Source organism: Staurois parvus, unplaced genomic scaffold, assembly GCF_062004578.1.
Source record: "Staurois parvus isolate SC_StPar_1 unplaced genomic scaffold, SC_StPar_1.0 ptg000442l, whole genome shotgun sequence".
NCBI lineage: Eukaryota > Metazoa > Chordata > Amphibia > Anura > Ranidae > Staurois > Staurois parvus.
The window spans coordinates 1-65,000 of record NW_028318238.1 but is presented as its reverse complement, the minus strand read 5'-3'; the positions used below and the strand labels follow the sequence as shown (position 1 = coordinate 65,000).

The 65,000-nt window shown below is 41.5% G+C and overlaps 1 protein-coding gene across 1 annotated transcript; it reads right to left on the bottom strand.

Moving 5' to 3' along the window:
* Window positions 1–20,670: 20,670 nt before the first annotated feature.
* On the bottom strand, window positions 20,671–60,510 carry LOC149453976 (cyclin-dependent kinase 12-like; the record flags this gene model as incomplete). The annotated part of the gene is made up of 6 exons (XM_089687962.1): window positions 20,671–22,191; window positions 34,970–35,416; window positions 41,558–41,760; window positions 49,862–49,993; window positions 51,291–51,407; window positions 60,433–60,510. Coding segments are annotated over 6 exons (1,639 nt in total), but the record flags the coding sequence as incomplete, so codon positions are not given.
* Between the last annotated feature and the right edge of the window lie 4,490 nt (window positions 60,511–65,000).

Sequence of the window (65,000 nt, the reverse complement as noted above, 5' to 3'; positions counted from 1 at the left end):
AAAGATTTTAAAAAATCAAATTTCTTCACAAATTTTGGCCAAAATGTATTCTGCTACGTCTTTGATAAAGAAAATCCCAGTAAATGAATATTGATTGGTTTACGTGAAAGTTATAGCGCCTACAAACTATGGTGTATATATACTGGAGGTTATTTTTTGCTACTAATGGCAGTGATCAGCAACTTATAATGAGACTGCGATAGTGCTTCAGCCAATCTGACACTAACTGGTGCTGGGGGGAACTGACAATGACATCACCAATCAGTTTAATACAGTGATCTTATACACTGTCCCTGTACTGATGACACTGGCTGGAAAGGAGTTAACATCTAGGGCAATCAAGGGGTTAAATGTATGCCTATATGTAATGCGTGTACAGTGTGCTGTTTTTACCAATATATCTCTACGTTTCTGATCCATGCTTTGCAGGGATGAGAAACTCAGAGAATGTCCTCTCTCTCCAGAGCTCTGTGTTGATTGTCACTGAAACTCTGGGACATCATATAAAACCTACGGGTGGCAAGTAGTTAATGTAATAGGTTTTGAATATATCGTAGTGCTAGCATTCCCAGTCTTAGAACATGTGGGGGCTTATGGGACTTAACAAAATATCAGGTTATTATTATACTAACTGAAAGCTCCTGTATGACAGTCTAAACAAGTATAAAATCCAGTTAGCGCGTGATGCATAAGCCTCAAAGTAAAAAAAACTTCACTTACCTTCCTGAGACAAATCCTTCTTCATTAATGTCTCACAGTTGGAGTGCTGACAATCTAGAAAGCAGTCGGCAAAGGCTACATGTGGCCAGGTGCTGACAAGCTACAGGCTTGTGAACCAGCAGTGACATTCACAGTCCTAAAAGAGAGAGAAAACTCAGCTCTGAATTTATGATCAGTGTAGCATTGCAGCCACGCCATCACAGGAAGCTGCACTGGGTGGATTTCGTTGGCAGGCTCAAGAGGTATTTGTGAAACTTTGCAGAGAAAACTATCAATTTAGACGCAATGATTTGTAAATTCCGGATTAACCCACAAGTGGGCTACAGGATTTTTTTGCTTCAAGTTTCCCTTTAGGCAAGGAGAGCAGAAGTATGCGGCTTTCCTATTTGCTTGATTAGCGCTGATAAACACTCAGGCTCTGAGTTCCATAGGTGCTGTCAGATATATATGAAAAAAGGCCACCAGATGTTCATTGACAGTTTTATGCTCCTCTAGCAGCACAGACAAAAAGACAGTTATCAGCCCCCAAAACAGGAAAGACAGGCTGGACATAATGTGGGTGTTACAACCTGACATTTCTGCTCTAGCAGTGAAAGATTAACCGCTTGCCCGCTGCCCTATAGCAGAAATACTGCTACAGGGTGGCAGGACTGCGCAAAATCACATATATACACATGGTTTTGCATTTCCGGGTAGGGGGTTGCACACGTGCGCCCTACCCGCACCGTCATTGGCGGCTTCAGCTGTCGACCCTGCTGGGTCTTGGCCAGTGATTCCCCGCCGGCACCTGGAGATCGCCGGTATCACTGATGGGGGGAGAGGTCTGTATGTAAACAATACAGATCTCTCCCCTGTCGGTTCCAACACACTGCTTTGTATTGCTCTGCATAGCAGAGCAATACAAAGCAATGTGCTGACACTGTAAAATACACACACAGCACACAGTAAAAAAAAAAGCACACAACACACAGTTAACCATTTGATCGCCCCAGATGTTAACCCCTTCCTGCCCAGTGTCATTAGTACAGTGTCAGTGCTTTTTATGAGTACTGATCACTGTATCAGCGTCAGTGAGGATGTCAGTGGCAGTTAGTCAGTTCCCCCCAGTGTCAGAATGCCCGCCGCACTCCCGCTATAAAAATAATTCCAGTATATAAACCGCCATTTTTAGACGCTATAACTGTCACGTAAACCAATTCATTTACATGTATTGGGATTTTTCTTTTAGCAAAACATGTAGCAGAATACATTTTGTCCTAAATTTATGACGAAATTTGATTTTTAAATTATTTTTATTGGACTTAATAGCAAAAAGTCAAAAATATTTTTTTTCTCAAAATTTTCATTTTTTTTTTAAAGTGCAAAAAATTAAAACCGCACAGACGATCAAATATCACCAAAAGAAAGCTCCATTTGTGGGAAAAAAAGGACTTAAATTTAATTTGGGCACAGCGTTGGATGACCACGCAACTGTCAGTTAAAGTAACGCAGCGCCGTATCACAAAAAGTGGCCTGGTCAGGAAGGGGGGCAAATCCTCTGGAGGGCAAGTGGTTAAAGATAAGTAACAGCACCCACACCCATTTGTGAGAGGTAAGGATGCACTATTCTAACAACATACAACTGATCTAAATCAAGTCAACTAAAATCTCTTACATCTTAATGCGAGGTTAACAATTTAAAAAACTTTTCAAAACTGTTCAGGCTTAATATCTGCTGTTTTCATGATGCTTGGTGAATTACAATGCAGGAGCCCAATATTGGTTGTCACCCCAAAACAGAAAGCGCCTGAATGAGGACTTTTATGACATCAGCTGCCATCAAAGTCATTGTTTCGTCAGTTCCTGTTGTGGGGTTGCAACTCTCTCAATTGTACTCCTGTATTGTCAGTAGGGATGAAATTGCTGACTTTCAAGCAAAATAAGAACATACAACACCTGGCAAAAAGTATGGAATTACCACTCTTGGAAAACGTTCATTCAATTGTTTAATTGTGTAGAAAAAAAAAACTAATCACAGACATGCCTCAAAACTATTTGTATTTAACATTACAACCTTCTGGCTTTAACCACTTGGCAACCACGGTATAGCCGAATGACAGCTACAGCACGGTTGTCCAGTTCTGGGAGGGCGTCTTATGACGTCCTCCCAGACCGCACCCTCCCTACGGACACAGCTGATCACGTGATGTGATAAAAGGCCAATCACAGTGGCCTTTTACCACATGATCAGCTGTGTCCAATGACACAGCAGATCACCAATGATCAGTGCCCTCCATCAGTGCCACCCACTTGTGCCCATCAGTGCCACACACCAGTGCCCCCATCATTGCTGCCTATCAATGCAGCATCATCCGTTCCACCTCATCAGTGCTGCCTATCCATGCCACCTCATCAGTGCAGCCTTATCATCGCACATAAGTGATGGAGAAAAATTACCTGTTTGCAAAATTTTGTAATAGAAACAATGAAAAACTTTTTTTTTTGTTTAAAATTTTTAGGTTTTTTTTGGTTATAGCACAAAAAATAAAACACCCAGTGGTGATTAAATACCACCAAAAGAAAGCTGTTTGTGAGAAAAAAATTACAAAAAATTTCATATGGGTACAATGTTGCGTGAAAAAAAATGGAATCACTCAATTCTGAGGAAAATATTATAGAATCATGAAAAAAAAAAAAAAAACCACTACAGTACACCACTAGTACTTTGTTGCACAACCTCTGTCTTTTATAACAGCTTGAACTCTCTGAGGCATGGATTTAATGATCGATAAACAGTATTCATCAGTCCGGCTCCCACTTTCTCTTATTTCAGTTGCCAGATGAGCTTTGCAGGTTGAAGCCTTGTCATGGGCCATTTTCTTTCATTTCCAACATAGATTTTCACTAGGCTAGAGGTCCGGACTATTTGCAGGACATACCATTGACATATGTCTTTCTTGAAGGAAAGTTTTCACAGCTTTTGCCCTATGGCAAGATGTATTATCATCCTGAAAAATTATGTCATCACCAAACATCCTTTCAATTGATGAACTTCAATTGAAGTGTCCAAAATCTCAATATAAACTTGGACATTTACTGAATATTTAATGACTGTCAATTCCCCCATACCTTTACCTGACATGCAACCCCATATCATTGAGGATTGTGGAAATTTGCAAGTTGTTTTCTTCAGGCATATATTATACATTTCATTGGAATGGCACCAAACAAAAGTTCCAGCATCATCACCCTGCCCAATGCAGACTCGTGATTCATCACTGAATATCACTTTCATCCAGTCATCCACAGTCCATGATTGCTTTTCTTTAGCCCACTGTAACCTTTTTTTCTTTTTTTAGGTGTTAATTATGGTTTTTGTTTGGCTTTTCTGTATGTAAATCCCATTTCCTTTAGGCGATGCCTTACAGTTCAGTCACATACATTGACTCCAGTTTCTGCCCATTTGTTCCTCATTTGTTTTGTTGTGCATTTTCTCTTTTCAAGGCATATTGCTTTAAGTTTTCTTTCTTGATGCTTTGGTGTCTTTCTTGGTCTACCAGTATGCTTCCCTTTTACAACCTTCCCATTTGATTTGTACTTGGTCCAGATTTCAGACATAGCTGACTGGGAACAACCAACATCTTTTGCAACATTCCGTGAAAATTTACCTTCTAGAACACAGGTGTCAAACTAGCGGCCCTCCAGCTGTTGCCAAACTACAAGTCCCATGAGGCATTGCAAGACTGACAGTTAAAAGCATGACTCCCTAAGGTAGAGGCATGATGGGACTTGTAGTTTCGCAACAGCTGGAAGGCCGCCAGTTTGACACCCCTGATCTAGACGTTTTATAATCCTCTCCTTATAATCCTGACATCGCTCGTGTTGGAGCCATGATTCGTGTCAATCAGCTTGGTGCAACAGCTCACCAAGGTGTGCAAGCACTCTTTTTTTATCTGCAGACTAATTAGCAGATGTAATCTGATCCAGATGTTTGTTTTAGAACTGCAAAGTACATGGTGATTTCGTAATATTTTCCGCAGAATTGAGTGATTCCATTTTTTTCCTCTGCTTGATCTACAAAAACAGTTTTGACTACAGTTTTCTTTCTAAGTGCTTCTTAAAGCCAGAAGGTTGGAATGTTAAATGAAAATAGTTTTGAGGCATGTCTCTGATTGTTTTTTTTTCTACACAATTAATTGAACATTTTCCAAGAGTGGGGATTCCATACTTTTTGCCAGGGGTTGTAATTGTAGTGGGATTTAAATTACTCTTGAGGTATAGTAAAGCTCCTTTAAACAAACTTATTTACGAAATTAGCTCTCAAGAATGGCACTGATGACCTTTACTAGTGCGGACAAGTGAACAACTTTCTTGATAAACAAGTGTTCCTAGCTGTCAACTTTTAGTTGCCATGCAAATGTATAGATACACTATATTGCCAATAGTATTGGGACACCCCTCCAAATCATTGGATTCAGGTTTTCCAATCACCTCCATGGCCACAGGTGTATAAAATCAAGCACCTAGGCATGCAGACTGCTTCTACAAACGTTTGTGAAAGAATAGGCAGCTCTCAGGTTCTCAGTGAATTCAAGCGTGGTACAGTGATAGGTTGCCACCCGTGCAAGAAGTCCATCCGTGAGATTTCCTTGCTACAAAATATCCCATGGTCAACTGCCTGTGGCATTATAGCAAAGTGGAAGCAACTGGGAACAACAGCAACTCAGCCATTAAGTGGTAAGTCTTGTAATATGACAGATCAGGGTCAGCAAATGCTGCACCACACAGAAGTCGCCAACTGTATGCAGAGTCAATAGCTAAAGACCTCCAAACTTCCTGTGGCCTTCAGATTATCACAACATGTGGAGAGCCCATGGCTGAGTGTAGCTGGCCAGCTAAGACCAGTCCTAGGTTGTTAATATGGTTCACACATATGTGTATACCAAACCTGCCAATAATCTCAGTACAGTATATATGTGCATATGTTAAAGCCAAAAGCAAAATCATTACTGTAATTTATGTCTTTGAGTGTTATATGACATTTATATATTCATTGTGTTAGCAGAAGCCGAAAAGGAAAATATGCCTTTAAGAGTTAAAGATGAGCCAATCACAGACAGCCTCATACTGTACAGAGCCTTAACCAATCCCAGCCAGTTTCACATCTATGCCTGTGTAAAACTCCCTGCTAGGATTTTCTAGAGACACATGCTCACCAGACAGAAGAGGAAACAGACCGTTCCAATCAGAAGAGCTTTATGGAGGCAGAGCAGGCCAAATAGGTATTTAATGCACTTGTGTGTTCCTCTATTGTTTGGCAGTGCAGGTGGATCTGTGTGCTGAAACTGTTGTGTGTGTTTTACTTGTAGTTCCAGCGAATCGAATATAGCAAATCGAATGAACTTATCGAATATATCGAATTTATAAATCCAAGTGAATTTATCAATCTATCGAATCAACCCAATGTAATACAAATTAAACCATTGTAATATGAAACAAAACAAGCCATTGTAAGCAGTGTTATATGAAGAAGATTGAAGTTATTAAAGAAGTTAACCAAAGTATTCGGTGTGTTCTTTAAACCTACTGCATCCATAGAGCGGCATTGGAGGAATTAAAGAGTAAAGTCAGTCTAATCAAACAAAGAAACAGCAATTGCATAATTTTTCTAATGCCACAGCGCACTAGGCACCAAAGGGTGCTGCGCCTGCCACAGTGGAACTATTACCCTCAGAGGTCAAGCAACAGCGCTCCTCAACTTGCACAGTAAAGAGTACACTAGAGAAATAGAGCACCAGCATATACCGCCACGCGGAGACACCTCAGCGGAACAGTACAGGCGCATTAGTCAGACTGCAACCGACTCTTAAAGTGGCATAACGGCAAAGGCAAGACAGTCAGAGAAAGAGCGCCAAACCTCCTGCACCCCTAGAGAGAGAAAGAGATGCATGAGGGGAGGGCCAGAGTCCAGAGCTAGAGTGCCCGCACCGCTATCCATCAAGAGACCACGTGTTGCATCCAGAGAGTTCACAATACTAATCGCAAGTCACCGCAGAGCATCGCAAAGTCACCGCAGAGCATCGCAAATCACCGCATCAAGAAAAGAAAAGTCTCCTTTAAGACTGACGCTTGTTTCTGCAACCTTCAGATCACGGTATCCTGCTTTCCAATTAAGGTCAGAGTTTCCTTTATTACTCACTTACGCACATAGGTTTCTGCAAGAGACATTTTTGTGCTCAAGAGAATACAGACTTTTAATAAAAGAGAGACATTTATAGTATATGATTCTGAAGTATTTAAAGTGAAAGTCATTTATTGCCTGTGTTTTGGTGCTATTACATGTAAAGTGAAAGTCATTTATTCTTGCATTTGTTAGTATTACATTTAAAGTGACAGGTCCTTATTATTCATATTAATTGTTATAGCATTCAGAAATGACTGAGCCTAGCATTGCCACCCCACTGTTAGCGGATGCAATGATAGATATGGTAGAAGGTGAAGAGCAAGAGAACCTGTCTGAATCTGAAAGGTGCAATGTAACAGTAGGCTCGCCCCAAACAAATATAGCTGAAACAGGTGAACTAAGACGTTCATCACGGGACAGAAAACCGACCCAAAAGGTGCTAGAAAATTTGGAGCAAGAGGCAGCACTGAAAGGAAAAAAGTTCGCCCGAATGTATGAGAGGTGGAAACTATACATTATAGGCATTTGCAGAAAGCTAAAACAAGAAAGCATAAAGGAGAATTTGAGTGAAATAATAGAGACGGTAGAAGATTCTGAGTCAGAGCTTATGACAGCATATATCAACTTGCGGTCATCCTTGACACCCTCCCAGGATATTGTAAGGAACATGGATACATGTACCGCAGTCACTAGGGATTTAGTGAAGCTTATGAGAGAACTATCATCTGCAGCAAAGTATGATGAAGTCAAGGCACATAAGGGAATGAATGAGCTCTTCATGAAAGACTATGCTAGGTCCTTAGGAGGAACCACGATCTCAAGTGTGACTTCCATCACTAGCAGAATCGCCAGCCACATAACAGAGTTCTCAAGTACATCAGCCAAAAGAAAGGAATTAGCTGAACAACTCGCTGCCAAAAGAGTAGAAGTTGAGATGGAATCTGCCACTGAGGCTCAGCGCCAGGAAATGGAAGCTCAGCGCCAGGAAATGGAAGCTCAGCACCATAAAATGGATGCTCAGCGCCATAAAATGGAAGCCGAAATGGAGGCCCAGCGTCATAAAATGGAAGCCGAAATGGAAGCTCAGCGACATAAAATGGAAGCTCAGCGCCATAAAATGGAAAGTCTGGAAAGGCAGAAGGAAGTTAAGATTATAGAAGCCAGACTCAGAGTGCACGAAGAGGATACGAATCAGGGTAGTCATAGATCCAAACCAGTACTAAGTGGAGAAGCTGACTCCTACGTTCTTCCTTACGCCCAGGAAAATGGAAGGAAATCTTTAGCATGTAGTAAAGAAATAAGTCATAGTCCTTCCATCCCTGCTCAGAGAGAAAAGAAGAGAGACTCACCTGATTCAGAACAAAGTGGAAAAAGAGAACCAGATAATTCAACTCTCATATGTCATGGCAGTGGTCACGAGAATGTTGCAACTGCTGACCCGGCGAAACCTCAGAGAATATTTCTCACTAGACTTCCTGTTCCAGAACCTACTATATTCTCCGGAGACGTACTGAAGTTTATAGAGTGGAAGGCAAGTTTTGAAATGATAATTGAACATAATTGCTCCCGTCCAGTGGACAAGTTATTCTACCTCCAGCGGTATACTGGCGGAGAAGCAAAAAAGGTTCTTGAAGGTAACTTCTATAGGAAAGATGAAGAAGCCTACAAGCAAGCTTGGGAAAAATTAAATGCAAGATATGGTCATCCCTTCTTAGTACAAAGAGCTTTCAGAGAGAAGTTGATAAACTGGCCTAAAATAGGTCCTAAAGAACACTTCAAGCTCCAACAGTATGGCGACTTCCTGCAAGCATGCAGCAACGCTATCCCACATGTTCAAGGACTAGAAGTATTGAACGACTATCTAGAAAACCACAGGATGCTAGCCAAGCTACCAGAACAAGTGGCTTCTGGATGGAATCGCTATGTGACTAAACAGGTAGATCAAGGCAAAAACTTCCCAAGTTTCAAAGAGTTCTCTGAATTTGTCAATGAGGAAGCACGAATAGCGTGTAATCCAGTAACAGCATCTTATGTCTTAAAACCCTTAGAAGAAAGGCCTACAATAGAGATAAGACGTGCAAGAGCAACTAGCTTTGCAACCAACACAGATACTAAAGGTCCAGATGCCCATGAGAGCAAGTTCAACATCACTACTGGGATCAGTAAAGAGTCAGAACCGACAAGTCTTCAGACTACATTCAAGTGTATGTTCTGTGAAGAGAATCACTCCATACATAAGTGCCAACAATTGAAGGAAAGGTCTCCAGATGAAAAGAAAATGTTTGTGTTTGATAATCAGCTGTGTTTTAGATGTTTAAGAAAAGGCCATATTACTAAAGAATGCAAGAAAAAGGCCACTTGCAGCATTTGTAAAGGACGTCATCCTACCCCACTACATGAAGAACGTCCAAAAGAGAAATCCTTAATGCCCAAGGACACTGAGGAAGAAAATAAAGCAACAGTATTCTCTTGCAGAGTGAGAGAAAGAGAAATCAATGACACGTCAATGGTTGTACCAGTGTGTATTTCAAATCCTAAAAAGGAAAAACAAGAAGGTATACGCCTATGCGCTACTGGATGCCCAGAGTGACGTCACCTTCATTGATCAAGAAATCTGCAAGAAATTACAAGTGGCCGCAGAACCAGTGAAACTCAAACTCACTACAATGAGAGGAAGAGACACATTGGTGAACAGTCAAAGAGTCAAAGGACTGAGAGTTAGAGGACTCCACTCAAACTGCATATTAGATCTACCTCCAGCTTATACAAAAGACGACATACCTCTGGATCGAGATCGCATACCTACCTGTGAAACAGCCAACAAATGGGAACACCTATCTGTCATATCTCATGAAATGTCCCCGCTGAAGGAATTTGGTGTTGGACTGTTGATAGGCTACGACTGTCCCGAGGCGTTGGTGCCACGTGAACCCTACGCAGTCCAAACTGATCTAGGATGGGTGTTGTTGGAGGAAAACGACAGATTGCAGATTCAGGACAGGTGACAGGATTGTGTCATAGAATATCTGTCCAAGAGTTACCAACTGTAAGTCCAGCAAAAGTACTCAAAATCCTAGAATCCGACTTTGCAGACGTAAGTTGTAATGAAAAGAGTGTCTCCCAAGAGGACATAAAGTTTGTACAAGTTCTAGAAGATAATATTCTGCCAAATAACAGAGATCTTGCCCTGACAAGATTGAAAAGCTTAAAGAAAAGGATGGGAAGAGATCCCAAACTCAAAGACGATTATTTGAATTTCATGAAAGAAATCCTCAAAGAAGGGCATGCAGAGAAAGTTGATGGTCAGCCTAAAAATGGAGAAGTGTGGTACATCCCACATCAAGGTGTCTATCACCCAAAGAAACCAGATAAGATCAGAGTAGTTTTTGATTGCTCAGCAAGGTACAATGATGTTGCATTGAACGATCATCTACTTAAGGGACCAGATCTTACAAACACTGTACCTGGAGTACTCTGTAGATTCAGAAAGTATCCCATAGCAGTCATGTGCGACATTGAAAAGATGTTCCACCAATTTCATGTGAAGGAAGAAGAGAGAGACTTCCTGAGGTTCCTATGGTGGGAAGACGGAGATACAGATACAGAGCCAGCAGAGTACAGAATGAAAGTACACTTGTTTGGAGCAGCATCATCCCCAGGTTGTGCCAATTATGGTATGAAGTATCTGGCCAATCAGAATGAAAAGGATTGTCCATCAGCAGCAAATTTTTTGAAGAAAAACTTTTATGTAGATGATGGTCTTATAAGCCTAGAATCCTCAAAATCGGCAATTCAATTGGTGAGAGAGAGCCAAGAGTTATGCGCAAAGGGAAACCTGCGTCTTCACAAATTCATCTCAAACGACAGAGAGGTACTAGAATCCATCAGTGACTCCGAACGTGCATCAACAATAAAGAATGTGGATCTTAACTATGATCCTCTTCCAGTTCAGAATGTACTCGGATTGGGATGGAATGTAGAAAACGACAATTTTTTCTTTGAAATATCCATGGAAGAGAAAGTTCCAACTAGACGTACCATTCTTTCCACAGTAGCCTCAATATATGATCCGTTGGAATTCTTATCACCAGTAATCCTCAGAGCAAAAGAAATACTGCAAGAATTATGCAGACAGAAGTTGGAATGGGACGAACCCATACCTGCAGGCTTGAGGCCAAGGTGGGAGAGTTGGATAAGAGACTTGCAAAATTTGAAAGAAATTTGGATACCCAGATGTTTTGTACCTCCTGATTTCGGAAAGTACAAGAAAATAGAACTTCATCACTTTTCAGATGCCAGTAGTCATGGTTATGGTCAGTGCTCCTACATCAGAGCAATAGGAGAAGGAAAGATACACTGTGCCCTAGTTATGGGAAAGGCCAGAGTAGCACCCAACAATATTCAGACAATACCAAGACTCGAACTAACGGCAGCCGTCGTTTCAGCATCAGTAAGTCAGTTTCTGAGAGAAGAATTGGAACTGAAAATAGATGAAGAACATTTTTGGACAGACTCACAAGTTGTCCTAGGTTACATAAACAATGAAGCTCGAAGATTCTACACTTTTGTCGCTAACAGAGTTCAAAAAATTCGGAAAACAACGAATCCAGAACATTGGCACTATGTTGACACGAAGCAAAACCCGGCAGATCATGCTTCAAGAGGCCTAAATGTAACAGAATTGAAGAATTCAAACTGGTTCACCGGTCCAGAGTTCCTTTGGGAAAGGGAAATCATACCCAATGAAGGTTATACAGAACTGTCTATGGGTGATCCAGAAGTAAAGGTAGTTCAAACATTGAGCACTGCCGCCAAGTGTCAAGATGACATACTTGAACGACTAGCCAGATGTTCAAAGTGGAATACAGTCATAAACATTGTAGCTCGAACTCAACGCTTAGCAAAAGGAATAAAAAGGAAAGAATCTTTGAATGTAGAGGAAAGAGTGAAAGCTGAAGAAACGGTTATAAGACTCATTCATCAAAGATTCTACAGTGAAGAATTGAAGAGACTTAGTCAAGAACCTAAGAGACTTCCAAACAACCACCCATTGTACAAGCTTAATCTTATTCTGCAGGATGGTATACTGAAGGTGGGAGGGAGGCTGGAAAATGCGTTGCTACCTAACAGAGTTAAGCATCCAGCAATTCTACCCAAAAATTCTACCTTCACAAGATTGATTATCAATCACTACCACAACAAATCCTTGCATCAAGGAAGAAGCTTTACTCAAAACTGTTTGAGAGAAGCTGGTTACTGGATAGTGAAAGGAAGCAAAGTTATAGCCAAGTACATAAGTAAATGTGTAATCTGTAGAAAGGCACGTAGACCTACAGAAGAACAAAGAATGGCTGATCTACCAGCTGATCGTGTAAACCCATCGCCACCATTTCTTTATAGCGGAATGGATTGCTTCGGCCCATTTATCACCAAACAAAACCGCAAGGAGTACAAGAGATACGGACTGATATTTACGTGTCTAAGCTCCAGAGCAATTCACATGGAAATGTTGGAAGATATGTCAACCGACGCCTTTATCAACGCCTTAAGATGTTTCATAGCCATTAGAGGTACTGTCAGAGAACTTAGATCTGACCAAGGATCTAATTTTGTTGGAGCAAAGAATGAATTGAACAAGGCTCTAAAGGAGATTGATAAAGAAAAAGTTACTGAGTACTTGTTAGAGAAACAGTGTGATTTTCACATGAATGCTCCACATGCAAGCCATACAGGCGGAGTCTGGGAGAGGCAAATCAGAACTGTAAGAAACGTACCAAGTTCAGTTTTGAAAAGGAACGCCGGAAGATTAGATGATGCTTCACTTAGGACACTATTCTATGAAGTAATGTCTATTGTTAACAGTCGTCCACTTACAGTCAACAACATCAACGACCCAACAAGCTTGGAGCCTCTAACGCCCAACCATCTACTTCACCTTAAGTCTGATTACATACAGCCACCACCTGGCAACTTCACCAAAGAGGATTTATATGCAAGGAAAAAATGGCGAAGAGTTCAATATCTATCAGAGCAGTTTTGGAATAGATGGAGCAAAGAGTACTTAGCTCATCTCATACTAAGAAGTAAATGGCAAACGCCTAGAAGAAATGTTCATGTTGACGACATAGTGTTAGTAAAGGAAGATGACTTACCTAGAAGTCAATGGAAATTGGCCAAAGTTCTAGAAGCTCGAAAGGACGAAGAAGGACTAGTAAGAAGAGTTTTGTTACAAATGGGAGACTCAAAACTGGACAAAAAGGGAAAACGTCTCACAACTCCACTCAAGTTGGAACGTCCAATACAAAAGTTAGTTGTTCTGCTTGAGAGTAATACTGGAGAGTTGAGAAACTGATGGAAAATTCCTCAAATTCATGTTCGAATCCTATTACTAAGAACATAGAATTATAGGTAATTTTGGTGGGAGTGTAGCTGGCCAGCTAAGACCAGTCCTAGGTTGTTAATATGGTTCACACATATGTGTATACCAAACCTGCCAATAATCTCAGTACAGTATATATGTGCATATGTTAAAGCCAAAAGCAAAATCATTGCTGTAATTTATGTCTTTGAGTGTTATATGACATTTATATATTCATTGTGTTAGCAGAAGCCGAAAAGGAAAATATGCCTTTAAGAGTTAGTTAAAGATGAGCCAATCACAGACAGCCTCATACTGTACAGAGCCTTAACCAATCCCAGCCAGTTTCACATCTATGCCTGTGTAAAACTCCCTGCTAGGATTTTCTAGAGACACATGCTCACCAGACAGAAGAGAAAACAGACAGTTCCAATCAGAAGAGCTTTATGGAGGCAGAGCAGGCCAAATAGGTATTTAATGCACTTGTGTGTTCCTCTATTGTTTGGCAGTGCAGGTGGATCTGTGTGCTGAAACTGTTGTGTGTGTTTTACTTGTAGTTCCAGCGAATCGAATATAGTAAATCGAACGAACTTATCGAATATATCGAATTTATAAATCCAAGTGAATTTATCAATCTATCGAATCAACCCAATGTAATACAAGTTAAACAATTGTAATATGAAACAAAACAAGCCATTGTAAGCAGTGTTATATGAAGAAGATTGAAGTTATTAAAGAAGTTAACCAAAGTATTCGGTGTGCTCTTTAAACCTACTGCATCCATAGAGCGGCATTGGAGGAATTAAAGAGTAAAGTCGGTCTAATCAAACAAAGAAACAGCAATTGCATAATTTTTCTAATGCCACAGCGCACTAGGCACCAAAGGGTGCTGCACCTGCCACACTGAGCAGCTGCATCCAAGCCTTAGATCACCAAGTGCAATGCAAAGTGTTGGATGCAGTGGTGTAAACCACGCCACCACCAGACTCTAGAGCAGTGGAGACGTGTTCTCTGGAGTGACAAATCATGCTTCTCTGTCTGGCAATCCAATGGATTTAGATTGGTGGTTGCCAGAATGGTACTCGCCTGACTGCATTGCGCCAAGTGTAAAGTTTGGTGGAGGGGGGATTATGGTGTGGGGTTGCTTTTGGGTTGGGCTTGAACCCTTGTTTCCAGTGAAGGGAACTCTTAAGGTGTCAGCGTACCAAGACATTTTGGACAATTTCATGCTCCCAACTTTGTGGAAACGGTTTGGGGATGGCCCTTCCTGTTCCAACATGACTGCGCAAGGTCCATAAATACATGGATGAGTGAATTTGGGGTGGAGGAACTTGACTGGCCTGGACAGAGTCCTGACCTCAACCCAATAGAACACCTTTGGGATGAATTAGAACAGAGACTGCGAGCCAGGCCTTCTCATATGACATCAGTGCCTGACCTCACAAATGTGCTTCTGAAAGAATGATCAAACATTCTCATAGACCAGGGGTAGGCAACCTGCGGCTCTGCAGCTGTTGCAGGACTACAAGTTCCATCATGCCTCTGCAAGTCATAGATGTAACTGTCAGTTTTGTAATGTTGCAATGCCTCATGGGAAATGTAGTTCCACAACAGCTGGAGAGCCGCAAGTTGCCTACCCCTGTCATAGACACTCCAAAATCTTGTGGACAGCCTTCCCAGAAGAGTTGAAGCTGTTATAGCTGCAAAGGGTGGGCCAACTCGATAATGAACCCTACGGACTAAGACTGGGATTTCATTAAAGTTCATGTGTGTGTAAAAGCAGGCGTCCCAATACCAATTTTGGCAATATAGTGTATTTTCTTGAAGAAAAAAAAAAGTATAATAAGTATGGCAGTTGTTTATGATGCTTTAACAATATACAGTGAGTAAAATAAGTATTGAACACATTACCATTTTTCTCAGTAAATAGATTTCTAAAGGTGCTATTGGCTTGAAATTTTCACGTCAGTAACAACCCATGCAATCCATATATATGAGAAACTAAACCAAACAAGTTCAGAAATTAAGTTATGTGTGTTAAAATGGAATGACACAGGGAAAAAGTATTGAACATGGTAACTGAAATGTATTTAATACTTCGTACAAAATCCTTTGTTGGTAATGACAGCTACAAGATGCCTATATAAAATAGTGATTCTTGTGAGCTACTATGGTGTATTGTGTGTATAAAAAAATTATATATTAAATATGGATTTCAATCTATATAACCAAAATCACCTCTTAAAATTTTAGTGCTAAATACTAAATTATTTAAAGTATATATATGTGAAAAATCGAATGAGTGGATCGCCTACACCATACACATACTCACACTAGTGTGTTACTATAATCAAAAACAAATAAATGTGCCACGCTCCATTAAATAAAATTGTGGAAAAAAAAAGTGTGTATACTTACACAATATATTTTGCAACTTAATATTAAATTTAAATAGCGTATATAAGTCTACGTTTTTGATGTGCTATTCTGCTGCAAATACATTCCCACAATCACTCCGTGATTAATAGAAAAAAATATTTTTATATGAAAGTCCACACAAAAAAACTTCTACTTGTGCTCCTTCACCTGTGTGCGCTCACCTGATTTATATGGCCAAACCGTTAAGTGAGGTCAAAAACAGCCTGTGTCCCTTTAAATGATGAGTGGATATATATATATCCCTGTCCCAGATGGATGGATGGATAGATAAATGGAGTATTTCCCTTTTATTTTTTTTCCAGCAGTGGGTCTTATTGTTTCCCAGAGATCTGTTTTCCTGGAGTTGGATGGATGAACTTATCCCACTCTCCTCCAGGGGGTCTCCTCACTCCTTTTTCATTTTCCTCTCCATGTGCATGATTATCATGTAATAAAAGAGTATAACATAGTGCCTTATCTTCTTTAAAAAGTATTATGCTTAACCCCTTCCCGCCGGCGCCTCCTGACCCTTTAAGAGTTTGACGCTGAGAGTTGGGGCGGGTGGGGCGTGGTTTAGGGATCATGTGACCAGCGTGACACGTCCTCACGGCGGTCACATGATCGGGAAAGGTCCCAATCGAAAGAGCAGACCGGGACCTTTCCGTGAGTACCGGACATGTGTGCTGGGAGCGCGTGTTTTTTCTTACCTGAACACAAATGTGCGGCCGCTCGGCTTCTAGGCCCAGATGCCGGGAGGCCACACATTTGTGTGCGGCCGGCGTAAGGGGGTTAAAAAATGCACTCACATAATACAAACAGAAAAAACGCCTTGTTCTGCAATGATATAGAATCCACGGTTTACGACACTCCTCATACTGTGTTTACTCCTTTAAGAGTCGTGACGTCAGAGCCCCTCACCTACGTGTTACACCACCGGTCACGTGGATTTTCCACTGATGAAGCCACGTGACCCGGTGGCGTAACTCGTAGGGAAGGGGCTCTAACATCACAACGCTTAAAGGAATAGACACAGCAAGCATGAGGCGTGTGGTAAACATATAAGAGGATTCTATATCAGTGCAAAACAAGGCGATTTTTCTATTTGTATTATGTGAGTGCATTAAACATAATGCTTTTTAAAGAAGATAAGGCACTATATTATACTCTTTTATTACATGATAATCATGCACATGGAGAGGAAAATGAAAAAAAAGTGAGGAGACCCCCTAGAGGAGAGTGGGAGAAGTTCATCCATCCATCCAACTCCAGGAAAACAGATCTCTGGGAAACAATAAGACCCCCTGCTGGAAAAACAAAAATAAATAAATAAAAGGGAAATACTCCATCTATCCATCCATCCCTCTGGGACAGGGATATATATATCCACTCATCTTTAAGTCCATTTAAAGGGACACAGGCTGTTTTTGACCTCACTTAACGGTTTGGTCATATAAATCAGGTGAAGGAGCACATGCAAAGTTTTTTGTGTGGACTTTCATATAAAAATATTTTTGTATTTTTTATTTATATATATTTTTTATACAACGCTCACTAGTGGAAGATATCGCAATTAATCATGGAGTGATTGTGGAAACGTATTTGCAGCAGAATAGCACATCAAAAGTATGGACTACGCTATTTAAATTCAATATTAAGTTGCAAAATATACTGTGTAAGTATACAATTTGTTTGAGTTTTTTCACAATTTTATTCAATGGAGCGCGGCACATTTATTTGTTTTAGCTACAAGATGCCTCCTGTGTGGAGAAACTAGTCGCATGCATTGCACAGATGTGATTTTGGCCCATTCTTCCACACATATCTTGAAGGTTCCGTGGGCCTCTTCTATGAGCTCTGATCTAGTTCTTTCCATAGATTTTCTACTGGATTCAAGTTAGGTAATTAACTGAGCCATTCTAGCAGCTTTATTTTCTCTCTCTTTGATACCAGTTGAGAGTTTCCTTGGCTTTGTGTTTGGGATCATTGCCTTGCTGAAATGTCCACCCTTGTTTTATCTTCATCATCCTGGTACAGTAGATGGCAGCAGATTTTCTTTATCAAGAATGTCTTGGTCCATTTTTCTTTTCATCCTTCCTTCAATGACATGAAGTTTGCCAGTACCGTATGCTAAAAAAAAGCCTCACACCATGATGTTCCCACCTATAAACTTCATTGTTGGTATGGTGTTTGTGGGGTGATGTGCGGTGTCATTTGACCTCCAAACATGGTATGTATTATGGCAAAGAGTTACATTTTGGTCTCATCTGTCCAAGCTATATTGTCCCAGTATTTCACAGGCTTTTCTAAATGTTGTGCAGCAAACTTTAGACGAGCTTCAACATGCTTTTTCTTCAGCAATGGAGTCTTGCGTGGTGAGCATGCATACAGGCCATGGTGGTTGAGTGAATTACTTATTGTTTTCTTTGAAACAATTGTACCTGCTAATTTCAGGTCTTTCTGAAGCTCTCCACAAGTGGTCCTTCGCTCTTGGACAACTTCTGATAATTCTTTTCACTCCTCCGTCAGAAATAATGGTTTATGATGAAATTATGTTCTTTCCACTTCTGGATTATGGCCCCAACAGTGCTCACTGGAACATTCAGAAATCCTTCTGTAACCAATGCAATCAGTATATTTTGCAACAATAAGGTTGCAAAGGTTTTGAGAGAGCTCTTTGATTTACCCATCATGAGATGTTCCTTGTGTGACATCTTTTGTATTGAGATACCTTTTTATAGGCCATCAGTTGAGACTGAACAAGCTGATATTAATTTGCACTGACAAGGGGCAGGATTGCTGATTGATTTCAGCTGGTGTCTTGGCTTTTCATGCCTTTTTGCACCTCCTTCATCTGTTCAATACTTTTTCTCAGTTCCATTCCATTTTATTACGCATAACTTAATTTCTGAACCTATTGGTTTTGGTTTCTTTGTATGTATGAATTGCATGGGTTATCGACATGTGGTGAAAATTTAATGTCAATAACTCCCTTAGAAATATATTTACTGAGCAAAATGGTGACGTGTTGAAAACCTTTTACCCGCTGTACATGCACATTCTTGACTGACTCTCGAGAGTGGGCGTGTTGATAAAGATCAGCACAAGATCTACAGCCACCGTCCTCATTCCTTTTTTTGCTAGAGTCAATGACCTGAAACTAATATGCAGATCAAGTACTCAAGCTTTACTTGTCACATACTTATCCTAGGTCAGTGAACATGGAAGCCAGGATGAGGATAATAGCCGCAAAGGTCATACCATTAAACAAGGCTGGGAAAAGGTGAAGGTGGGGAATTTAGGAGGGGCAGCTGCGCTGGGTGCAGTGATTCAATATGGGGGGGGGGGGGGGGGGGGGAGTGCCACATGGTGTATTCCTTCTGTTACAGGCTAATAGGAGTAGTGACAGTAGTATCAGTAGCTCCTCCTTTCTGTTAGTGCAGTGCTTCTGTATTAACAAGCCTGCAGGTGTTTACAGGAATACAGGAGTGCTGTACTGGCAAAAAGGAGGAGCTGGAGGGGAAGAAAGAGCACCATCAAGTACAAGAAGTGTTGACAAGAGGAGGAGGGAGTCCAGGGGAGACAAGGGCTGTGATCTCTGCCCCCCCCCCCCCCCAGTCTTTCCTTCCTGCCGATGCAGCGTTCCTGTAGTTGCATAAACACAGCAGCCAGCTTGGAAATACCAGAGTGCCATCAGATCAGGACTGTGCAGGGTTCGCTTGATAGTTCTCTTGTATTAAAATTTGTCAGCACCCTCCCCTATGCTGTCTCAGCCTGACTGCACTTCTCTGTCTCCAATGTGCACAGTAGCATTCTATGGGGATCATTAGCACAAATGGCTCATAAAAATGTAGACAGGATGATGGAGACTCCTCACTGTACGCAAAAAAAAAAAAAGATAAAAACACTGAAACATAAAAAAAAAAACTTGTATCTCCTTTAAATGTGTTTTTTTTTTGTATTTAATTGAGCTATTTTTAGACAAAAATAAATATGAAAAATAGCAAATTTTAATCTTTCAACAGCAGCAAAAGTTGCTATTCCTAACCCCTTTTTTTGCCCTAATGTATTAGCTACTAAATACTTAAGATGATCTGACAAACAACCCTTCACTGCTCCTAATCTGTGCAACTACAAACTATCCACTGTGACTGGCATGACTGTTCTGCATTTTGTTTTCGCCTCTGGCTGGTCCACTGCTATTCATAATTATCGCAGGGAGACCAACAGAGGTAAAGAACACCCAACAAGAAGGTATCACACCATCTTGGTGTACTTCAGGGTCCACGTGACTGGCAGATTTGGAGCTGTGCAGTGATGCTGAGACAAGCGGGGGGCTGCTGGGATTGGGACTTCAGTTGCAGAAGACTATTAGGCTCACAGAGTGGGGGGATGTAGTCAGCAGTGGTGGTCTTATATTTTCATATTGGAAACACTCATAGGATCTACTATGTCTCTATGGCCAGCTTTAGGCCTCATGCACATGGGTGTGAAAAATGCAGCTTTTAGAGGGGTCTGGGTTTTCTTTATGGCTCTGAAAGGTAGCTACAAGTTGGCTAATATGCTCATGTAGGTCGCAGAACAAGGAGAGATATTTCAGCCACTGCACACCATGCAATCCCAGTGTGTAATAGGTGATAGCAGTCTCAGCCTAACTCCATCCAGTCCATGCCCCCAGACATATTTCTCCCCGCCCACAAAAGGGAGGGGGGTGAAAAAGGCCCCAAACTTGTGTTCCTAGAGAAGCATATTTGCACTTTTTGTGCTAAGTGCATTCTAAAGGCTAGAGTTAATGTATATTCTAGCCAATAGAACGTGTTTATGCACATAGGATTCTAAATGCATTGTGCACATAAACGCATTTAGTAAGCCAAGCAAAAAGATTTCCTGGCAGAAACATCCAGCATTCATAGGACTATTTTATTACGCCCATGTACATGAGGCCTTACTGTCAATGCACCAGATAAATCATACGACTTTCTACTCAATAATAATATTAACAAAGCAGTAACAGTACTTTGTAATTCTTGTTTATTTGTCTAGGCCCTTCAACAACTTTAAAAAAAATTATTTTTTTCCACAGAGTCAGCGAACACAACCAGGGGAAAAACAAAGACAGGAGTTTGTGTAATGGCGGCCTAAATTTGCCCTAAAAATACAACTTAAAAAAGTATATATTTATATAAACTTAATAGGGCATAACACAATGTTTGTTCACTGACATGGTCTTTTCCTTGGAATTGCCTCTAAGAGCAAGAGGTGCTCCAGAAGGTGTGAAGTAAAACAAAACAAAAGCAGTTTAAAGGAAAACAGTGAGAAATTGCATGTATAATCCAGCAGTTAATGACACAAGAGAAAAAAAATCTCTTAAAAAAACTGTACACAGCCAGCTGCATTTGCATTCATGTGGGTCTCTCTTATTAGTTTCCTGAGGGGTACCACATAATTAGTTACATTTCCAAATAGACCTACAATACAGAATAGCATTGTGAGCCCTTTGGTAGCAGATGGGGTAATTTTGAACACTTAACACCGCATTATGCAGCCCACCTTTCAACCATCTGAGAATGATGGTGCTTGCCATCTCTGAAGAACCGTCACTTGCCCAAGTGACTAAAACTTGGAAAAGAACAATGAATGGGGAGGGCAAACTCTAGATCACAGGGTACAAGTGTCCCAAACACATTCATGAAGCAGCAATTGACCATTTAAAGTCAGTCCCCATTTCTCATACTTCCCTTCTTGAAAACCCAACCAATTTTCAAGGCTCTCTCTTTATAACCATCGCAGCTGCCAAAGCTAGCCACGTCTAGTCCTTCACCACTTTTAAAAAAAGAGGCCAGGAAAGGCAGTAATTGAACAGTATCACAAACTCAATAAGGGACTCCTCTGCCTTGTCCTCCCCTTGGAGTTGCACGTGTAGGCGCTCTGTATGTCTTGTTGAATGCTTGAGGTGGGGCAACCCAAGCCTGGTTTGCTGTTGCTGCAGTCCCTGACCCCAAATCACTGTAGCTGGGGATTTTGGCCTCTTGGTAAATATGAGAGCTGTTACTGGTCACCTCCAATTGTCCATGTGTGGCCACTGTGCCAGAGTGCATCCCCAGAGGGACCCTTGTAAACCTGAGGTCTTGATCCCCTGGGAATTGCAGGGAACCTGTTCCCTGGTAACCACTTGTTTCTCCCAGCTGTACTGGAAATGTTCGGCTTTTCCCTATCGATTGAGGGGACTGCTCCCCAAGCATTTGCCCTGAGTCTCTGTCTTCTGGCCCCTCTGAGCTGTAAGTCCTGGGGGGCAGATTTCGAGTGAAGTCCGAGCTCAATCCTTGGTTCTCCCTACAAACCTTCATGGCGGCAGGCTCTACCTCTGACTGATTGAAAAGTTGCATTAGGGCAGCTGACGCCCCTGGGGTGTCAGTAACATGGTCCTTGCAAAGAGATGGTGGTGGAGGTGGCCCTGGAGGCTCTGGTGGTCTTTTTTCTGGTGGCAGGATACAAGGTTGACAAGCAGGAGAAAGGTTACTTCCTTTGGCTGCATCTTTACAAGAATAGAAATAAAAAAGAGAAAAGGGGAGAGAAAAAAAAAGATATTTAAACTTGAACGTCACAATGTTAAAAAGATAACACATAAGAGTTAAAATGGCCGCAAAGCCTCTTTTTATCCTAAAATAAAAAAAGGTTTATACCTACCTGCTCTGTGCAATGGCATTACACAGAGCAGCCCCTTATCTCCTCTTCTGGAGTCCTCTTCTGGGCTCGACCCTAACTAATCCTAAAACTGTCCCTAACACCTATGCTTACTAACCAATGTAAGAATCTGTATAACAACCTATTTTCAACCTGCTCTGATCACATGATCATGCTCCCATGTTAGATGTACTAGCAGATTAAAAAACACAAACTGAAATCAAGCTCCAGCTAATACTTTATAAACAGTTACAGCAAACTGTTTTTTTCCTTTTGGGATAAAGGTTGCTCATAAATTAAAGCTGTTTATTGTGAGCACGTCAGTGGTTAATGGTTTGTCTCATCTCTGCAACTGATGCATTCGGTTGGATAGCTTGCTCCTTTGAAAAACAACAGACTTACTGGCTGGATCACCAGGTGAAGATAAAATAAAGCAAACCTAAAAAGAAGAAAAATGAATGCAGCCATCAAATCTGTGGAAATGGTACTCTGCAATATAATACATGTTTGCCTCTGGGTTTAATAGCACTTTAAGCAAATTCATAAATCTCAAAAACTAGGCACCGTATATTCCTATTTGTGCTCTTCCTGCAGAAATGTGGAACACCAGGAACTCTTGTGTGTACAGCATTTTTGTACTTTATGTCACACTTAGCCAGCAAAATGTCCTTCTATTAAGCAACTCCACCTTGTTACTTGGTTGTCCCCATCTTCTCCCAGTTGTTTTCTGGGTCTGAAGTTTTCAGCCTTCTCCAGTAGCCAGTCAGGGATGATGTAACTCATTTGAACATAGCAGTTACTTCAGTTACCTGGCACTTACAGATCCTGGGATTGAACACTGAGCTGAACATGCACGGCTGTTGGTGTGCAATTTGTACAAAAACAGCTGTCTGACAGGGAGAGATATTATGGCAAAAGGTACATATGGGGGGGGAATATAATAAAGCCCTAATGACACTTCTAGCATTATGACGCTTTAAAATGGCCTGTGCCAGATTTAAAAATCCAGGTTACCCAGTTTCGTAGCTTGACTGACACGTCAATTTCAGGTAGCTCTTACGAGTGTCACTTTTACGAAAAAGTGTAGATAATGAAATGGGAGGCAATTAAGATCAACTGTAAGTTGGTTACATAGAGAGGCAGAGTGTCTGTCTCAGTATACTGTGCAGCATGCTGTATATTTGCTCCTCCCCTTCCATCAGAGTTCATTAAGGGTGCTGTTGGCGCCTAGTGAATTTAAATAGTTCAGGGCATGTAAGGAATTCATAGTTCCATGAAAGGAAGAGGAGGGGCATTTTCGAGTACAGCTCTCATTGACTAGGGAAAGAGGAGCAGACAAAGGAATTGAAAGGTTACTTTGAATAGCAAAGGAAGTGCTTAACCATTTGTGGACCAGCAATGTACCTTCAAGTAGATGTACAGGGGGTGTGGGCGTGCGGAACTTTAAAGCGTGACATGCTTGGTATCTACTTATCTTTTACAAAACAAATTGGGCTATGTATTTTGTTTTTTTTGCATCAAAATAAAAAAAAAAAAGTAAATTTTTCCCCCAAACAAATTGTGTTTGAAAAACCGCTTCGCAAATAACGTGTGACAAAAAAAAAATTACAAAACCCACCATTTCATTCTCTAGGGCATCTGCTTTAAAATAAATGTTAATATATATATATAATTTGGGGGTTCTAACTAATTTTCTAGCAAAAAATAGTGATATTTACATGTAAACTAAAGTGAAAAAAAGTCAGGAAAAGGCCTGAAGGTCAAGTGCTTAAACCCAACTTCCTAAAAAGTGAAATATAGTTCCAGTAGTCACCTAAACAGTTTAGTAAGGGAGCAATTAGGGAAAAAGTATAAACATAAAATTCAAAGACAAGATATTAGACTGCTTACAAGAATCACAGGGAATATGATCCACCAGATATAAGAAGTGAAACAAATCTGGGAACTGACTGACCTTGGAAAAGGATCCTTTAGAGATCCACAGATATATACGCCAATTGAAAAGGGGGAATAACAGCAATATTTGGTAGAACAGTATAGTCAGCTCCTTATTCTGGAAGGAAATAACAGGAACTGATGTTTGAGGACCATGCAGGGCAAAACATCTGTGAGAATCATCCAGGACCCCAGAAGGGGCAGAAGCAGGCTAGTATTCCACTTAATCTGTTCCATCCATAAAAGTGTGAGGAATCCCCCAAAACATCAAGATAATAAACAGAAGGATAAGAAATGAATGGGGAAATAAAGGAGGCAGTGTCTAAAATAGAAGCACCGGGGGGGGGGGGGGGGTTAGATTTCTGAGCGAACACACAGTAGGGCTCATTCAGACAGTTATGTGTGTAAAAAAAACCAGATCTGCTTAACGTAAATATTACTGACATGTAGTAAGGTTTTACAAAAAAAAATGTAAATTTTCTAGATATGTATGACATGGGGACAGCCATATTAGCCATTACATACAGTGGGGAACAGAAGTATTTGAACACCCTGCGATTTTGCAAGTTCTCCCACTCCCATCATGGAGGGGTCTGAAATTCACATTCTAGGTGCATTCCCACTCAGAGACAGTATTTAAAAAAATTAATTCAGGAAATCACTTATGATTTTTAAAGAATTTATTTGTCTTGCACTGCTGAACATAAGTATTTGAACACCTAAGAAACAGCAAGAATTCTGGCTCTCAAAGACCTGTTACTGTGCCTTTAAAAAGTCCACCTCTACTCCACTCATTAATCTAACTTAGTAGCACCTGTCTGAGCTCTTTAAAGACACCTGTCCACCCCACAGTCAGTCAGACACCAACTACTACCATGGGCAAGACCAAAGAGCTGTCAAAAGACACCAGAGACAAAATTGTGGACCTCCACAAAGCTGGACAGGGCTATGGGGCAATTGCCAAGCAGCTTGGTGAAAATAGATCAACTGTTGGAGCAATTGTTAGAAAATGGAAGAGGCTAAAGATGACTGTCAGTCTCCCTCGGACTGGGGCTCCATGCAAGATCTCACCTTGTGGGGTATCACTGATAACAAAGGCGAAGAATCAGCCCAGAACTACAAGGGAGGAGCTGGTCAATGACATGAAGAGAGCTGGGACCACAGTTTCAAAGGTCACTGTCGGTAGAACACTACGCCGTCATGGTTTCAAATCATGCATTGCACGGAAGGTTCCCCTGCTCAAGTCATCACATGTCCAGGCCCGTCTGAAGTTTGCCAATGATGATCCAGAGGAGGCATGGGAGAAAGTCAAGTGGTCAGATGAGACCAAAGTAGAACTTTTTGGTCTAAACTTCGCTCGTCGCGTTTGGAGGAAAAAGAAGGGATGAGTTGCATCCCAAGAACACCATCCCTACTGTGAAGCATGGGGGTGGTAACATCATGCTTTGAGGGTGCTTTTCTGCAAATAGGACAGGACGACTGCACTGTATTAAGGAGAGGATGAATGGGGCCATTTATTGTGAGATTTTGAGCAACAACCTCCTTCCCTCAGTCAGAGCATTGAAGATGGGTCGTGGCTGGGTCTTCCAACATGACAACGACCCGAAGCACACAGCCAGGATAACCAAGGAGTGGCTCCGTAAGAAGCATATCAAGCTTCTGAAATGGCCTAGCCAGTCCCCAGACCTAAATCCAATAGAACATCTTTGGAGGTAGCTGAAACTCCATGTTGCTCAGCGACAGCCCGGAAACCTGATAGATCTAGAGGAGAGGGCCAAAATCCCTGTTGCAATGTGTGCAAACCTGGTCAAGAACTACAGGAAACGTTTGACCTCTGTAATTGCAAACAAAGGCTTCTGTACCAAATATTAACATTAACATTGATTTTCTCAGGTGTTCAAATACTTATGTTCAGCAGTGCAAGACAAATAAATTCTTTAAAAATCATACAATGTGATTTCCTGAATTTTTTTTTTAATTCTGTCTCTCAGAGTGGGAATGCACCTACAATGTGAATTTCAGACCCCTCCATAGTTTCTAAGTGGGAGAACTTGCAAAATCGCAGGGTGTTCAAATACTTCTGTTCCTCACTGTATGCAGGCTCTGCTTCCTATTTTGCAGTGCTACAGATTGTTTCAGCTTTACTACTCATCCTCACAGTGCAAGCCTATGTGTAGGCAAAGTCATAGCAAACTGTGTGGCAGACATGCCATCTCAACAGTTCAGGAGCAGGAAGGTTGATGAGTGAAATAGAAATTCTCTTTTAGTAAATATTCATAGTGTTTCTAAATAAAACAAAAATATGGAAGGGCAGGTATTTAAAAACAAATGCTACATCAAAAGGCATGCCCAGACGTACACACTGCGAAAATAAAACAACTTTACCGTTAAGAGATTAACAGTTTTTAGTGTTGCCCTTTAAAACCGGACTATGATATCACCTAAACATGAATGTTCTATGTAGAAACAAAATCATCTGAATAAAGCTATTAACCACTTGCCTACAGGTCACTTATACCCCCTTCCTTATCAAGCCAATTTTCAGCTTTCAGCACTGTTGCACTTTAAATGACAATTAAGTGGTCATGCAACATTATACCCATATGAAATTTTTATAATTTGTTTCTCAAAAATATAGCTTTCTTTTGGTGGTATTTAATCACCGCTGGGTGTTTTACTTTTTGCGCTATAAACAAAAAATTGCAAAATTTCATAATAGAAACAAAGAAACTTATTTTTTTTTTTCCACACTTTTTGCTCAAAGGTAATTTTTCTCCTTCACTGATGTGCGTTGATGAGGCTGCACTGATAGGCAGCACTAATGAGGTGGCATTGATGATGGGTACTGGTAGTCAGAACTGATAGGCACTGACTGGCGGCACAGGTGGGTGGCACTGCTGGGCACCGATCATCAGGGCACTGATCATCAGTGCCCTGATGATCGGTGCCGATCCCCGCTCTGACAACTGCCGGTTCTTGGCAGTACTTTTCTCACGCTCTGACAGTGCAGCCGAGAACCGGCAATTGCATTTGCCGGTGATCAGCGTGTCATTGGATACGGCTAATCACATGGTAAAAGGCGCTGTGATTGGCCTTTTACCACATCACATGATCAGCTGCGTCCGTAGGACACAGCGATAACGCAGAACGCCGGGGGCGTGCAGGAAAGCGCGTTCTGGGAGGACGTCATATGACGTCCACCCAGAACTGGCCAGCCGCAGTGCAGCCGTCAATCGGCTATCTGCGGTCGGCAACTAGTTAAAATAGAAGTCCCATTTAAAGTTGAATTAAAGTTTCACGTTTTCCACATTACAGTCCTGAACTTTGTATTAACTGGTTTTACTCGGAATGTCCAAGAATGTCTCTCAGTTGAAAATGGAATCCTGCCCTCCAACTCAATGCTCCATACACGCACATGAGTACTAGCCACACCCCTCAACACAAAGACTTGTACTGCAAAGGAAAACAGAAAATGTATCTGACCACGTTCGCTAGATAACAGACTTATGTGCATTAAGTCAAGCTGTGGTCCCTGCAAGACTAAACAGTCACATTTGGACACACTGGGGTTGATTTACTAAATATATGGTTTAATTTGCAAGGGAAGTTGTATTCTGCAAGGAAATTTTCCCCAGAGCTTAGTGAATGTGCTGAAGCTTCACTTTGCAACTGCACTTACAAAGTGAACAGTCTACTTCCCTTTTGTAAATTAACTTCACTGTGCAACTGCTATAAAATGAAGGAAGTGGTAAGACTAATAGAGGCTGTTAGTAAAAACGTTTATCAAACAGAATATCTTTCAAAGGCTTGAAGGGCTCATTCACATATGAAATTAATGGAGGCTGCTGATATACGTTGACTCGTCATGAAAGCAACATACTGAGTGGTGCCCATTGTAATATTCATGGCAAGCACCGAAGGGCTGCTTAAACACAGGGTAATGACGCACGTGTGAACAAGTCCTTAAGCAGAGCTTCTAACATCCTCCATTGAGGGCCTTGTTAAGGCAAGAAACGCATGATCTACCACATTAAATGCCTACTTCCTAAGGAAAGTTTCCCCAATAGAAAACTGTTGAACAAAATATTTAGAAGAAAAAAAAATATTTTCCGGTTGAGGACAGTCTCCGTCAGCAAGTGGATCAGGAAAAACACCACTGGATGTTTTGGGGCTCGTTCACACCATCTGCAGAAACCCACAGTTTTCTGCAGCACACAGAGGAAACAATTTCTTATGTGTCTTATTCACACCAAAACGGAGATGTGATGTCCGATGAGGAGCTGTGTGGGATTATGCAACATGTCTGCAGTTTCCCCCATAGCTCCACACTGGATTGCAGGCAAAATGGACAACACCGCTCTGCATGCCTCCCATGTAACAGGAAGTGGGAGGGAATGCAGAACGGTCCTCTGCGTGCTTACAGCCTGCCTTCTGTCTCTTTAGATTCCAGCTAGGATGCTGCGGCTCAGCTAAGATCCTGGAAGGGCTCTAGTGGGGAACAGAGTGGATGTATGTCGCAAGGGGAACACAGATGATGGGCACAGATGTGGCAAACCCACTGGCGGTATGTGATCAGAGGGACATGGATGGTGGACAGTGATGGTGGGGACATGGATGGCGGACATTGATGGTGGGGACATGGACGGCAGACAGTGATGGTGGGGACATGGATGGCGGACAGTGATGGTGGGGACATGGATGGCAGAGAGTGATGGTGGGGACATGGATGGCAGAGAGTGATGGTGGGGACATGGACGGCAGACAGTGATGGTGGGGACATGGACGGCAGACAGTGATGGTGGGGACATGGATGGCAGATAGTGATGGTGGGGACATGGATGGCAGACAGGGATGGTGGGGACAGAATGATGACACAGGAAGTGATGTCAGTCTGTGCATAACAATTATGCATGAAAATGGATGTCCACGCGAATGAAAACGGAGGTAAACCGATGCCTCTGCAAGTGAAATCTGCACAGTTTTCCCATCATGCATTGTGTGAACGAGCCCTTGGAGTGAGTAGACTCTGTTGGATCTGTATGCTTTTTAGCATTGGAGCAGTCAAACATAGCAATGCTCTCCTTTAGTCTAGAAGAAATCTATGCAGTAGGTGTGTCACCTTGGTCCAATGCCTCAAGGGGTCATCCATCAGCTACTCCTCTGATCTTGCCTTTGAGCCAGACACAGTGTCAAACACTGATTAAAGGGAGGACGCAGAATGGGCATGGCTGTGACCCCTGGTATCTATGGCTTCAATAGAGCCATAAATTCTACACATGAAATCTGAATTGGTGGAAAAAAATTCCTCTACAAAAAGAGGAAAAATAAAAATAAAGGACGCTGGTATGACTGATGGCCTGAATAGACAGAAGAAGATAGGGAGCCAGAGTGGAAGCAACCATCAGAGGAAAGGGTACTAGGGCCCCAAACAGATGCATTACCACTCCAAAGGAGCTAAAAGCCAAGCCTGAACTAGCATGCCCTGGGGGCACTCACAACCACAATGGAGTGGGGGGTACCTTGGAGCCAAGCATTTGCATTCAGCAGTAACTCAGGTGATGTGAGAATAATGTGCCCCCAAGGAATAAGAACAGGAGATGTTGCTGGCCTGCAAAGTGGAAGAGGCAGGGATTGCAGGTACTCCTCTGATAATGGTGTGGTACAGGAGCACCCGTCAGATTTTTTTTTTTGCTATTTGTCTCACTGGAGAGATTTCTCTTTACTTTTGGTCACATAGCCAAAAGAGGAAATGAGAGAAAATCCCTGGTTGTCAACAAGGGTACCTGAACTAATGTTCCCATTGGAAGATTACCCCTCTACTCCTGTTTGGCGGGCAATCCAGAATTTAGGATTTTTTTTTTCACTTTCAACACAGATAGCAAAAAAAACCTGGGAGGTTTTCTAATCTCTCTCCACTCTAACCAAAAACAAAGTTATTGCCTTTCGTTATACTGTAAAGAAGCCTATGTACAATCAAGAAATACTCTTATAACTGGCTTCAAGTAATAAAATGGTTTGATTTATGTCTTTCGCATTTTTTTCCATGCCATCCATCCTTTTTTTCCTGTTGATCTTTTATAATGTATCTTGCTGTGGCACAAGTCATTTTTAAGTGGGTTATAGAGATATGGAAACATGGATTTATAAGGGGGCTGTAATACCAGTGATTTTTAGCAGTCCATAATGTATGTCTGTGACTGTCTTCTGAAGCATGTTCTCAGTCTCCAAAATGCATATACAGGTGAAACTCGAAAAATTAGAATATCGTGCAAAAGTTCATTAGGTGAAACTAATATATGAGATAGACTCATTACATGCAAAGCAAGATAGTTCAAGCCGTGATTTGTCATAATTGTGATGATTATGGCTTACAGCTCATGAAAACCCCAAATCCACAATCTCAGAAAATTAGAATATTTCATGCAATCAATAAAACAAGGACAAAAAAAAAAATCAAGCACAGTGATCCCACGGTCGTTGAACCAGGTTTTGGTGCTTTTGGCAGTGTGGGCAGATGGCAAGTCCTGCTCGAAAATGAAGTCAGCATCCCCATAAAGCTCGTCTGCGGAAGGAAGCATGAAGTGCTCCAAAATCTCCTGGTAGACGGCTGAGTTGACCCCGGACTTAATGAAGCACAGTGGACCAACACCAGCATGACATGGCTCCCCAAATCAACACAGACTGTGTAAACTTCACACTGGACTTCAAGCATTTTGCAGTGTGTGCCTCTCCATTCTTCCTCCATACTCTGGGTCCTTGGTTTCCAAATGAGATGCAAAAGTTGCTCTCATCAGAAAAGAGGACTTTGGACCACTGAGCAACAGACCAGGTCTGTTTTTCTTTAGCCCAGGTAAGACGCTTCTGATGTTGTTTGTTGTTCAGGAGACAAGAGGAATATGACATTTGAAGCCCATGTCCAGGATCCGTCTGTGTGTAGTGGCTCTTGATGCACTGACTCCAGCCTCAGTCCACTTCTTGTGAAAGTCCCTAACACTTTTGAATGGCCTTTTCCTGACAATCTTGTTCAGGCAGCGGTCATCCCTGCTGCTTGTGCACCTTTTTCTTCCGCACTTTTCCCTTCAACATAACTTTCTATTAATGTGCTTTGATACAGCACTTTGGGAACATCCAACTTCTTTTGCAATTACCTTTTGAGGCTTTCCCTCCTTATGGAGGGTGTCAATGATGGTTTTCTGCACAACTGTCAGGTCAGCAGTCTTTCCCATGATTGTGATTCCTACTCAACCAGACTGAGAGACCATTTTAATTCTCAGGAACCCTTTGCAGGTGTTATCGCTTAATTAGCTGATTAGAGTTGGACACTTTGAGCCGAGAATATTGCACCTTTTCACAATATTCTAATTTTCTGAGATTGTGGCTTGGAGTTTTCATGAGCTGTAAGCCATAAACATCACAATTATGACAAATCACGGCTTGAACTATCTTGCTATGCATGTAATGAGTCTATCTCATATATTAGTTTCACCTTTTAAGTTGCATTACTGAAATAAATAAACTTTTGCACGATATTCTAATTTTTCGAGTTTCACCTGTAGTATGATTGTAGTCTCTAATCATCTTCAGCTGCAAGTCTGCAGTTTTGACTATCTCCTACGGCATGTCTGCAACCTGTTTTCTCTGGTAATGTGAGTGACCATATCTGAGGCCCCTATTATCAATAAAGTTGACCACCAATGCAATACTGCAGTGATGGCCAACTTGAAAACTATTGAGGTCCTCAAATGCAGCCTCCAATACTTGCAGAGGGCCACGCAATAGTACTGTTTCTTTGCATTGAGATGCACTGCATCAAGTTAGGCAGTCCATTCAAAATGAATAGGCTGTAAAGCATCTTAACATCTGGAAATTTCTAGCTGCATTTTTGCAACATACCGCATTGCACACTTAGGAGAAATCATGAGTGTCAAGAGCCATAATGGAAAATAAAAAAATAAAAAAAAACAGCACTGGTACAATGGCAAAACTATTAAAGGATAAGTACACTTTTTAAAATCATAAATGCACATTTTTTTGCAAGTAAAAATAAATGTGTATTTTTTTTTTCTTGGCAGCCTGTAAATCACTGCACTACTGATCAGTAGATTACAGCTGCAATGTCATGTTCCTGCAAACAGTCCGTACACTGTCTGACCGTACCTGTTACAGGTAAACAATTACTGCAATCCCGAAAGCTCAATGGACTATGAGAGCGCTCACTAGTGTCCCCGCTATACATTGAGAACTACAAGCTGTCATCTGCAAAGGCTGACAGTACTTGTAGGCATTCATTTACAGGAAACTGAATAAATGACATGGTCATATGGATAGAGCCCAGCAAGGCCACATTTTTAAATAGCGACAGTGGGTGCGGGGAGAAGATCCCCTCCTTGCTATCACAGGTAAAAAGGGGGGGAGGGGGGTAAGAGGCTGCATCTGCTGGAAGGGGTGGAATATGTACCATGTTTCAAATGCTGAACTTATCCTTTAAACCTCCCCCTATGACTGGCAATCAGCGAGTGAGATTAACCTCATTCCTGCATTGGTACTCTGCAGTAGCACTATTTAACTACCTCCCCTTGCACTGGTAACCAGTGGCAGTGTACAAGTAAAATGGGATTTAAAAACTTTAATGACTACATATTAAGACATACTGAATCATTTTATGCTAACTACATACAAACAAAAGCTTATGCTGAAACTGAAGATCTTCCACATTAGAGTCAACACAACTGATGTTATTGACATAATCAGTTCAATTCATTTTTCTGTCACATCCCCACTGAAACTCTATTTGCGCAAAAAGTACACTTTTACTAAACACTAATATTGCTATGGGCTTTATTCTACCCCCCATTCTTACTCTCTTTATCTAATCTTTACCAGCTCAGCCATTGACCACCTTATTAAGCTACCCACCAGTTCCCACGGATCCTGCAAAGAAGAAATTGTTCATGAGTTCTAGTAAGGCCTCATTCGCACGGGCATACTCATGCATACATCCATGCAAAGGGGCGTCTTTGCCCACATGGGATGCGGATGCACGTCCCATAATGCAAACAGTGTGCGTTCGGACACACACATCCGCATAGCTTTCAAACTGGGACACTTGTGGATCCCCATGTGGGCAAAGGCTGCCTTTCACATGGATATATGCCTGTTGTGTGAACTGAAGCTATTAGTCTTGACAAGGTTATTAGTATACCATACACTACAGCCTCAGGAAATGTATTGGGGAAACGTGTTCACTGCATTCTTTGGTTATTGCTCTTAAGGGACCTTTTCATACATATGCATTATCCACTAAAATAAAAGTTAGTGCATGTGTTAAGATGCAAGTTAATGCATGTTTGCTGGCAATATAAAGTGCAATGCAATGTGTGTAAAGACACATGCTGACATGAAGTTTGATGCATTTTCCTTGATTTCAATAGAAAATGCATCAAAGGGTTAAATGCATAGGTATTAATATTAAAATACATGCTATGGAAAAAAAAACGCCAAAAAAACCACACACAAAGTAAAACAGTAAACGTATACATAATCCAATAGTGTGTTATGCAGTTTTTGTGGAGTCTCGCTTGAAGATAAAATATTAGCAAAAACTTACGAGATGCAGGTAAGACATTTCGGCCGCATCTAATGATCTCAAAGTTTGCAGTTTTCAAGTGGCTAAAAACAGCCCAATTTCTTGCAATCAATTTGATATAATTTTTGGTACTACTTGCAGAATGTCAGAAATAACAGATACTAAAAAAAAAATCTTTAGGTACATTGGAATATTCTAATCTTTTAATGAATGTTCCCTTTTCTACATAGAAAAGGAAATTAACTTTCATTATGTACACACCGCAACAGACTGTTGGCCAAATTGGTGATAAATGGCACAGTCCAAGTTGTAAGGTGATATGAAGCACATCCATCAAAATATGTCAGATTTAGTGGAAGATCTGCACCCAGATCACCATCCTAAAGCAGGCCACATATTACAATTAAACTGTACAATCTCCTTTAAATTTACCAACACCACAGTGCCAGGGTTTGCTTCACTAGAGAAAAATTTAATGCATTTCATAGGGTGGCCCTTGCACCATATTACTGTTGGTAGATCTACTGCACAGTGTGTGGACAGCTTTGGATACTGCGTGTGGTCAAATAAAATGTGGCATTTGTGTTGAGAATAACAAAGTTCTGACAATACAAGCACATGAATGGAAAAGGTACAGATTAAGGGATCAAACAGTAAATGGAATGGATAAAATAACGAAGCAGAAAGACATACCAGGGAAACCAGTATAACTACTTTAAGGTAATAAGAAGAATAAAGTAAATCAATAGAAGAAAAACAGAACTAGAAAAGAAAGCATAGAAGAATACTGAAGAAGTCATCCTAACATATCTCCTCAATAACACCTATGTCTTAAGATTTTAATTAAAGTAATTGCAAGTAAACGGTTCAAATAACAAGAATAATTAAATTTAAATTGTACAGTTTATTATAAACCAAAATACAGGAGCGTAAGGTCTTTGCCTTTTCCCTACTTGTGCTGCAGAGAGGATCTCAGGGACACCTTTTCAGCACACAGAGATTTATACAACAGAATGTTACCCCCTGCGCATTTATAAACCTCTACCATGTCTGGTTTCCTTACATGCAGTGAGGAAGAGATGGGTGACTGAGGGTGACAACGAATTACCTGCGTCATCCTCCTCCAACACTGCACCTTCTTCTTCCTCCTCCTCCTCTTCATTAGACTTTAGCTGTACAGGAGGATTATTTGTGATCTGCTCTCCATTGCTTTCCCCTGTGGACTCTGCTGCTTCCTGTGGTTTCATTAGCTGGCTCAATAGGACAGCCAAAACGTTCTGCATGTCTCCCTGAGTTCCAAGGCCTTCTGATTCTGCTTGCTCTGAGGCTTGACTTTCTTTAGTGGCTTCCATTTCTGATGTCACAGCTGTAGAAGTGGCTATTGCAGTGATAGACTGGTTAAGGGCTTCCAGTTGTTGCTGTATGTCCGGGTTACCCTGAACATTCAAAAGCTGAGATATCTGAGTGACATTGAGATCTGTTTGACTTTGGAGAAGGTTCAGCAGGATAGCAAGCTCACTTTGATTAAGCTGCTGTGTGATATCCCCCAAGGCAGCTGGAAAAGAAAAGAAAAACAGGTGACTTAAGTGTACACGAATATATGAAGAGAGAAATTTTGACTTGCCTATAAATTCCATATCTTGGAATACAGTATAGGATACAGGCTGGCCTGGGTTAAAGGCTCATACCTTCAGGTGATTGGACACTGGCAATGCTTTTGAGGACATGCTCCCTGGGCACATCCCCTATAACCCTACCCAATTAATTCAGTTCTCAGGTTTGTAGCAAGCAATGTAGATTATATAAGGAATAGAAGAAACGGTCACCTGTGTCTTGTAATGTATTTCAAGTAAAGTCAAAATTCCTCTCATGTCAGACTACAGAGATTTTGCATTAACCAGTTCAGTGCTATACAACATTCCCTATGTTGAAACTGCCAACAAAGGAATGTGAAGATTTACCTTACTATAGGCTGTGCGTACAAAGAAACAAAGGACAAGATCAAAGCACATCTTTTGAAGTTGAAAAACAGAAGGTGCAGGTAGGAAGGATTAAAATGCCTTTAAGACTGAAACCTGGTAGAGTCCACTTTTTGAGAACTCTTTTTCAACTGGAAAGAGATCAGTAATAAGTCCTGGATGAGGGAAAATCTTTTCTAAATTGAACTAAAACGTCAATGATTGCCCATTCTATCTGTTCATGAAAGCATCAGCTGAAGCCTGAACATACACCTGGTAAAACCTGGAGAATGTGTGAAGAGGACTAGTTGGTGGACCTGCAAATCTGAGATACAGATGCTTGATGCTGGAAAGTTCTACAGACCTGGTGGAATAAACTCTGATATGGAACGGAGGAACTCTATATCTCAGGGCGTAAGCCCTGGAATAAGTTGTCTGATCCAACTAACAATGATTGAGCAGGAAGCAGGATGTTTTGCAGGGAAGAAAAAGAATAAAAAAGACAGAAGTTTCCAGATAGATCCTGACAACATCTAAGCAGTGCAGGGAAAATTTCCTTGGTGTGGTCTGGAGCTAGCTAGAAGAAAGTCAGAACAATATCCTCATTGAGATTTAAAGAAGAAACCACCTAGGGCAGAAACCGTAGGACTGAAATGGGCTCATTGGTATGAGAAAGAGGCAGCCCCCCTAGAAACGCATAACCACATCCCCATGCACATGACGGCATTTCCGGAACCACGCGCTTTCCACCACCGACCAACTTCTGGTCCTCCTTTGGTCTCCAAGGCCTCCATTTACATCTATAGCAATGTAGCCTGGCCTTCCTGTTTCCGTAGCGGAGATACTGACGGACCTGTGTGAAGTGGACTCATCCATCTTACGACAATGTAACACTAACAATGTGACAAGGAAGTTGCACGGGCCCCCTGGAGGATGGGGCAAAGTCACCACTGTGACCCCTGACTGGTTGGGGGGGTGAGAAATTTGGAGCATTTACAGAAACCGCACCAAACCCACAGGATTTAACAGAAGTCTATGTCTCAGTGCAGCTAGTCCACAGGATCAGTGGGAAAGCAGCCTAATAACCATTTTTTATAAGTGCTAATATGCCTATTGCATGTACAGTGTATGTGACGTTTAATACACTGATCTGTTCCTCTTTCAGCTTCTGCTGGCATCAGTCTCCATGCTGATAGAAAGGTCCCAGGGGAGGTGCACTTGGTATCACTCAGCCTGGGATAGGAGCTGGCACTACAGAGAAAGCATCAGCTTATGTGTTTCTTGCTTACTCTGTGGCCGCATGCTTCCTCCACTGCGGGCGCTGGCTCCATGCAGTCTGATGCTCTGGGATGGTGGGTCGGCAACCTGTTGATTGTGATCAGGGCTTGCCAACTCATCATCCCATCTCATGAGGTCAAGGGCAACATCAGAGGACCACAGGTTGAGCACCCCTGCTGTAGGCCATCACCAGAGTCCATGTCATTTGTCCCTTCTATCGCAGCTCCCTTGTTTCTGATCTTGCCATTGTTAAGTGAGGGATCCCTCATTAGGTACTCAAAATGGATGTGGAAGGAATGTGATTTTGTAGAAGAAGGCATCAGGAAGTGCAAAATAAAAAGTGGTATGCATGCTTTCCATGGATATGGCTGTTAGAAGTGCATTAAGCAAGGAGGCGTGTTGCAATTAGGTCACCATCCAGAAACGAAGAGCACAATGGAAAAGACTGCCAAATTTAAAATAAAGTAGAAAAACTTATGGCATCACATAAAAGTATTATGAGGAGTGAAACATAAAAGCGAATAACACCCCATTCCTGTGCTTAACCTTCCTCTTGTGTTAGTTTCCTGTTACCATCTCTTATGTTAACGGGTCGGTTTTGACCCGTGTCTTAAATCAGCTGTAAAATACACTAAAAACAATTATCTATCATCCAATTTGTTTCTCATCTCTTAGTTACCTTGTTAGGCTTCCTTATCCATGAAAATATTGGTTTTAATATTTTTGGTGTGGGCCCCTGGGCCTTTTTTTGTCAGTATACCCCTCGATTTCAATTAAAAAACAATGTAAAATGAACCTCGGGAGAATCATATAAATAAATAAAATGTTGTTATGTCACCTGACTATTACTGAGGGGATTTAGAACACATCTCTGAAATAAATTTGTTTTGTTTATTTTTTCATTTTAATATTATTAACTATAGTAACATCTATGGTGTTACGGGTCAATTTCGACCCATATATATATAATTACTTCAAAAAGGCAAAGAGACTCTTTTTTTCAGCAATAGAACTTTAGTACAACTACAAAATGAAAAACAGAATATATATATAAAACAAAATATAGATTTGCAAGGTCCAACAACCAATCAAGCAAATCAAACCAAGTACTTGTTCCAACACTAATAAAAAACAAAATCAGAGTAAAAGTCTGTGTGCAAGAACGCGTGCGTGCGTGTCAAAAAGATGACACTTTGTGTGTGCTTTGCAGAGATATTTGTTGCAGTTGAAGCACAGTACATTTGTCTTTCTGTCCTCACTGCTTGGGCAGACCTGACACCTCTTTCTTTTAGAATCAGGTGGCCTGAGTGGGGTTGTGGTTGTGGCTGTGGTGGATGATGTTGAGGCAGGGCTGGCTGAGGCGGATGCTGGCGTGGACAAAGTGCTAGGTGACCTCTGCAGCTGTCTGACCAAGACTGCAGCATCTGGGTCTCGGGGCACCCGTTCCCTTCGCTCAATGTGTGGCTTGACAAGGGAATTTCCCAGCCCCTCAAGAAACATTCTCCGCTTGTTTTTTTTGGTTGAGTTCCATCCTTGGTGGATGTGGGTCCACAACACAAATGCATTATATGCAGATACATCAAGGATGTTGTAAAACACAACCATTCGCCATATCCTGGTCATTCGCTGGCAAGTGTAGGTGGCAGTCAGCTTGTCCACTCCTCCTTTGTTTTTGTTATAGTCGAGGATAATTGTGGGCTTTTTGTCACTTCCGGATGACACAGCTGCATCTTTGTGAAGAGTAGACATAGTATCACATTCCGGTTTTTTTTTTGAACAATATGAGACAACAGTGGTGGTGTCTGTAAAAGCAAACTTTGTGGACAGTGCAGCCCTGTCCTTCACCTGCAAGATTTCAGCAGGCAGCTCAGGGTTATTTTTCTTCACTGTGTCCACCATGGTAAGTTTCCTCCTGAGAAGTTCTTGTCCAAGGTCATAGCTGGTAAAAAAAATTGTCAAGTGATATTGTGACCCTGCAGTCCAGTAGTCATAACGAGGACCACACGTTTTCCTTGGTTTTTCTCAGGGATGCCACTTGCAGCTTTGCCTGTGTAAATCTGTAGATTCCAGGCATAGCTGGTTTTTGCATCACAGGCTGCCTAGATTTTTTTGCCGTACTTCCCTGGCTTACTGGGTATGTATTGCCGGAAGGGGCATTTTCCTCGGAAAGGGACAAGACGTTCATCCACTGTCACCTCTGGCCCAGGGTTGAACATCAGTGGAAGGAGCTGCACCCATCTCTCCCAGACATCCCTGATGGGGGCAAGCTTGTCAGATCTTGCTCTGGTATCTCTGTTGCCAAATCTGAGGACTCTTGATATCATTTGAAAGGTCTGAAGTGACATTGCTGCCCGGAAAATATTTCTGCCTGTCGATGCGTCCCACAGACTATCAGTGGCCTCATTGCAGGATCTGTACACTCCAGCAAGAAGAAGAATACCAATATAGGCATCCAGGTATTCCTCATCAATGTCTTTCTACATGCTGCCATGGACTTTTTTTCCTTCAAGGTTTGTCATAGCAATGATGACTCTTTTTAGTGACAATGGCATAAATAGCTCAAAACATGTCTTGATGTCACCGACTCTCATCACAGCAAACCTTGCGATTCCAGGGGTCATTTTGATGACATTTGCAGCAGCTGCCCTGCCATGTACATCAGGAGGTACTGAGCTCCAACAGAGCTTACCATTTTTGGACTTGAATATTTCAGCGGGAGCAGCTTTAGCACCGGTGGCCTCCTCAATGAAAATCTTCTCATTTTTGCATGCTACAAATTGGAAATGTGCACTCTGCAAGTCTCCAATTCTATACTGAATTGGCCTCACATGTCTGGACATGCCCGTCTTTGTTTTGTTTTTGTGCAAGTATACTGGAAAACAAGGCAAAATGAGAATCCCCTAAAGCTCACATGATTGGGAGAGGAGCTGGCTGTCAGTGTGCTGGTTGACAGTGAACTTATGATTTCAGTTTTGGCTCTAATTATTGCTTTATAATCTTATTTTTATAACTGGGTCAAAACCGACCCTAACACAAAGATCATAATTTGAACATGAGCATTTTATAATTTAGTGAAAACAAATTTTTTTTTATTTTGTTGAAATAGAGGTTCCTGACAAAGTCATAAAGCCTTGATGCAATAAACACATTTATATGGTTATTTTATGCATTTAAAACCTAAAAACGGGTCGGTGCCGACCCTAACACAAGACGAAGGTGCATCTGCTTATGTGCCAAGCACTGCGGGGTGTGCACAGCCAGGAATGGCCCAAATTGAAGGGAAACCCTGTCTTACCTTGTCCATATCATTGGGCCTGTCCAGGTCCAGGCTTCCCCTATCACAGCGGGCAAAATACCAAAATGGCTACGTGAAAAGATGACTGCCTAATGCAGGATCCAGTGCCATTACAGGCTGGCCCCACACAGTGGGGTGCAGGTCTAACCCCCCAGGGTTAACACAGGGGTTACCGATCCAGAAACTGCTAGACAGCCTTGGGCAATAAGCAGTACAGTTTTACATACATAGTTGGTAAGGTTGAATAAAGACCGTGCTCCATCCAATTCAACGTGTGTGTGTGTTGTCACTACCATTTTCCAAAACCCTGTACAATGTGTTCACTGGGAAACATTTTTAAAAGTTTTTGAAATTATCTACACTCCCCACTGGCACCACACACTGTGGAAAAGAGTTCCAGATCCTTACTGCTCTAAATGTAGAACTGCTTAAGCAGTAAAGATTAAACTGCTTCTCGTCTAACTTTATAGTGTGATTCTAGTACTATGATGCTAGCAAATTAAAAAAAAAAAAAACTCAGTGTGTGGAGTTATAGGAGTGTGCAACTTGGGGTGGCCCAAGCAGAGTTCTTTGCCAGTGACCAATCACTTGACGGTAACCTGCATATAACTCAGACTATGAATACATGCTATCTGTCCTGTACTGTACGATTAGGATATACAGATGATGAAGCAAGCAAAAAATAGTGATCATTAAAACGAACCTTCACCCTCCCCAGCCACGTTCTGTCATCTCATCCCTAGTTACTCCTCACCCCCTCAGAAAAGTACATTGATTTTTAATTGTATTGCAATTTTTCAATCACCTTTTTCCATGGAATTCTCTTCCCCACCCCCTATGTTCTCACCTAGGTGAGAATGATGTGTTAATTCCTGCAGCCTCCTGAGATACCCATATCACGCATCCCAGCCGGTTTCCCGAAGACATGCTGCATCACCACGCAGCTGGCTGCAAAAACCCAGAAGAGACGGCCTGAAGTGCAGCAGTGGTGCATTTGACTCCTACAGAAGACCAGTGGATTGCTGGGCATATGTGTATTTATGGATTTCCAAGCAAAAAATAAGGGAGGGAGTGAATTTCCTCTTTGGCAACATGACAGAGCTGTCCGATTTCTTGAAAGAATTACAAACGTGCTTGACTACAAAGTTTATGAATGGCTACTTACTCAAGTCAGCTGCAATAGGTTCTGGTTTGACTGGCTGAGAAGGGGCTGGGCTGCTGTTTTTGACCGTTTCTGTGCCAACTGCTGCTATACTTTCTTTTCTTGGAGCTTTAATGGCAGGTGGCTCTTCCAGAATGATGCCACTCTGTCTCTGTCTTCTGCGCTTCTTGCTCCACAACTCATGACAGTCCTGCCAGTGGGGAAGGCTATAAGAAGGAAGGACTTATTTAAGTCTGGTTCATAATGTTATACAATATCACAAAAAAACACAAATCTACCTAAAACGAATATTATTTGTGTGTGATCACCGACATGTTGTATAATTTACTACCTTAATTGGTTCTAGTAATGAGTAATATCCAAAAGAATTTCTAGATCCATCAAACTATTGCTGCTTTTATAAACGTAACCACTTGAAAAATGGACTGTTTCACCCTCTACCAGTCCGAACCATTTTTCCATTTTCAGAGCTGCTGAACTTTGAATAACTACTCATTCATGCAACACTGTATCCAAATGATTGTTTTTTAGAGTTTTTGAGAGAGAAAAAAAAACGTTTTCTTGAGTTCTTTTAAGTTGAAATTTTTTGTCAGAAATGTTTGGAAAATTAAGAAATTAAATAAAATGTGATTTTTTTTCAAAGTTGACATTTTAATAAGTTATTTCTCACAGCATAGGCATACCTACAATTACACCCCAAAACACATTCTGCTACTCCTCCCAAGTATGGGGATACCACATGTGAGACTTTTTCACAGCCTAAATGCATAGAAAGGCACAAAATCCAAGGAGCATCTTTGGGATTTCAAATAGCATAAATTATGAGTGTAATTTCCTGATTACGTATCATATTACTTGAGTCTCTGACATGACGGGACAGGGGAAACATCCATAAAATGCCCACATTTTGGAAAGCAAACACCCCAAATTATTTTCTGAAAAGAAAAGCAAGTACAATACATGAGATTTTTTAATATTTGGACTAAGTATGTGCCAGACACTGTAAGTTGTGTACAGTAATGGTTACCTCTGTACAAATGGACAGGGAATATAGCTTAGTGCATCACCACCTATAGCAGCCATGTTCTAAAAGCTAAGCAAGTCTTGCCTACTGGTAAGTGGCTGCCCCCCAGAATGCCATGCTCACTTGCCAGGAGGTATAGGAGACTGAAGAAAGGAAGAAATAGAGAGTGGCAGGGATCAGAAACACTGTTGTTGGCTTACACTGAAATGGTGACACTGGGACTGGTGTGGCAGTGATCAGGGACACTGTTGCTGGATTACTGGTCTGGTGAAACTGGAACTTGTGTGATGGCAATCAAGAACACTGTTGCTGGCATAGAAAGGTCTGTTGACATTGCGACTGGTGCGTTGGTGGAAAGAACACGTGCTGGCATACACTGGTCGGTGATACGGACTGGCTTGGCAGTGATCGGGAAAACATTTGCTGGCTGCACTGGTCTGGTGTGGCAGCAATCAGGAATATTGTTTCCAGCTATACTGGTTTGGCGACACGGACCGGCTGCATTATTAGGGCTCTTTCACACATGAGGTTGAAGGGCAGTAAAATCTTACAGCTGGGCCATGGTTTTACCACCCCTGAACTGCAATCCCATTTAGCTGCAAAGCCAGTGGTTGGAAGTGTACACATGCCACAGCTGCCATGCTTTTCTTCACAGCTGTGGTAGGAATTATACCCCCTACCGCTTTTGGAGTGCAAAGTGCCTGTCAATCATGAACAATTCAAGTAAATGGAGGCACTTTTGGGGGGTCCAAGGTGGCAAATCAGGCAGTGAGGAGGCGACACCTCCTCACTGCCTGTCAATTGTTCTCTGAACAGTGATCTGAACACTGGGAATGGTGTGGCGGTGATCAGGGACATTGACTGCCTGCACTGGTCCAGTGACACTGTACTGCTTTGGCAGATTGCACTGACAATGAGAGCCTCTAGCCACTATACATGATCACTGCCACAGCAATACAAAATCACCATAGTGACACTGTGCTTGTTCTAGTGACAGTATGTAACAAATACATTTTTTTTTTTTTTTTAACATACCACCACCAGAACAGTGCAGTGTCAATATGGTGACATTGTACTACTGTGGCTTATGATCAGTGACATTGGCTGATGCACTAGCAGCCCGTCTTTGATCAATAGACAGCAGTACAATGTCACCATTGTGACACTGTACTTTTGGGGGGGGAGGGGGGATTTTTTTTCTGTATTTTTTACAATTTAAATGTTCATTACAGTGCTGATCACTGTAGTCAACACTCTGTTTCCTCTCAAAGTCGATCACTGTGAAAGGAAATGGCTCAAAGGCTGCCTTTGTTTACCAGTGTGATCGCTGTGATTAGTCACAGAGATCACACAAAACAGGGCCAATTACATTGGACCTGTGCGCGGTTCTCGATTATATGCTGTATACCCTGCTCTAGGTCTGAGACAACTAGTCGGTTGTCAGCTATTTTCATTATAGATTAGTTGGTCAGCAAATTACTAGGGGCAATCAAGTCAAACCGGGACTTTAAATTTTACAGGTACAGGATGCTAGAGTGGTGGTACAACACAGCAGAAGGTGGCAAGTGAGTCCTATTAATGATAGGTGGCTATTAATCAAGATGACAGACAACAGCAGTAGTGCATGCATGGAACAATGTGTGGTGATGAAGTTTCTTGTGAACGAAGGTGAAAAACCCGCGGATATCTACAGAAGACTTCAAGCACAGTACGGCGATGAGAAGCTCAGCCGCAATAAGACATCTAAACATTTCAAAGATGGCTGTACATCTGTCAGTGACGATCCCGGCCATGGTGGTTCCCAGACCACAGTAATCATTCCTCAGAATGTTGAGTGCGTGAAACGCCTGATCCTGGATAATCAACAAATAATCTGTTGTGAAACTGTACAAAAGACTAAACTTTCTGTGGGAATGATGAACACAATGATGATTGAAGCAGTCTGTCCTAAGATGGTTCAGGCATACTGACAAATCTATGCTGAAGCTTTCCAGGCATTAAATACATGGATACTTGTATAAATGTAGCAGGAGAGTGTGTCAAAAAATAAACGTAGTTTTGCACTTATTCTTTTTTTTATACAAACTCAAAAATCCCGGTTTGACTTGAACGCCCATCGTAGTTAGCCTGAACAGAGAATGCATTATTTGTTTACAAAAAATACAGTGCAGCACACATACAGCTCAGTACATCATTCATACATGTCTGAGAACTTGTGAATGTGTGAGGAGCAATGCCTTGTGGGACATATAGTCCTGGGCAGGAAAAGGAAGTGATTCAAAGGGATTATAGATTTTTTTTTTCACCTTGCTATACTCTGTACTATACTTTGCGCCTTGCTATAGGGGCACTCTGAAGGCAGGAGCCAGAAGCACTAGCAGGAGACCCCAGGAAAGGAGAATCGGGGCTGCTCTGTGCAAAACCAATGTATAGAGCAGGTAAGTATGACAAGTTTGTTTTACAAAAAAAAATAAAAAATCAACGTATACAATGACTTGAAGGGCTCTAAGCACGGAAGATCCGCATATGAACCCAGAGAAACTGGAAGCTGATAGACTGGAGGTAATATAAGGCATTACACTTAAATTTTAAGTAAAAGTTTGCCAGTGTTGTGTATTTAGAAATGATTATATCCATGGAATAAAAGTCTACTTTTATATGAAAGATATTTGTCCCCCCCTCCACCATTCATATAGATTCATGTCTGACACCCAGTTAAAATACCCTGTATATCCTACTTCTGGGTATATTTATTATCATTAAGTGTTCTTGCATGGCAGACCACTTACGGTTATCTCACATATATATTCTTATTATTATAGCCAAATTTACCACCCTAACTCCTCCCGCAGTTTTTACACTACATAGACAGTAATATACCGAAATGTGCGGATTGTTCCCAATTGGTGTGCTATTACTTTGTGGAACGTTTCGCCGAATGGTTCACGAAATATCGGCGTTTTTGTGGTGAAATTGGTCCCATAGGAATGAATGGAGAAATGTTCAAAACTAGAGTGGGAGCTGACAAAAGCTAAAGTGGGAGCTGAAAAATCAGGACATGATTTCTAAACTGCCATCACTCCCTCATTTTCAAGCCCACCTACACAAATCTTATATCAAATTTAGCTATCCCTGCTGCCACTAAAAATGTCCACAGCTAAGTTATAGTCCTGATAGTTTTTGCAATATGACCATTTGTTTGAAACTGCACTCTAGCCACCTCAAATTTGAAGGGCAATTTCTAAACAGCAACTGTGCCTTCATTTTTAATATTTCAGAGACATAATGTAGGTCTGTGTCTTGTGATTCTCACAATATAAAGCTCTTCGGTGTAGGATTTATAATTTTTAAACTACAACCATTTGAAGATGGCAACCGCCAGTGAAGTGAGCAAGTTAGAGCAGTTTGTTTTTAACCGCTCTTCTCTGCCCTTGCTGTAGAGTGAGTTGCCATAGGAACCTAGGTGTGTGAGCAGGCAGCAGAGTGACAAAAGCTAGAGTGTGAGCTGAAAAATAAAAGTTGAAATGCATTTCTCACTCTATCAAGCTTGCCATGTGCACTTTTTAAAATTGATCAGTCAATTGGTTAGTGTAATGTTTACTATCTTTACTCACTCCAAACACTCCACACAGTTACTCTGCCCACTCTATAAAGTTACTCTGCCCAGTCCAACCTTTTCACAGTTACTCCAGCCACTCCAACCACACAACAGTTACTCAAGCAACTCCACCAAGTTACTCTGCCCACTCCAGTTGTAGACTACTGGTGGAGACCAGAACACTTCACACAATTTCCCCAGAAATTGTAGTTTTTCTAGTTATATATAAATATATTACTTCCACTGTTTCATGGTATAAATTAACCCCATATAGTAGTGATTATCTGCTGGTTTTGTACTATAAAGGGCTAACTTTTGTTTTTATAACCCCATCATGACAGATACAAAAAGCATGTTGCTTCTACTAAATGTGTTCGTGACAGCAGACACAGGTAGCTTGTATTAAGCTACCTGCCTTTGACAAGGGAGTCCTGCATAATTTTATATTAAAATCCTGTCTGAAAATCTGCAAAACAGCATTTTCGGTCTTTTTTAATTTTGTTTACGTTACATAAAAATGTTGATCTCTGACTCTGATGATTCATCCGCTAAGTATATCTATATATCTATCTTTTCTGTTATTCTCAGAGTGTATTAGATATTTTGTTCATTAATCATATAGCTGGTTATTTATATGTATCACTGCATATAGATATTAACAGCTTCCCATCCACCCTATAGCAGAAATAGTGCTACATGGCAGCACGGGTGCACAAAATCACATATATATATACACACGTGATTTAGCATTTCCGGGTAGGGGGCAGCAGTGTGAGTACAGTGAAGCACACAGACACTGCGCCCCCTAGTAAAGCACTCCCAGCACACAGTTAACCCTTCAGATTAACCCATTCCAGCCCAGTGCCATTAGTTCAGCTTCAGCGCTTTTTTTTTTTTTTTTTTTTTAGCACCGATCACTGTATTGGTGTCACTGGGGATGTCAGTGACACCAAGTCAGTTCCCCCCAGTGTCAGAGTGCCCGCCATAGTGCCGCTATAAGTCAATGATAGCCACCATTACTAGTAAAAAAAATTTATTTAAATCTCAGTATACATAACGCCATTTGTAAAGGCTATAACTTTCACGTAAACCAATTAATTTACTCGTATTGGAATTTTTGTTTTAGCAAAGACGAAATTTTATTTTTTTTTACTGGACATGTTCAATAGCAAAAAGTCAAAAATATAGTTTTTTTTCTCAAAATTGTAGGTCTTTTTAAAAAAAAAAAATCAAAACCGCACAGGCAATCAAATACCATCGAAAGAAAGCTCAATTTGTGGGGAAAAAAAGGATGTAAAGTTCATTTGGGTGCAGCGTTGCATGACTGCGCAATTGTCAGATAAAGTAACCGCGCCGTAACGCAAAAAATGGCTTGGTCAGGAAGGGGGGTAAATACTCAGGAGGGCAAGTGGTTAAAGAATAAATAGTTTTTTAAACTTTACATATTAACTAAATTATACAATTTTTTTGTAGGTTTTTATCCGATTAATCTAAACAATAAACATTGCTGCAACATGATTTTGATTTTACTAGCAGTGCGATTACATAGTGCTGCTTGGATGAAACTTTGATAAGGATTGTATATTCTATGGGTCAAAATCGCACTGGAATCGCAACAAGGTAGTACAGGAAGCTCTTCCAAAATCACTGCGCGCTGAGCCGCATTAATGTGAACAGGCACCACTGAAAATGTGATTTCCCAGTGCACTAGTGTGAACCAGGCCTAAGTCTTAAGGTACCCTGGCTCCTTTCTTCCACCTGCTTTGGTTCTGCCCACAAGTACAGACCTACTGGAAGCAATTTACCTTTTTACATAACTTCCTAGGTTTGTGGTACAACTGGACTCTTGGCTATGACTGCTAGGACCTCCGACAGCAATAAATTTAAACTTTCATCAGGGCACCTTTTTTTGGTTGAGGTATTGTTTACGGTCAAAAAAGCTGATTGCTAAGGTGTGGATCCTGCTTTAGAACAATGGAAAGCAGAGAATAAAATATGCCAGTATACAAACTTATCTAGAACAGAGGCTGCCTGAAAAAAAATGTTCAAAAAAATTTGGAGTATGTGGCAAGTAGAATCCTCTACTTGCTGTTCATTAGACGCAGCTCGTACTTGATGTATTACATTCCTTCTGTGTATGCTACATTGAAGAGACTTTTTTTTTTTTTTAAATATATTCCCATGACTGAATATGTACAAATATATGCATGCCTTTGTCAACATTAAAGTGGTTACTCTGCCGATTTTAATGCTAATAGAAACTCTTTTGGATTAAAAGAAAAACCTGCAAAGGTTTTCAGACTCTGCTGAGAAAGATGGACTTTAGTTTTCTTTGTTACAGGCTTGTTATCTACAGTATATTTTTACCTGGTGATCTTGCCCTGCCTCACTGCATTTAACTAAAAAGAAAAAGTGCTGTCACCTCAGACTACACTTATGATTTGGACTACAAACACATCATCACCAGGGCATGGCCCAGGACAAAGATGGCTGTATTAGGAGGGAAATTGGGCAATGTTATCCCTGCAACCATAAAGAGAACTGCTCTGTCTATGGCCAGCTTTAAACTTGGACTTGCATAACTAAAGGGGGAAAGGTACCAGGATCTACACACCGGCACTGCCCACTTAGGCAGGAAACTTTGTCAGTCGGTTATTGCTGAACACAGCTCTTTGTAGGAGTGAAGATCTTCTCCAAATGAGGCCAGTCCACATATAGGACAGGCTTCATCAGCAAGTGGCGCAGTTAAGGCTTAGCTGGTTTGGGCTATTTAAAACAAACCATTCTGGAGACCTTGGGGTGAGCAGACTCGGGTTGCTCTAAAGCTAAACAGTCGCATACAACATCATCCTCATCCAATTCCCTAGACTACTCAAATACTACCTCCCTCTTCATATAACATGTCGAGCTCAAGAGTAAAGTCAAAGCCCGGTTAAGAGGGGAGGCTGAACATAAGGCCTGAGATTCTGCCTGGATAAGAAAGAGAAAGCTTGTGTGGCAAGACTGACAGTTTCAAGCATGACTCCCAAAGCTATAATGGGACATAAAGAGCAGGGCAGAATAGCTGCAGGTTAACATACTGAAACTGCAGTAAGGACTGGTTGCAGGACTGAGCTGGCCAGAGTAAAGAGTCTTCACAAACCTCTCAAACGTTCTGTCTCTAGAATCTTTAAAAAAGCAAAAAAATAAGACAAAACAAAAAAACTGATTGCTGAAAAAATGTTTTTGTTTTCTCAGTCTTTTTTTCATTTGTGTCAGTCCTATGTCCCCTGTAACCGGTGGTTTCTGGGTTTCCCTCTAGCCTGGAGACACTGGAAATGACACACATCTCGCAAGACCAGAAGTGACGTCTATGGGAGGAGGCAGCAGGTGGAACGCATGGCGGAGCCGCACTTATGGTTTCTGACCAGCGTGCGCTCCACTGCTAAGCTGCACTTCCGGTTTTCAATTGGCGTGCGTTCCGGAGAGCATTTGGAAATGTATGCTTACTTCCAACCATGTAAAATAGGCAAGAAACAATTTTTTTTTTTTTTAAACCTCGTTTAAGCTTCTAAAACAAATAGTTTTAATATCAGCCTACCACACAGTAAGCCTTTCCCTTTTAAGAGCAATCCAGTATGTATATTTATTTATATTAATAAAATCCTATGTTCCTAAACCTATATTTGTATTGGGCTAGACTTACTCTGGAGGAGGCATCTTGCTGACATCTACATCCTTTAGGAAGTCACTCAGAAGAGCCTGTTCTGCAGTGCAACGCTTGCTGGGATCCAGGGTTAGCATGTGGTCTAGGAGATCCAAAGCAGGAGTTGGAATGCTGAAAATAAAGGCAAACACAAGAGTGCAGGTCACATACAGCCCAATAAAATACATTGCGAAAGGGCCTGTGTTGACAGGCTTTGGGCTTCTGTCACTGGCATCAGTTGTTTGAGACATTTTTGTGATCATTAAGACTTGTGCCAGATTGCAAAAACTGTCTGACACAAACCTTAATATTTGTATATTGTAAGTCTCTAAAATGCAGTTCTTCGCAACAAATCACTGTGCATTTGTTTTTATATTTTCATGAATGTCATTTTTATGTTTTAACTGTCTCTCAGAGAAGTTGCTCAACAACCAGCTTTGTACAGGAAAATACCAAAGCAAAATGCCCTACTGTGCACAAAAGAGGTTTGCAAGATGGAATCAGTTGGACCAGCCCTATTATTCCTAACCAAAACAGTTACAGCCCTATTATTCCTAACCAAAACAATGAACAAAAAGCCAGGACTTAAAAACGCAGCCATGGAAAAAAGGGTGGTTGTTACCTATGTAAAGCTACACAAAAAGGAAACCGTAATAATCAATTGTGCATAATCACACCAGTAGTCCAATCATAAGTGATATATATATGCTACAGCATTCTCCCTGTGCAGCTTACTCCATAGGAAACTATTCATTTCATTAGTTTAGAGATAAAGTGTGATTTCTAGCAAAAATTGCAAATGAGTTAAGTAATACAACTATACTACTAAAAATCTTTGGTGCAGTTCTAGCCTACTGATGTCTACAAGAGATTCAATTGGGCCTGAATTGAAAAAAATATATGCTTACAGGGAAGATCTAAAAAAGCTATTTGTGCCTTAGTACCCTGAAAAAAAAAAAAATAGGAGGTGTGCACGGAATTTCTCCTGAAACAAACAAGTATACTTCATGTTCCTTGAGTCTCATTGCAGTATACCTGTAGTGTGAGATCAGTGGGAGTCTTATGAGATTTGGCGATGTCACTGCTGTGCTGCTAACTGCTCTACCTGCTGAAAATGCACATAAGGATCTGCAGTTCAAGGATCTCCCCTTTTCTGCTTCACTCTCTGCAGAGCTGTGTTTTCTTTGCTTTCCCTGATGCTTCTTGAATACTGACCCCACTGGTCATCAGAGAGACAGCTCTGACATAAAGAAGAGACAGTGCAGAACGTGGCATGGTGAGTGAGTCAATAAATGGATAACGATCAGTGGCAGGGAGCCTACAGGCAATACTGATGGCTAGTGCTTGACCCCCTCTGGATTTTAAGCACAATTCCCTGAGTCTTTATATGCATTCAAGCTAAAAGCATACTACCAACACAAAGACTTACTAGGAGAATTCCTCCCGTAATCGCCTTCTATACTGCTTCTTCGGTTTCATGGTGTTGAAATATGGTAGTTTGATAACATCTGGCCAGACAGCTGGACAAGGACTCCCACAAAGACGGCTGTAAGTAGAACATAGAAAAGTGACGGGCATTAAAAACAAAAAAGGGTACATGTGACTGTTGCATACATAGCAAATTCCTGTATCTGTATCCTGTAAATTCCATATCTTGAAAATACAGTACACTCAGACATATACATTGGGTTATAGGCTGGTACCTTGAGGTGATTGGACACTGGCAAAGCTTTTAAAGACATACTGCTCGGGAGTTACCAAACTCTGTGAGCCCTCAGTTTTGTAGAAAAAAATGCTTAACCACACAGGAACAAAGAGGACAGTGGCCTGTGTACTGTACTTCAAGATTTAGAATTTACAGATAAAGGCCCCTTTCCCCACGAGGCAGATCCTCTTTTTCTGCTGAGCAGAGTGGGCAGATGACAGGACTGTGTCTGCTCAGTTTATGTAGAACAGACACTGACAGCCTATTCCGCCCTATGGACAGTCGGGTGTACATGGACTGGCTGTCCGCTTACACCTGACTACCTCAGAGTCGATCTGCCTACATGGAAGAGAATGGAACCTCTTCCGTTTGTTTTTAGCGGACTGGATGTAGGCGGGAGTAAATGGACACAAGTGTATTTACACCTGTCAGTCCATAAGGATACATTGACCATCCAATCAGGTTTGCCTGAAACACTGACAGGTGGACTGAACTGAATGCCCGTGTGCAAGGGGCCTAAGCCAAAAATCAATTTTGAGCTACCTGAATATTTCATATCTTGGTTTACAATACAGGACACAAATCAAGTATTCGGTCCTGGGACACTGGTAAAGCTTTTGAGGACACTTCCCCTGGGAGCCTCCCTAACAACCCTGCCACACTCTGTCCTCAGTTTTGTAGCAAGAAATACAGAGTAACCAAAGAACAGAAGGGAGGGTGGCCTGTAATCTAAGAAATGGAATTTAGAAATATGTCAACTTCCTCTTTTATTAACTGTACTGTACAGGACAAAGGCCGAATATTCATAAACCCTGGGATGTCCCCAAGCAATGAATGAGAAGGGTGGGCAATAACAAGTTAAACAGAGCTGTGCCAACAGGTCCAGCAAAATAGTTTGCAGACCCAACTAAGTGTGGCTGCAAGAACCTTGTGGCAGAAGGCTGCAATTGCAAAAGATTGGACATCTACCTTGTAAAACTTGAAACATTATCAACAAAGTCGACCAGGTGGAGGCCTTAAAGGGCTGGACTACAGTGGCCAGGTGCTGGAAGTGGGAGCATAAAAAGGACAGCAGAAGTTTTGTTCTTCAGAGTGAAAGCTCTAGTGATCAGCTCCCTGATCCAGCAAGCAATAGTTGACTTAAGCAGGGTATCCCTTGCGAGGTCCTGAGGGTAGCATGAATAGGGTGTCCATCTTCTCAACAGAATCTGTTGCTTTGAGGTAGATTGTGATTGCTCGGACCACAAAATGAAGATCAATTTCTTTGGGGGTTTTGGTGCATGGAAGAACTATAACTTCATTGAAAATCCATAGGGATTTATGATAGAAGGGGTAGGGTGTAAAATACAAAACTGAACTACCAGGGTATCATCCTGTATATTGGAAAGTGTTTGAGTGAATAAGATATGAAACTTTAACTAAATCTCTGGTGTTCACAAATAAATCAACATAACTATACACTGTATATATGTAAAAATCAGAAAATGTTTATTTTATTGATTACAGTCAAAGGTTCAAATGCAATACACAGTCTTTCCTGAATGTGCCATGCGCCCAATGATGTAGGTCTACGTGTTTTGTGGGTACTCCTACTTTTTTAGGAGTTCCGAGGGCTGCCAGCACACCATGAACACACGTCTAATGAGGAGCAAGTGTGTCCATGGCATGCAGGAGGACCACTCCCCTTCCATCTGTCATCCGCTGTATTGGCACTCCCTGGCGGACAGCGAATGAAGGGGAGCGGTCCTCCCACATGCAGTGGACACACTTGCTCCTCATTAGTTGTGTGTTCATGTGTGTGGGCGACCCTCAGAGCCCCCCTCCCCTTTACATACTTAAGGTCTGAGTTTTCTTCCCTTTGTACTGTGCACGCCGTTTGAAGCAGATGTCATCCAAGGTGAGGAGGGATAATCCCTCATGTATGTGTCTTTAGATACTGGCGGGCTTGTTTATGGTTATTGGTGGGTGTAGTAGTTTATAATTTACAATCTATATACCGTTTTCATTCTGGGTTTTCCTAGATATCTCTATGTGGAGTTTATGCATGCCCAAGGCAGCCGTCTCTCCTGCCCACCCCTTGTCCTGGCCGTGATTGTTGATGCCAAACGGGCTGGTCTGAGTATTTAAAAAACTGCTGATCTACTGGGATTTTCATGCACAACCATTTACAGAGAATGGGTTTACAGAGAATGGTCCAAAAAAGAAAAAATATTATAGTGAACGGCAGTTGTGTGGAAGAAAATGCCTTGTTGATGTCAGAGGTGAATGGGCAGACTAGTTCGAGATGATAGAAAGGCAACAGTAACTCAAATAACCACTCGTTACAACCAAGGAATGCAGAATACCATCTCTAAACGCACAACATTTTGAACCTTGAAGCAGATGGGCTACAACAGCAGAAGACCACACCAGGTGCCACTCCCATCAACTAACAGGAAACAAAGGCTAAAATTCACACAGGCTCATCAAAATTTCGACAATAGAAGATTGGAAAAACATTGCCTGGTCTGATGAGTCTTGATTTCAGCTGCAACATTCAGATGGTAGGGTCAGAATTTGGTGTAAACAACATGAAAGTATGGATCCATCCTGCCTTGTATCAACGGTTCAGGCTGGTGGTGTAATGGTGTGGGGGATATTTTCTTGGCACACTTTGGGCCCCTTAGTACCAATTGAGCATCCTTTGAATGCCATGGCCGATCTGAGTGATGTTGCTGACCATGTCCATCCCTTTATGACTACAGTGTACACATCTTCTGATGGCTACTTCCAGCAGGATAATGCACCATGTCACAAAGCTCAAATAATCTCAAACTGGTTTCTTGAAGATGACAATGAGTTCACTGTACTCCAATGGCCTCCAGAGTAACCAGAACTCAATCAAATAGAACATCTTTGGGATGTGGTGGAACAGGAGATTCACATCATGGATGTGCAGCTGACAAATCTGCAGCATCTGCGTGATGCTATTATGTCAATATGGACCAAAATCAGTTGAATCTATGCCACAAAGAATTAAGGCAGTTCTGAAGGTAAAAGGGGGTCCAACCCGGTACTAGCAAGATGTACCTAATAAAGTGGCAGGTGAGTGTATATAGTTGTTATAGGTTGATTTATTGGTGAACGCCAGAGGTATATTTAAAGTCCCATTTATTATTCACTTGAACATTTATAACTTAATTGAGGTGGAAGTCTGATACCACCTTCATAAGGATGGATGGCACTGAGCATAGGAGTACCTTGTCATTATGTAAAATGAAAAGTGGCTCTTTGTAAAAGAGCAATACAAACTCAGACATGTCTCACAGTAGTGATGGAGACCAAAAGGCTATCCTGTGGGAGAGGCCATCTAAGGGAATATCCTTTATGTGTTCATAAGTGTGGTTTCTGCAGGGCAGAGAGAACAACGTTGAGGTACACAGGAAGCACAGGGTGCCGCAAGTGGAGCTTGATCTAAGCAATACCTTACAATATTAGACCATTCTGGTAGTGTTTTTTTCTTGCTTTAACCAAGTTAGGGATGATACTCTCTTCGTACAGTAGGTACTCGGACCATTCATGGCAACAGCCATGTTGCAACAGCTAGTGACTGAGAAGCAGGATGACACACACGTTCCTGGGACAGCAGGTCTGGCCTGTTGAGAAGAGGCCAGGGGTTGTCTGCTTGTAGTCTGAGTATGTCTGTGTACCAGGTTCTTCGGGGCCAATTGGGTACTATAAGAATCACCGGCTTCTTGTCTTGCTTTATTTTGTGGTGTGACTGATATAGAATATAGACTGGAGGGTAAGGCATAAATCAACCTGAACTAAGAGCAGGGGATTATCACAGCATCCAATGCCAGTGCTTGAGGATCTTTTGGAACTGGCCAAAAACAGGGGCATTTTTTTGCCAAATCTAGAGGCCTGAATATCCATATTCGGGATCTCTCATTTCTGGGGGAGAATCTCAGAGGAAAGTGTCTAGACCCAAGTGCTCCAGACGAGGGAAAAAGTTGGAGAGTGGATTTGTGAAGTTGATTATGCAACCAAAAGCCTGATCTATCTGAATGTTCCTGTGGGATGTTCGCAGATAGCTAGAAGGGAGGAGTTCTTTAGAAGAAGATCATATAGATACCTTTGACCTTAAAGCCCTGAGTACCTAGGAAGGCAAAAATGGGTGCAAGTACCTTTGTGAATACTCTGGGCGAAGAGAAGGAAAATGGCAGTGTGACAAACTGGAAGTGGTGAGGGGGTAGAGTTCTAAACTCTTTTTGTACCTCATTGAAATTATCGGTTGAATCCACAGACTTGAAACATCTCTGACCCAAAAGAAGGCAAACTTTAATGCACGTCCCCCCACTCTTTCAAAGCGAGGATGCCCTTTGATTGGGAAGACTACATGGGGAAGACTGAATGGGGAAAACGTGGTGGAGTCTTGAGATCATTGGAGTAGCGGTTTCTTTTTCAGCAATTTCCAGCTTCCAGGGGCATCAACCAGGTATGATATATGCAGTTACATTGGCCCAAACTGGGCCAATGAAACTATGTATAAAATACCCATACCCAGAACTTTAATATAGTTTTGCATACCTTGAAATCCTAAGTCCAGAACAGGATGAATATCCCCACTGAGCTTCAATACCATGTTCCCCGAGACAAGAAATGGTTCAGGAATTTCTGCAAATGTTACTGTTCTTGGGCAGATTTTTGCTGATTTGAGACAAGAAAGCATTAAGGGGGTAGGTTTAAACTGTACGTTGTACCCCATTAAAACCACTGATTGAATCCACAGGCCTGGAAAGTCTGCAACTTTAACAGATACTTCACCACTCTTCAGAGTGAGGGTACCTATTCAGTGGGAAAAGGGCTTTCATGAACAGTTAGTGGGCATTGTGGATAAAGTCTTGCACTGAAAGCAGGGACTGAATTTTGACTTTGCAGTTAAAGTGTGGGTAGAGCACTGAGGTGCTCTGTATTTTCAGGAGGAGGACGTCCCTGAGGAAGGAAATTTTGGATCTTTCCACTTTGGAAGAAGGAACTTTCCTCCTGTTACCTCTTTGTTGAATTTGTACCAAAACAAAGAGACCTCCAGGAGGAGGTCTCTTTGGTCTGGTATAAAAAACTTCAAAGGGCACATTGTGTAAGGTGTCTTTCACAGGCAGCTTCAGCTAACTAGGTTTTACGCCACAACATTTTGTGCATTTGAACAAAATTCAGAGTCATTCTGGAGAATTACACCAAACCAGAAGTAATTGCTGTAATTGCTTAAACTACAGTACTAGAATACAGGATTGTGTAGTTTTTTCATTGCTCTTGTCCAATTAGCTGCGGTTTGACAAATAAAATTGTTGCAATAGTTGGTTGCAGAGCTGGACCTGCAAAAGTTTGAGAGTAAGCAGAATCTTTGAATTCACAGTACAGTAAGAGGATTAAGAATGAGGCGGCAATATCTACTACCACAACAGTCCACATTTTTGTGAATGTTATTCACTGGATAAAATTCATCCATGCTTTTTGGAGGGCTGAAAATCTTTTCTGAATTGACCCGATAGTTGTAGACAGATCATTTTATAAGTTTAAAATACAATGGAAAAGGAACTTTGGCTGGTCTGTAAATTCCATATCTCGGAGTACAGTACAGGACACAGGTAACTTATTGCTGCCACCCCCAATAACCATACCCTAGTCTATCAGTTCTCAGGTTTAAAGCAACCAAAGTAGAGTAAACAAGAAGACTTATGGAGAGAGGCCTGTGGCCTGTACTCTACTCCATGATATGGAGTTTAGAGGCAAGTGAAAATGCCTCTGATCATATTCTTAATCAGACACTGGCAACTTATTCACACACCATGGGACATCCCCAAGCAATGAATACAAAGGGTGGGCAACAACTAGGCAAATGGAACTGTGCCAATAAAAAAAAAAAAAAAGGGGCAAAGACCAAAGTTCAGATTGCAGAGGCAAGAACCTTGTGGCCAAAAGTTGCATTAGCAGAAGGCTGACTGGACTTTCTCCTTGTAAAAATATAAACAAAAGACCAGGCAGTGGCCTTACACAGTTGAGCAACAGAGGCTTGGTGTCTAAAAGCCAAGGATACCACTACAGGTATGGTGGAATGGGCTGGCAATAGCGCACAAAGTGGCTTGTGTTTAACCATAACCTCCAGTAATCAAGTTCCCGATCCACCGTGCAATGGTGGATCCTGAAGCAGGGTGGAAAGTCCCAAGAAAAGGACAGAGAATTGGCTTTACTAATGGAAAGCAGTAGCTTTTGGGTACACTCTAATGACTCAGACTATGTACAGGCAATGTAAACAGAATTCCTCTGGATGCTTAGAAGCAAGACACAAGGGAGGCAGAACAATGTCCTCATTGAGATGGAAAGCTGAAACCACCTTTGGAAGAAATAATGATCTTGGGAGTATCATACGTTGGAAGTATGGAAAAAATCTCTTTTTACAAAAAACGGCTGCCTATAAAATCTAACAGATGTTAGAACGACCAAAAAGACTACTTCGCTGGCAAGAATAACTAAGAGAATATCCTTGACAGTTCAAAGGGTATCTGGACGGCAGATAGACCCAAGTTAAGGTTTCAGGGAAGAATAGAGCGCTGCTAAGAGGGCCCTAGTGTGAGAAATATATTGAATAAAAGTTTTCACAAGGGAGTTAGAAGCCAAAGGCCTTAGGAAAAAAATGGATACAGCCAATACCTGCCCATTTAGGGTGTTAAAAGTTAGATTATAGACAAAACCTGTGTGCAGGAAGGCCAGAATGCAAGGCACAGTGTAATCTCTGAGACTGCACTGACGATGCTCGAACCAGGCAAAGGAAAATTTCAAGGCAATAAATATTCCTGATGTAGCTTTTTTTCTTGCTTTTAGCCAGGTCACAGACTCAGAAATCCCTCTAACCTTTAGGACCTGGGTTTCAGCAGCCATGCTGTTAAAGCCAGGGACCATAAAACAGGATGGAAAAGATGGCCTGGAGAGAGCAGGTATGGCCTGTTGAGAAGAGGTCAGGGTTCAAGTATGTCTGTATACTAGATTCTTCTGGGCTAGGTAGATGCAAGTAGAATTACCATTTTCCACTCTTGCTCTCGTTTTTGGAGCAGGCAAAGCAGAATTATTAGTGAAGGGAAGGGATAGATTAGGCTGAATTGAGACCAAGGGATAATTAGAGTATCTGAGGGAGTGCATTTAGGTAAAAAAAACTCAACACACTAACTTTAGAATCACTTTAAGGCGGGGGTTGGCAAACCGGGGATTATGACCTACCCATCGACTGCAGGCAGCTGACGGGTACATCCGCTGCTTGAGAAAGGAGCGCGCTTCTGCCACTAAAGGACAGCACATGCTCCAAAACGCGTCGCATTGCATCTTGATCACTGACGGCATCACGCCTATGCCGACGTTGCGGTTCAGCATGCGTTCCAGCCGCCATCTTTAGGAGTACGTGCATGTCGGCAGGCTCCACATCTGTCTCCCTTCTGAACCACGCTCCCTACCATTGAGATGCGGACGATACAGGCACCAGTGACAGCCGTTCCACATGGTATTTCTACACCACAATACCCCACATGCTTTTATTACTCTATTAACATGTGAGTGTTCCTACTTTTTATTATATATTAAAGTGGTCTGCTGCACTTAGAGGCGCTTCTTCTTCTCTCCTTACTACACAGAGTCTGCTGCAGTACTACATGGAGTTGCCCTGAAAGCCACATGGACCCCCCTTTATCCAAGTCACCCAGACTATTTCTAAATACTACTAGACTTTTCGGACTTTGGTCCAGTATTTGCACTGATTATCATTACTTCTATTGCATACTTAGATCGCCAAACAGGTTCCTGATCTGCTGGTCTTTACCCTCTGCTGCCTCCACCACTCATCTTCACTGCAGAGTGGAGAGCAGGAGATAGCACATTATTGGACAGAGGGTGGGAGCGAGAGCTACCTCAGTTAACCTTTCAAGTTAACCAGCAGGTGCCTGGTTGCTAGGATGCCGGGAGGTCCTAGCAACCAATTGCCAGCTTGTTAAGCTGGTATGGGTGCGAGGGGGGATTGGGATATGGCATCCATGCCACCAGCTCCTTATGCTGCAGTGTAGACCTCGCAGTTTCTTTTTACTCCCAGCCACTGTTGTATCCCAGGAGGTCAGTACAGAGATGGGAGACAGTGCAGCTGTGCAGTGTAGCAGCCGCTTTTAGACAGCCGCTGCTCGCAGCCCTGGGAGCCTGTGGAAACTGAATCTACATAGCATGGGACATTTCACATACCCATTTTCCACCTCTCCTCCTTAACTCCCCCTGCGGTGATATGCCCAGAGGGAAAACATCCCCCCTACTCACTGCACAGGAGCAAATAGTGGGTCATTGACACCAGAGGAGACCCCTGGTAGCTCTGCGAACACTGCGCAGATGGATATGCAGACAGATACCCCCAAAGCTGGTATGGAGGGGCAGAGAACACTGTGTGGGTGCGGCAGAGTGGCCAGAGTGCCTTACTGTAGGGGTATGATGTGAAGGGGGCAGAAGACACTACTTTGACAACTCTAAAAAGGCTACTTACACCTGCTTTTACTGCTTTATGACAAATAGGGCATCTCTATAAATAAATTCCCAGTGTCCACTACCACCAGCATAGTAGCCCTAAGTGGTCCAATTGTCCAATCAATACACTGGGAAAATAGGCAGCAAGATGTAGTAGTTTTGGTCACCTATACCCTATATACAATCAGACATACATTTATGGGAAAATAAAAACAGTATTTCTATCCGTCCTTGAACAAATCACACATTCCTGAGTTCTCTTAGCAATTAACTTCATTTGGACTTCACTTCATTTGAAATTTAAGAAATTCTAATGTAAGAAAAATTAATAAAATACCTAATCAATTCTAGTTGAGCCAGCTCCTGATTAGCCTGGAATATTGGTTTCTTTGTAAAGAGTTCACCAAGAATACATCTGAAAAGCAAGAAATAAAATGACCATTAATTTGCTCTTGAAAATACAATAGTACAATACAAGTGTTAAATGATTCACCAAATATGTTAAAGCTGTAGTTTAAACAAAACAGCAAAATGCACAGTTGAAATACAAATACATTTGTACTCAATAGTATTAGGACCCCTGCACTTTTTTTTGTAAAGAATCAAAATCTGCATGAAATAACTAGAAACAAACAGCATACACCATTCTCTCATTCATAGCCCTTAGAAGAAACCATTTTTCTTTAAGACCTAACATACTGAGAAAACCAATGAAAATGACATGGACTTAATTAATGCTACTTAAAGACAGTACTGAATTTTAGCAATATTCCAAGCAGACTAGTCTTTTTTTTTTTATTAGCATTATGTGTGTTTTCAATCTTACAATAAACCATTAAGCCTATTTGTATGGAGAAAAGCACTCACTTTGTGTCACTGATTGCAAGACAGTGAACATAGAGAAGACAAAGAGAGAAGCATGGTAAAGTTAAAAGTTACAAAACCTTCTCCAAGAGTTTTATGTTCCTCTAAAAATGTCTGCCAATACTATCAAGAATTTTACGGGCAAGATGACCACAGAAATCCTCCACAGATGTACAGTAGGGATAATAATTAATTGCTCCCTTGCAGAATTTGTAAGTTTGCCCACTTACAAAGAAATTAAGGGTCTATAATTTTATGATAAGTGTATTTAAATGATCAAAAGACTATCAACCAAAAATCCAGAAAAAACACGACACAAATTATATAAATTGAGTTGCAGTTCACTGGGCAAAATAAGTATTTAATCCCCTAACAACCAACAATAATTCTGGCTCCCACAGACTGGCTATGTGCTCATGTGGTACACAGATTAGTTCTATCAATTTAAGAAGGTGCTCCTAATGACAACTCATTATGTGTTTAAAGGACACCTGTCCACAGAATCTCTTTCTTCCATTCAGACAGCACCATCATGGGCAAGACCAAAGAGCTGTCAAATGACGTAAGGAACAAGGATGTAGATGTGCACAAGGCTGGAATGGGCTACAAGACCATAAGCAGGAAGCATGGTGAGAAGGAGACAACTGTAGGAGCGATTATTTGCAAATCAAAGAAATACAAAATAACCATCAATAACTCTCGGTCTGGAGCTCCATGCAAGATTTCGCCTCATGGGGTAAGGATGATCATGAAAAAAGTGAGGGATCAGCCCAGAACTACATGGGAGGAGGTTGTGAATGATGGCAGTTGGCACCAAAGTTACCAAGCAAACCATTGGTAACACAATACGCCACCATGAACTCAAAATTCTGCAGCGCCCGCAAGGTCCCCTCAAGAAGGCACATGTACAGGCCCGTATGACGTTTGCCAATGAACAACTGACTAATTCAGAGGAGGATTGGGAGAAAGCGCTGTGGTCAGATGAAACCAAGATTGAGCTCTTTGGCATCAACTCAACTCGCAGTTTTGGAGGAAGAAATATGCTGACTATGACCCTAAGAACATCATCCCTACAGTCAAGCACACAAGTGGAAACATTATACTTTGGGGCTGTTTCTCTGCCAAAGGGACAAGCCAACTTTGTCACACAGAAGGGCCAATGGAACGGCCCATGCATTGTAAAATCTTGGATGAGAAACTTCTTCCCTCAGCCAGAACAATGAAGATGGGTCGTGGATGGGTCTTCCAGCATGACAATGACCCAAAACATACCAGTAAGGCAACAAAGGAGTGGCTCAAGAAGAAGTACATTAAGGTCATGGAGTGGCCTAGCCAGTCTCCAGACCTTAATCTTATAGAAAATTTATGAAGGGAGCTGAAACTTCAAGTTGCCAAGCAACACCTAAGAAACCTTAAGGATTTAGAGAAGATCTATAAATAAGAGAAAATCAATTTAGAACATAAAAAATCCAGTAAAGCGAGCTCCCTCCCCCCCCCCCCGAACCATACCACATGTCCTCAACATGGGGAGAAGGGGTGCTTTGGGGCAGGGGGGGCTCCCCCCCAAAGCACCTTGTCCCCATGTTGAGGAGGGGGGACCCCACACCGTTTTTTTTTTATTATTTATTATGGTGCTGGTTTTTAAATGTAATTATCGCTTTTTTTTTTCTTCACTATAGTGCAGAAATTCAGCTGTCACTTTCACCCCAGCTAAAAGAGAGAAAGTTTCCTTTTAGTTTATTTCCCCAAGTTAAAAGAAACAATGTTTCCTTTTAGTTTCTTAAAAGAAACAAACTCCGGGGAAAGTGACAGCTAATCCTGTGAGCTATAGTGAAGAAAAAAAAGTCGGCAATTGCATTTAAAAATCAGCACAGCCATACACTTCGTATTGCGGAAAAAAATTAGTAAAAAACTCATAAACCAAGGCATTATTTTAAATGGATTTTCATTCGTAAACCGAAAATTACATTAACGGAGGCGTTTGTAAACCAAGGTACCACTGTACACCTATGATAAAAATTATAAACCCTTAATTTCTTTGTAAGTGGGCAAACTTACAAAATCTGCAGGAGATCAAATAATTATTCTCCCCACTGTAGCTACAAGAGAAAATGGAACCCAGAAAGGACAGAAGGATAATCCAAATGATGAAGAACCACCAAAACAAAACATCAAAGCAAGCACTGACTGACTTCCAAGATCAAGGCATAATTTGCAGTCATAATATTTGTCACTTTGTGCAATGAAAGTAGCATCCATAGCAGTAGACAATGAAATATTTCAATTCTGAAAAACAGGCCAGTTGAAAAAGCCAGCCTGGAGTTTGCAAAAATGCACATTTACTTTCTTAGAATGTTATTTGACCAGATTAAACAGAATAAAATCTTTTCAGTAAATTACAGCAGCTCTATTTTCACAAAAGAAAAAAAAAACAAAAGCTTTTAAAGCATAAAGTTGTTTTTGATTCCTTAAAAGGCACTATGAAATCAAAAGATGATCAGTCATTCAGGAGTACAACATAATGATCAGTGTTCAGAATCTCAGTAGCAGGTTACTGGTCTGCTCTGAAGTGGCCTGCTATATAACCACATCTGAATCCAACAGAGCATTAATGAAAAGTGCAGACATTCACAGCTGGAAGAATGACCCCATCAAATCTAAGGCAACAGAAGCAGTTTGCATAAGATGATTGCAATAAATTGCCAGTGGAAAAAACAAAAAAGTGCTACAAATCTTATTCAGAGCTATAGAAAACACATTTGCAGTTACAGCATAAAGCAAAGCCAAATTGTCTGCTATGTGGACCAAGGAACCGTGTGTGTGACCACTAAATATGAACTGCCATATCAGACAAAAAACTATTTTAATTCTGTCTGGCCACTTCAGTGATTCCTACACCTTCCAGACAGTACATACAGGAGACTGTTACTGCTTTCTCAGATGAAGGTAAAGTGGCATTTAACCAAACCAAAATGTTTCTGATACCCAGACAAACTCAGGAACAGCTTTCTGTATGTAAACCTATTAACAAAATATACAGTTAGGTCCATATATATTTGGACACAGGCACAATTTTAGCTTTTTTCAGGTATTTACCAAAACATATTCAAGCTATAGTTATAATGGATATGGGCTGAACATCCAATTTGGATGTGCATACCCTCAAATTAAACCTGAGTGTGCACCACTCAGGTTTAATTTGAGGGTATGCACATCCAAATTGGAGGAAGGGTTTAGGAATTACAGCTCTTAAGAGTAGCCATCCCCCTTTTTCAAGGGACCAAAAGTAATTGGACAATTGAATATAATCATAAATAAAAAGTTACATTTTAATAATTTGTTGAGAATCTTTTACTGGCAATGACTGCCTGAAGTCTGGTACCCATGGACATTACCAAATACTGGGTTTCCTACTTTCTGATGCTTTGCCAGGCTCTAACGGCAGCTGTCTTCAGTTGTTCTTTGTGGGTCTTTCTGCCTTTAGTTTTGCCTTCAGCAAGTGAAATGCAGCTCAATTGGGTTGAGATCAGGTAATTGACTCGGCCATTGCAGAATATTCCACTTCTTTTCCTTCAAAAGCTCCTGGGTTGCTTTTGCTGTGCGTATTGGATCATTATCCATCTGTACTGTGAAGCGCCGTCCAATCAACTTTGCTGCATTTGGCTGAATCTGGGCTGACGGTATATCTCTAAACGCTGCAGAATTCTTCCGGCTGCTTCTGTCACATCATCAATAAATACCAATGACCCAGTGCCACTGGAAGCCATGCATGCCCATGCCATCACACTGCCTCCACCATGTTTTACAGATGACACTGTGTGCTTTGGACCTTGAGCTGTTCCAAGCCTTCTCCACACTTTTTTCTTCCAGTCATTCTGGTAGAGATTAATCTTAGTTGCATCCGTCCAAAGAATGCTTTTCCAAAACTGGTCTCATTTTATTTATTTTTTTTAGGTGTTTTTTGGCAAAGTCTAATCTGGCTTTTCTATTCTTCAGGCTTATGAATGGTTTGCACCTTGTGGTGAACCCTCTGTATTTACT